The sequence below is a fragment of the Pinus tabuliformis genome, chromosome J (genome assembly GCF_031772625.1).
Source record: "Pinus tabuliformis cultivar Carrire ecotype Pingquan chromosome J, CPIR1, whole genome shotgun sequence".
NCBI lineage: Eukaryota > Viridiplantae > Streptophyta > Pinopsida > Pinales > Pinaceae > Pinus > Pinus tabuliformis.
In genome coordinates, this window is record NC_142295.1 from 768,762,495 (window position 1) to 768,834,583 (window position 72,089).

General features: G+C 38.5%; 1 protein-coding gene across 3 annotated transcripts; it reads right to left on the reverse strand.

Moving 5' to 3' along the window:
• Window positions 1-10,183: 10,183 nt before the first annotated feature.
• Window positions 10,184-34,896, reverse strand: LOC149228990 (uncharacterized). Of its 3 annotated transcripts, none has more exons than XM_089378440.1 (19): window positions 34,102-34,896; window positions 21,391-21,678; window positions 21,203-21,268; window positions 20,962-21,102; window positions 20,697-20,829; window positions 20,477-20,556; window positions 20,172-20,247; window positions 19,984-20,090; window positions 19,694-19,886; window positions 19,563-19,597; window positions 19,408-19,455; window positions 15,812-15,970; window positions 15,457-15,540; window positions 15,311-15,361; window positions 13,494-13,829; window positions 11,992-12,123; window positions 11,823-11,891; window positions 10,983-11,054; window positions 10,184-10,854 (listed from the first exon to the last, which is right to left on the reverse strand). In XM_089378440.1, the coding sequence occupies exons 1-19, from the start codon at window positions 34,675-34,677 to the stop codon at window positions 10,489-10,491; spliced, it is 3,012 nt and encodes a 1,003-aa protein (XP_089234566.1). In that variant the 5' UTR covers window positions 34,678-34,896; the 3' UTR covers window positions 10,184-10,488. The 3 variants fall into 3 exon arrangements, with proteins under 3 accessions (XP_089234566.1, XP_089234568.1, XP_089234567.1); XM_089378442.1 differs by having other exon boundaries at window positions 11,823-11,885; window positions 34,102-34,895; XM_089378441.1 differs by having other exon boundaries at window positions 10,184-10,851; window positions 34,102-34,895.
• Window positions 34,897-72,089: the final 37,193 nt, after the last annotated feature.

Consider the following 72,089-nt stretch of genomic DNA (forward strand, 5'->3'; position numbering starts at 1 on the left):
TATGGCCATTTTTTTTACATTTATGTTGGATCAAATTTGCATTTACAAGTATGGGCCTTTAATTTCTCCTCTGGCTTGTTACTTTTTGTTAGCAAGCTCCCCAAGAGAAAAGTCGAAGAGACAATTAGGAGTTAATGAAATCATTAGTCCAAGTAGTAGTTAGGGATAGACTTAGCCCCAAGGGTTAGCTCAGCTGGTCAAAAACCATGCCTCGCCATCGAGAGGTCACAGGGTTGATTCTTCCCGAAGCCCTTGGAGTTAGGTCTTGCCAGTAGGCCGAAAGGCGATTAACCCAGATTTTTCCGTGGACATAGCGACCACTCACTGACCAAGGTGTTCGTGAACCACACTAGTTAGAGAAAGACTTATTTCGATTTTCCATAGTTATTATATTCTATTTATAGATAAATAGATGAAGATAATATTATAAGGCCTTCTTGAGACTTCATAGTATGGAACTACTTTCATATTTTTAAAATTGGAAGCTTGTCAATCACTTTTGGAGAAATTAATTTCGTTTATGTAAGAATGTTTAGGATTTTCTTCATGCATTTGAGAATTCCTATGAAACTCAATTAATATGTTGTATACCCGGATGCGGGGGATTTAATGAGCCGTTAATGCCCATACGAGCGACGCCAGCATCGGGCATCATCGTGGAGCAAGTAGGTGATTTATGGCAGCGCATTAAATCCCATTAATGAGGAATTGGATGTACAGCATGCGGAGTAAGTTCTTCAAGATGATGAGCATACGATTCATTTTAATTGCCCAGAGCTCGACATTCTCTCTGGCTCATTCTAGCAGAGACATTCCCGGTCGAATTGGTTCACAGGAGTTAGGTGCAGAGCTGAGCATTTGGAAGCCATCATGGCTCCATAGAAGCCCACATCTGGCCAGACTCAAACATTTAATTACGGTTCTTCTGGCTCGCATCTGGTATGGTCAATGTTTTTTCTTTTGGTATATAACTGTAATAGGTCGTGTTACGGTGTCTGTTGAAGCTGCTTGGGCAGGGTGTGGGACTCATTCAGACAATTCTGGAATTTATTTAGGGGTTCTGATTTCTATCTGTGCGGTGCTTTCCCTGGGCGCTCTCTACTCTGAGTACTGTTATCCTCTGTTTATTTCAAATTGGGGTGGGTCGTTCTTCTTCCTCCTGCAACCCTTTTGTTCTCTCAGTTTATCAATCATTGATGCTATGGCCCGACGTCGAGGAATTTCCCGGAGGGGTAGTAGTTCAGGCACTCGTGGGGGTGTTAGAGGAAGGGGAGGTCCTATTCCACGACGCATTTCCCCGCTAGCTTCTGTCTCGCCGGCCTCACCGTCATCCGACCACTCTGGTCCGTCCCTCTACAGTTCTTTCCACTCCTCCCGTTTCACATTTAAAAGCAAGCTAAACAAGCCTACTATCTCTGCTATTATCACAGTCATCTTCTCAGAGGAAGAAGATGACCTCTCTGGCTCTGATGAACAATCCATGGACAGGACTCTCTCCGAATTCTAAGGATTCTCAAGGAAGCATGGCAGAGGATATCCTCAATCTTCCAGAGGTGCAGCAGGCCGAAGGTCATGAAGAGGACGTGCGTCTTCAGCAGACTCCTTCACACAAGGAGCTCATTCCTTGTGCACCGGCGCAATTCTCAGGAACTGTTCTGTATCCGGTGATGCCTCTTGGTCGCAGTATTATGGATGTCGAAGACAATGTGATGATTGAATGGGTCAGCTCTCCTAGCAAAGCCAACGATGCAGATGCAGAAGTACCACCTCAGGTTGAAACAATCAACGGCGGAGAATGATGGAGCAGATCGGACGGCGGTGGAGGATTTCGGAAGGCCCCTTTTTGATGAACTTTACGTCCCGAAAAGTCAGAAATGATGACGTATGTAGAGAGCCACGCGTCAACAGGAGATTATATCGGGCTCGTTCATACGGAAACTGCTTGCTGGTCGACGGCGGCCCGATATACTGGTGGTTTCGGCTAAGCGGTTTTGTGCTGCCGTTGTTGTCCACGTCCGCATTTTTCTGTATAATTCTCCATCGTCTTCTAGTTTTTGGTTTTTGGTGGTGGTGTCTAGTTCTACAGAGTCTTGGGCTCTCGTTTTTATCTATGTAAACAGACAGTTAAGAGCTGATGGCAGAAGTTTTTTTGACAGAGGGCTGGCTTTAGCCCCCTCAGAGGTTCCAACCTCTTTGTAAATATTTTCCTCTTTTATTTATACATAATAGAATAGTCTTTACTCAAAGAGAAAAAAAAAAAAATAATAATAATAATAATAATTTAATATGTTGTATACTTTTTTCGGTGTTATTTATCTTGTATTTTTTGTTCGTTAAATAAATGTCAACAAATGGTTGTGAAGATTTTTTATTCTACTATTTCAATGCTAAGCTAACCTACATTCATGTTAGGATTTTCTTCGTGCATTTGAGAATTCCTACAAGACTCAATTAATATGTTGTATACTTTTTTCAGCGTTATTTGTCTTGTATTGTTTGCTCATTAAATAAATGTCAACAAATGGTAATGAAGATTTTTTATTCTATTATTTCAATTCTAAGCTAACCTACATTCATGTTATGTTACTTGGAATTTATAATTTTAATGCTATGAAATTATTTTATGGTTATTATAGCATATATTTTGATCAATTTTGTTTCCTTTTGTTCTTCAACGTGGCTAGGAATCATGGATTAGAGTTGCATTTGCTTTATTAAAGTTGTTTATTTCATCAAATTAATAAAAACGACATAGTCATATTCTAATGAGTTCCATTTTCCAAACAATTTTTCCAAACAATTTGAATTTTAATAAAAACTTATTTTTGGGGTGAAATTTTAGAATTGACGAGGGGCTTATAGCCTTCATCAAAAAAGTTAAACATCTAAGCAAGATCTCACATCTCAACTAAGGTGGAGGAGATTTCATAAAGTGACCTATCATATTAAAGTAGTAGTGGAAACATATTTTATTATTAGGTATATCCAAGGGGCCTCCTACCATGTGTAATTACCCAAATGTGAATCTCATAATAAAGAGGCCACCCATAATGGATTTAAACTACCCTAATAATAAAACCCAAATGTGAATCAAATAATAAAAGAGGGCACCCATAATGGATTTAAACTACCCTAATAATAAAAGAGGGCACCAATAATGGATTTAAACTACGCTAACAATCTAAGACAAGTCTCAGGATAAAGTAGGTTGTTCTCATTACCAAAAAAAACATGAATGCTCATAATGGCTTTAATAATAATTTAGAATCTACATTAAGGTGGCCTTGTTGATGCAAAAGAATGCGGGGAGGGTCTCTCTCTTCCAGGCCCGTCCCGAGTTAGGTTTAGGATCTTTGAAAATTAGCACGTGGGACAGAGCTTTTATCTTCTCATCCATGACATATTTTACGAAACTGAAAGAGGTTTTTGTAGTCCATGTTGTCTGGAACAAAAACCTCTCCTGGTTTTTTAAAACACTTCTTTAGCTGTCCAGAATCTATCATTGAAAAACACGTGTAAAAAAATAAAAATAAAAAAAGTTCTCTGAAATTAGGGTTTCAAAGAAAGCTTTGTATCTCCCAACTGATAACACTTATGAAAAAAGTGATATTGTAGTTGGAGAGTTGAGAAAGAGAAACCTCCTTAAGAATTCCAAAATACCTTCTCCTGTGACCAGAAATTGATCTTGAAAACACTGCTAAAACCAAAAGACAGCTTCGCTTTCAGTAGTTTTGTAGCGCAAGTTTAACCATAAATTTATCCCACCTCATAACGAATTTGAAAAAACTGAAAGAGTTTTTTGTAGTTCAGTGTGTTAGGAAGAAAAGCCTCTTTCAGTTTTCAAAATCGAGTTCTCAACTGCTCAGGAACCCTTCTGGAAGTTGACTAGTAAAAGCAGAAAAGAGTCTTTTATGCTGAAACAGAGTTTTTCAGTGGTTTCGTAGCTATTTCAGAATCCACGATTTCGTAGCTAATTTCAAAAATTTGCAAAATGATGTGAGATATGACTTCTAAAACACATGGTGAAGCTTCTAGGACATGGAATGAAGTCGTCAAACTTTATTTGGAAAAGAGAATGACACTACTGAGATGAGATGACTCAAAACCTATTATAAGACTATGACTAGAAACAAGGCAAACTTTCCAAAGTTTAGAAACAAAAATTTTAATGTGATAACAGTGGCTCCACTAGGGATAGTGTGCCCTTGTGGTATACTAAGAACCTGTAGCTCCAGTCCCGCTATCCATCCTCCATAAATGAAAACTGTGAAATTATGCCCAACCTGCTTCAAATTGTACCTAGTAAAAATTGCTCAGTAAACCTTGAGCTTATTTGCATCTTCCTACCTACCTACTTACCTTATCAACTGAAAACTTCTTTCAGCTCAATGAAAGTGAAATTTCCAATGTAGCCAATCATTTGTTTTATCTAATATTTGAGTTTTTTCACTGCATCGGAGTTCAAAGCAGCTATGATATTGTAATGACCACTGCCACTGAAATTACCTCCGATCTTCATAGAAAAATTGAAACACTAGAGAGTAAAACTCTTCCATGTATTTAGCTATAGGATCCTAGAATACATGATCAGCTTGATGATCCTCATAACATCCTGTTACGTCTAACCACTGATCTTTATTCACACAACATTTATTTGATAAGTTATCCAACTGCCTTTCTGCATGATTTCCAAAGACACATTCTTTGAAGTAATCCCCTGCAAGGAATTACATAAATGATCAACCTTTTCCTCTGCCTGAGGGTTATAAAAAATTTCTTCCAATATTTCTTCTTGGTGTTTGCAATTATATTCATCTTCATTATAATTCGAAGACTAACCAGTCTGTTGCATCTCTACATCAATCTCGGAGGATGTAATATGATTTTCATAAGTAAACGCCTGCTCATTTTCATGCTGCATTTCATGGGATGTTATCCTTTCTTCTTGGTGTTGAAATGTATTGTTATGAAGAGCCTCTAAAATTTCATCATCCATGAATTCATCATCATCATAACAATCCTCCAAATATTGAATAAAACTCGCAGAATGTTTACAACAATCTTTGACCAGCGATAAAGAGGGATGACACTCTTTATACATGTCATAGAATACATCATAGAAATCAGCAAGAGAATATAATGAACCATTTTCCAAGCTTTTATAACAAGACCATGATTTTTCTTCTAAAGTGGTCATAAACATCTTCATGAGACAATCTTCAGGGCACTGAACCTTAACCTGCGTACATGCATATGGAACCTAACCAAATGAAGAGCAACGTTGTCATTCTTTTCATCTTTGAATATTGGAAGATCATCTAACCAATCAACCTTTGGTATAGGATTTGGAAAACCAGGGATATGAGACCGATTCATAGGGGCATACATGTCATTCATTCTTGCAATGGAACTCATCTTGAAACTTCATCAGGTTACTAATCGTCTAGCAGTGGAGTCACCTTCCAATTTGTTATTTGATGTGTGAAGTCACCAAATTAGATTGCAGTCTCAAAAACTTTCTAAGCTCCTACTACCTTCAGAAGTTCAGCATTCTTGATTTCGGAAATGAATCATCTTCAAACTCCCAGTAGACGCACCAAAATGTTATCACCAAAATAAGTCTCTGATAGGGCGTTGATCAAACCATCTCAATGTAACTATTTCAAACCAATCTTTTAGCTAAAACTTGGCCTTCTCAACCTAAGAGGGCTCTCTCAAAAGGTTAATGATATTGATTAAAGATATGGATAGATGGTTAATTCTATGGTTTGTGATTTTATATGTTTATAGGTTGAAAGATGGAGACTTGCTACCATTGGGCTATGGAGTCAATGACAGAGTTAAGGATAACAAATAGCTCTTCTTATAACACTGTATACTTCAATGAAAGAGTGACACATTAAGGAAAGTCTCAATAACTTGAAGTTCATAGAAGTCAGAGCATGTGGGCATGAATTCTGAGTAATGATATATCAAGGTATTCAAAAGGAAAGAATTTAAAGTGATTGATCAGAGTTAATACCTAAAGGAAGTCAAAGCATGAGTAACCATGAATTCTGAGTAATAAGCATTAAAACATTGAAGAAAAACATCCAAAGATAGGACCCAAGAACTCAATTCACCATAGTTTGACATTTAAAGGAAGTGAGAGCATGTTCCTCCATGAATTCTGAGTAATAAGCATTAAGACTATGGCAGTAAAACATATCAAAGATAAAAGATAAAGCTCACTAAAGTACACTACGAATCTCAGCTTCAGAAAAGTCCAACTACTCATGTATATAGAGTTCATTACATGACTTAGATTCCTTCCTCCAGCATGAGGGGAATTCGAATACTTCCTAATCTAACACCTATTGACACTTAAAACCAACTATTTAATATAATTCACTGTTAACTAGCAGTTCTAGAGACCTAAAACAATTAGGAATATAACTCATCATCATGTTATGACTAAACCACCTTAACTAAACATTTGAATGCATTCTTTGACCGCTGCAACCTCATGAGGTCGAATTTGATGAAGCCACCCACATTCTCACCTTACTGTTGATGATAAACCCTAGAAATTAGAGAACTTGTTTCCTTGTTTTTAAGTTTAGGATCTTTGAAAATTAGCACATGAAATAGAGCATTTATTTTCTCATCCATAACATATTTTATGAAACTGAAAGGGGTTTTTGTAGTCCATCTTGTCTAGAACAAAAACCTCTCTTGGTTTTTTAAAACACTTCTCCAGCTATCCAAAATCTATCCTTGAAAAACACGTGTAAAACAGGAAAAATTTGTTCTCTGAAATTAGGGTTTCAAAGAAAGCTTAGTATCTCCCAACTGATAATACTTATGAAGAAAGTGAGATAGGTTAGAGTTGAGGAAGAGAATCCTTCTTCAGAATTCCCAAATACCTTTTCCTGTGACCAAAAATTGATCTTGAAAAATACTGCTAAAACCAGATGACAAAGCTTGGCTTTCAGCAGTTTCGTAGCGCAAGTTTAACCATAAATTACTCCCACCTCATAACAAATTTGAAGAAACTAAAAGAGGTTTTTGTAGTTCAGTATGTTAAGAAGAAAAGCCTCTTTCAGTTCTCAAAATTGAGTTCTCGGCTGCTCAGTAACCCTTCTGGAAGTTGACTAGTAAAAACAGAAAACAAAGTCTCTTACGCTAAAACAAGTTTTTCCAGTGGTTTCGTAGCGCGCTACGAAAACTCCTAATTCGAAATCCACGATTTCGTAGCTAATTTCAAAAATTTGCAAAATAATGCGAGATATGACTTCTAAACACATGGTGAAGCTTCTAAGACTTGGAATGAGGCCGTCAAACTTTATTTGGAAAAGAGAATGACACTACTGAGACGAGATGACTCAAAACTTATTATAAGACTATGACTAGAAACAAGGCAAACTTTCCAAAGTTAAGAAACAAAAATTTTAAAGTGATAACACATTGCTTCATCTTCCAACAATGTTGGATTATTACCCTCTGCAAACAAGGGAAAATTTGTAATACCATGCCGTTTGTCTCGGACAATAGCTCTATAGCACCAAGGCCTCGGGTCTATGCAATCATCAATCCATCCCTCATCCGTACGAAACCCATCTCTTGGCCGCATCCATTCCATAGCTTGAGACTTTTATACGCTGGAAATATGCCCCATCTGTTTTTCCCATATCCCTTGTTCGCATCCAAGAGCCCTATTTCCTCCATTTTCACTGAAATTAGTTTAATAACAGAAAATTCCCCAATATTAACAAGCGTGATTCTACAGAACAAGTAAAAAAATATTCCTTTATATCAAATTTAGAGTGGAAAAGGAGCTGTAAGGTCCTCCCACTGCAAAGAAAAACGCACCCCGAGTCAAAATGTCGCCAGGATTGCAAAGCCGACTCAAAGTTTGGAGAAGTTGTAGCAATCTGCTTTTGAATCAGCAATCCGCCTTCCCTTATCTCGTTGTCATGCGAGGGCATGAAAACAAACAGAGATTTCTCTGAATATATTGGTTTCAGGTGCTCCATTAAAGAAATGTAAGGTGCATTGACTCTGCAATTGCAGACAGGCTGCAGTACACGTAAATTTCCAATAGGCCGTTGAAGGAATACAAAAGGCAATTTGTAATAGGTTGAGACATGATAGATGGCGGTATCTGATAGGCTCTGGACAGACGACAAATGTCCCCTTTGAAATTTTAAAAATTTGTTAATTTTAAAATGTATGCATGAATGATCAGTAAGTAAAGCATATAATATGGTAAGGATACAATACCTAATACTGCTCCTGTTTGGTTAAAATATTAAAAAACAGGTCAACCCCCTGGAAGACCCCAAAGACGGCAAGAAAAAGTAAAAACCTGCTCCCTTGTGGATGACCAGCACAGATTATTCCAGATTGTCGTGGGTCTCTTTAAACACCGGTCAGTGTACTCGCTACAAATTTGACAACTGTAAAAATAAATCATATACTAATTTTTACAAAGTCGCCACTTGCAAACGTGCCACACCAATTCAAGCTATTAATCACCCATTCTACTTTGGAAATCAAAAACACCCCAAACAGAGCAGCTTTATGTCATTTTCAATTAAAACGTCTCTCTTTAATTTCTCAATCCACACACAACTAACACCTTCCTAAATCAAAGATAGAGATGGATAACGAATGCCACTATCAGAGAGCTACTGCCTTGTATTCACGTAAGTATTCACGTAAGTATATATTGCTTTGGAGTGTTTACTGTCATTTTCAATTAAAACGTTCCTATCGAATTTCTCAATCTACACATAACTAACACCTTTCCAAAGAAACTTAAGAATGCACTGATTAACGAATGCCTATATCAGAGTTACTGCCTTGTATTCACGGCACCTAGGTTGTTTAATACGGCTGTACATGCACAATTGCTGGTTTCAGTGTTCTCCGCGTTGATTTTAATCGCAAGAAAATATGGAAGCAGTCTAACCATCACAGGTTTACCTTTTTGGCCAGAATCCGACAACGAAAAAATTCGAGATAATGGATTTTCACTGTTAAAAATATGTTTTCAAATGCATAAATGGATTCAGCACCCTCAATGTGTTTTTGAATGCATAGATGGATTCTGCGCCCTCAAGAACTCAAGGAGCACTCAAATTTTGTACGGACTCAAGGTTACCATCACAAAAAATCCCCGCCGAATTCCTGACAAAATTAACCAGAAAATATCACCGGAAAAGGTCAAAAACACTAATAATTAGACTACACAATAATACATCACCAGAAAAGGTCAAAAATGCCTACCGGTAAATGTAAAAAACGTCTAATAGTTAGACTACACAATAATATGGCTTTGGAGTTTGAGCATTCCTACTTTTTTTGAACTCTGGACGTTGTGAACTAATTATAATGTATGCTAACTAATAATTATAGCTTGTATGGATGGTGTACATATGCAATGATTGGGAAATCCGTTTTCTAGCATTAAATTGGTCTCGGAGAGCTCAAAATCCAGCTGCCCACACTCCGTTAAAATGCACATCCAGGTGGAAACAAAAATTATATTGAACTTCAATGGCAACAGAGGCCATTGTAATCAATGAGTTCACTCAATAATATGGCTTTGGAGTTTTTGAGCATTCGTACTTTTTTTAAACTCTGGACGTTGTGGACATATAACTTGTATGAATGGTGTACATACGCAATGATTGGACTAATTATAATGTATGCTAACTAATAATTATAACTTGTATGGATGGTGTACATACGCAATGATTGGGAAATCTGTTCTCTAGCATTATATTGGTTTCGGAGAGCTCAAAATCCAGCTGCCCACACTCGTTAAAATGCACATCCAGGTGGAAACAAAAATTATATTGAACTTCAATGGTAACAGGAGCCACGGTAATCAATGAATTCACTCGTCTTCCATCTCCCGTCTGTATGCAATCTTGCATCAATCGATGCATTTTATCAAGTGCCTTGACTGAACTATATAGAATTAATTACAGGCTATTTCCCAATAAATGATTATAGACAGGAAGCAGATTGTGCAATAATGTCTTGTGTTTGTTTGGAAACCATGTCTGATACTTTTTTCCAGTATCAGAATATGATATTAAATAACATTTATAAAGATAGAAATGACCTGCTTATTTCTGGAAGCAAGTTTTGCTGCACATGTACGATGTATCAACAAAAGTTCAATACTCAGTAGTACTGGAAAATCCGTCATTCTACACCTTAGTGCTGGAAAAACTAAATACATGGATAGTCTAGATCTAGAGAGAACTTGCAGAGATAAAATCACCTGGAGCCACAAACGAAAACGTTACAAGAATCTGTGACTCGGAGTATCCATGCGCACTGATTGGCTTCCAACATCGATTATGTGGATTAAGAATTTAAAAATCATTGTTTTACTCTATATGCAGATCTACTGCAGTTACCTTCACGGCAGGTAAGCAACTGAATCTGAATATTAAATTACACACTCGATATCGCATGATATCAGAGACAACCTCAGAATCGAGGACGTTTGCTGTAATCATAGACAGGTGCAGCTACAGCTTGTCCTTGGGCCGCTGGTTGGAACGTAGCTGCTATACCGACAGGTTGTTGCTGGTAGCCATCTCCAACAGCCACCACAGGCTTATCATAACCTGTAGAAACATTCACTGTTGCAGGTTGTTGGAATCCTGTGGCAGCAGGCTGCTGCTGATAAGGCTGAGCATTAGATTGCATCTGATAGCCAGAAACGGGTGCTGCAGGATTTTGTTGATAAGCTGTTGCTGACATCCCCTGGTTTTGCTGGAAGGTTCCAGCTCCAGCACCTACTTGCTGGGGATAATTCCCTGGCATCTGTTGCGGGTAATTGTACGCTACCTGCTGCCAATATAAATAACAAACTTAAAATATGTTTTATCCTACAAAATCATATAATAGTGGATCAAAACTTCCAACAGCTTGCATGCAAATGAGGAAAATAAAATTAAAATTAGAACTCCAGCACGTACTTGGCTTTGGGTGCCAGCTTCCATTTGATCCGCAGTACGCTTCTGACCAACATCTGGTGTTGTGGTTGCTTGCTGCAGAAAAATTACAGAATATCTATATTAGTAAAGGCAGAACAACAAAGTGTTATATCAAAGCCTGCCAACTAATTATTTGCTAGATTGGCCCTCTTCCATCCCAAACAAGGACCAAAAGATAGCTTAGTTGCATCCAATACTACCAAGAGATGCAACACTTCCAGATGGAGACCACCTTTCGGAGAACCTTCAATGGAAGTCCATAATTAAAGAACACTCATCATACCATAGTACTAGTCTACTAGCCTTACATATAGTATAGTACTAGCCCCTACGATAAGCTGACCTGGGTCCTACTACTGTAAGAAACACAAATATGATCCTAATGCAACACCAACGAAATGGGAGCCAATTCCAGCTAACATTGGGATGAAACTACTCAGTTAATGCTTGACATAAGGTAGATAGCATCCACGATGGATTAACGTCTTGGGACCGCTGACTTGCAGTGTAGGTCACATCAGAGTAGAGAACTGGAATCATTATACTGAATTACCATTAAACGAGATGCAATTCAACTACCTTTGTTAACATGGACAAGTAGTTTGAATGCCATTGAGGTGTTGACTGACTTCTACATTAATACATAACTTGAAAACAAATTACAAATTCATGGAATTGAAATAACATACATAATTGACAAAATCATTTCAAAGTCATAAATGAAGAGAGGCTGCCAAAAGTTCGACAATGTGTTGGACACACTGTAACTAATAAACAAAGAATACATTTGCAATCTATAAAACAATATCCTGCTTAAATTACCTCATTATAAGAAGTTGCAGTGGCTGTTGGAGCTTGCTGCTGTTGCTGTTGTGGATAGCTTGCCTGCATCTTTAGATAGATAGGCCAAACAGAGAATCTCAGTGAACAGTATACAAAGAGGATCCCTTGATCAGAAAAACACCAGTATATGAAGCAAAAATCAACTCACAGCCTGCTGTTGGTAGGCTGCCTGGCTTGCATAATATGCAGCCCACTGTGCTTCCAGACTTTGCTGTGTGGTCCCAACAACAGCTGTCGCTTGTGCAGTACCAGATGCAACTTGAGTGGCATTTTGCTGTGGCTGTGAAATAAAAAAAAATAACAAGACAAATCAACACTTTTCGAGATACAGCCAATAAGTTGGGTACAGAGATAAACACTTACCAATTTGATTGGATGCATGTTTTATCGAATGTCTATCACAAAAGAGAAAAAGGCATTTCAATACAAAAACATCAAGTATCATATAGACTGAAGACAAGCCAAACATACTTGCATGATGACATTCATACTACAATCCTACATGTTCTCTAAATAAGAACAAGCAATTGATGTACTCCTCAACAAAACAAAATGACATCAAACACTTCTACAAACACCCATGTAGGATGCACTGGTGTCAATGCCTCAGATAAGCTCACATGAGAATGTAACTGCAATTGGTGGCCCCAAAATTACAAACAAAAAAAACTCTTCTGAATACCAAGGACAGCCGTGTTGAAGCCATAATAACAGGGAACAGCCTGCCCCTTGGATCAATTTTAGTTATAACAAGGATTGTTCGTGATCCGTGGCCTCATTCTACAGCATACATGCCAAGCGTGCCACTTCAATCTCATGGAGACTGACACCCCCTCCTCACCAGAAGACAAAGCTGAGCAATAAATCTCCCATGACAGGGAGACACAAGAGCATTACTAAGAAAATTTTAAAAGAGGAATCCTGCAAGCAATTGATGCTATTTGGCTGCAATTCAGAGAAGCCATCAAAGCTCCGGCCATGGCATACAAATTGGCAAAAAACCATTGCAAAACTCACACAGCATAGAAGAGACAGATCAGTGTCAATGACCACAAGAGGAAGGCCCACCACCTCCCACCAACAATACTGTGGCAAACAATCAAGATGGGTGGGTTGCCTCGAGGCATGAAATCTCTCACCACACCAGCCCAAAACAAAAAGACAGCAAATGACATTTATAAGGTTCCTCGACTTTCTGTTGGATAGCAACTACAGCACCTATTCATAAGCAATTGACAACAAATTCCAGGACAGGCCAGTGATAGTAGCATATGCAATGGCCACAAGAGTCCTTCGGAGTGTTGTTAGCACTTTGTTTTTGTCTGGCACTCAGGCTGGTGTAATACACCAAGGGCTCTCAACCATTTTGTGCATGTTCGATCATTTGTCTTGTAAACTGAGGGATAAGTTACAAATGAAAATCAAGTAAACCCTCTTTTATGTCTATATATGCACTGTCAATTGCTATGGCTGCCTGTAACAAGATGCACAGAACACCTTTATGTAAACACTAAATATTTATTCAGAGTAAAATGTTCCTTTCCTATGTAAGTTTATCTTCTTGCTGCTAAAATAACAAAAAGAAAGCATATAACATGCACTGCACAAATGTCAATCTCAAAGAATACTAAAATATGCATTCCTCTGTACCTGTTGTTGATAATAGGCTGTATAAGCTTGTTGCTGAGTAACATCCTGCGGCTGCGCTGTTGAATAGCCAGCAGGATTAGTTGCAGGAGCTGCAGCATTCATCGGCAGTTGTTTCTCCTGGGTCTGCTGCTGTTGAGCGTAATGGTCCGTGTAGGCTGGTTGAGAATACTGACTTTGCACCTGAGGTTGAGGAGTTTGCTGGTACTGCTGAACGTTGCTTTGAGAAGCTGCCTGGTTATATGGCTGGCTATACTGTTGTGACACTGGTGCCCCATATTGTTGACCATATTGCTGTGGGTATTGTTGAGCATAGGGATATGGTTGTGGAGCAATTCCCTAAAACATAAACATTCATCATGAAATTCAACTTTAATCCCTAATAACCATATATCCAAACAACAACAAGAATTCTGAAATTCTGATGCCACATCTCAACACTTACTGCATAACCTATAGATTCAAAAGGTGTGCCAGAGAAGTCAAGGGACCATGATTCCTTACATGTCCCTGCCTGGTCCCTTTAAAAGGGAAATAGTAGCCAAAGGAAGATGGAATTGGATCAACTTTCTATGCTAAATGCTTTCAACTGGTATGCGGGATAAACTAAAGTATTAGTCCAATATCCTGAAACTACTTCCATACTTCAAAGGGCTTGCCCTAGAAAATTCAGGGGACTGTGATTCGTTACATGTCCCAGTCATGTCTAATTGAAAGGGAAATAGGAGCTACTGATCTCTGGTTTAAGGGGGCTTTGTATGTTCAAGTACAATCATTGTGGGGAAAAAGAAAACACAAATTTCCATAGAGAATCGAAATTATTTGGACCAACAAAAGGCTATAATGCAGTATACTTCAGACATTCACAAAAAAGCCTTCAAACAGCAATGTATTGGGCAATACAGTGCAAAAGTAAGAGAAGATTCAGGAGGGATGCTAAACCACAAACAGGAGCTCGTGAACTCTAGTTTAATAGGGCCATGTGTTATCAAGTACAATTATTGTAGGGCAAAAAGAAAACATAAATTTACATACAGGATGGAAAATATATTGCACCAACAAAACAGTAATGCAGTGTACTTCAGACACTCACCAAACAGTCTTCAAAAAACCTCTATGTATTGGGCAATACAGTACAAAAGTAAGAGAATGTGATGGAGAGCGAAGTGGGCTGGGAAGGGGAGTTAAACCACTAAAGATCAGCAGAAATCAAGGTCACAAAAGTTAGGATTGGTCAACTTTCAAGGATCAAAACTTTCAACTGGTATCCAGGAATATCTACTTTAGTATTAGTCCAATTTTCTGAAACTACTTGCATATTCAACAGACATGCACTAGAAAATATCTAGGGATAGCTCTTTCTTACATGACATGGTCAGGTCTCTTTACAGGGGTAATAGGAACTCACAAACTCTGGTTTAATGGAGCTTGCACTACAAAATATCTAGGGACAGCTCTTTCTTACATGACATGGTCAGGTCTCTTAACAGGGGTAATAGGAACTCACAAACTCTGGTTTAATGGAGCTTTGTATCTTCAAGCACAATTGTTGTGGGGAAAAAGAAAGCATAAATTTGCATATACTATGGAAACGAAAATGAACCACCAAAAACAGTCGTAAAATACCAGTATATAGAAAATACTTAATTTCATGAAACATAATATGAAAGTTTTCCTTATATGTACCAATAGCAGCCTATAAGTAAAAGAAGAGTAGTATATTCTACAAAGCTGCCATAAACAAGCAGGTTATCTGCCAAACATACAATCAATCAACCAGATTGCAATGTTACATAACAAGCTAGAAATAGCAATAATACCTGTTCCTGTTGGATGGGTTGCTGTTGATAGTATGAAGTTGTCTGAGAATACTGTATAAAGTCAAAAGCCCTTGTCAATAGAGTTCAAATACTACACATAATCTTGGATTCAGACAACTTTCTATAACAATAAAATGGGATCTAACCTGGCCCTGTTGCAGTTGCTGTTGAGGTTGCACATAGTTTTGTGCTGTTTGTGCATAATACTGCCCATATGGCTGCTGAGAATGCTGTACAACCACAGATTTGAATAAGAATCAAAGACAGTAACTTTATGTATAAATAAAACTGTGTGAACATTTCATGGACATTAATTATTGATGAAGAAAACCGGCCATATTTGGCATAAATAAACTATTGGCAACAAGAAATATTGATGAAGAAAACCGGCCATATTTGGCATAAATAAACTATTGGCAACAAGAAAATGTAAGTGAAATTTCCAATGCCATTATACATGTTATATGAGTACAAAATATACATGGGAGTTTCTTTAGCAACCTGATACTGTGGTTGGAGTGTAGATTGTTGCTGCTGAGGTTGCTGTTGTTGATATGATTGTTGTGTCTGTTGCTGATATGGTTGCTGGTACCCATACTGTGAATCCCCTTGCCTGAACATGTTATCTGCAGCCTGCTGAGGCTGATGCTGATAATATTCCTGTACGTATTCACAAATAACACGTTGAACTAAAATAAATAAACATTTTTTTGTAGTAAGATTGAGCTTCACGGAAATAAGCATGAATTCACTATACCCAATGGCAGAAAACAATTCTTTACTATAAGGGGAGAAAGGTCAATGTTAAACCCAACTTACCAAATACAAACTTTATAGAAATAAACACAGTGGAAGCGAACAAACTCAGCAGTTCTATTGATGACAATAAGTTGCCATATTGAATGGCTTGACTGAGACCGAGATTATAAAGGCCCATTGAAAAACAGGAGCCAGGATGAATATGGCCATGACATATCACTGCCAGACTGGTGGGCCAGCCATAAGGCTTCACTTACATAAACAAGGGCATTGCAGTGAGTACCTACATCTTTTTCAGAACGAAAAGATGACAGTTTATTACTATCTCCCCTTGGGAGGGACCTCGTGCCATACAGTATCTTCCATCTCTAGACAGTTTTACATATTTCATTGGGTGTAAAAATAAAAGAAATGATCACTCAAGAGGCAATCAAATGAGTACTTCAAAGGGTGTAAGAACCCTTCACTGTAGGAGGTCGTCTAGAACCCTTCATTGTACCCATTCATTTTGATTGTACCCTTTGTCTCTCCTATATATACACACACCAACAAAAGCTAGTCTTAGGATCATCACGTCTTGTAAAAAGAGGTTTCCCCCTCGAAAAAAGAGGTTTCCCCCTCAAAGTGTAATTATTGGTTTCTTATCATTTTTAGGCACATGGTTCATCACCTCTTGTCTCATACATTATATTCATTGTAAAAGGAGATTTCCCCTCTAAGAGTGTAATTATTGGTTTCTTATCATTTTTAGGTTCATAACACTTGGTATCATAGCATGCAAACATAGGGTTTTGCTATTTTAAATGAGTTATCATGACATTTTCACTATAATGTTTTTTCAAGGAAGCTTCAGACCATGAAATTTTGAGAGGATTGAGGAGAAATATCAAAAGTACATCTGGTCACAATTTCAGATTCTAATTCACTATATTTTCAGAGATATTGAATTTGTGATTTGTCCTGAAATCAGTTTCAAATAAGTGATTCTTGGCATTTTTGCTATAACCTTTTTCTAGGACATTTCAGACCGAATATTTTTAAGAAACTGAGAGATCACAGGGTACATCTAGTAAAAACGTTGGATTCTGGTTCACTACAGGTTTGGAGATAAAGTCAGTTTCAAATGAGTGATCTTGTAATTTTTACATAACCTTCTGCCAATGAAATTTCATACTACGAATTTTTTAGGGATTTTAGTAAACATACTGAGGTACCTCAGGGTAAAAATTTCAGAATCATATTTAAAAAAAGAGGCACAAGTATGCTATATAAGTTAGCTATTGGGAGGAGGCCAAAAATCATCTAGTTTTCGAGAAGTTACCACCCGCCTAGATCCATCTTTAATCCAGATCTCCCAAACGCCAAGACGGATCAATTCTGGAGCTAAGATGGATCTAACCAGGTACACTTGCATTCCATAATGGATTTCCTCAAGCCTTTAAATAGGCTTCATCATAACAAATACCATGGAAAAATACCATGGGTTGCCAAAATCTAGAGCCCAAAAACCGCCAATGGTAAATTATTAATTTTATTTTTTATTATTTTATTATTTTTATTTCACCAAATGAAAATATATACATAACATTACATCTCTTCCATATTGGGCTAGAGAACGCCTCTTGGCACAGTATCTTTCACTTGGCATATTAAATTTAAGTCAAACTTGCAGGCATATTAAATTTTAGTCAAACTTGCAGAATTGCAAACATAGACATTGGGATAAAATCATCAAGGGGCCACAAGACCAAAAAATCAGGAAAATCAGGAAAATATCTATAACAAACAGCAAACATCAGCAAAAGTAAAAATATACAAAAATGTAAGAGTCAAAATAAACAATAAATAGAATTTGTTTTCCATCAACCTGCAATTTTTTTTCTTGGTTTACGATAAAATCTCGATTGTCTCGCTTTTGAAAAAATCAACCAGGCCCAAACAAATGCAATTTCTCTATTTTTAGTGAAAATCACAATGCTTGCTACAGTGGTAAATATCACATACAAAACCCCAAAGAACAAATGAACCAATTAGCCTGTGCAAAAGAGGATGAATTTATCAATAACTTTCTTCTTGCGCCATTCATTGGCCCCTACATTGGGGAAGAACCAACTTAAAGAGAGAAGAAATATTGTGACGACAGTGGGTAATATTCCCAAGTTGCGCGAACTAACACCCTATGCTTGGGACTTTACACTTCACAGGTGGTCGATTTTATCATAACAATACAGTGAATACACTGAACAATATTGTCTAGGACAGATGCAAGTGCAGCATATATTACAGGCAAATTATTGCTTCCTTCAGTGGAAAAAAAATGCTTCAAAAATCACCATCCCCCCGTAAACAATAGAATTATCTTATGCAGTGTGACAGTGCCCCCTCCTTGAGTTGCTTCTTTCCCTAAGCAATCAGAATGTTGGGTGTTCGAAGTATTTCAACGTCTTTCCATCTAGCATTTTTGGGGGCAGATACTTCCTTTGTGATTAGCAACATACAAAAACTCACCATTCTTACATGGCACCTAGAACAGCATTGTTAGCGGAAACAACATGACCAACGGCTGGAAAGGTTCATTTGACATGTATAAAAGAAAAAAGAGGTGAGTTAAGAATGCTCCATATTATTGTAAGAAAGCAAACAATAGTAGGCTAATAACAGAATCCTGTTCACAATAGACAACTTTTACATATGTCTAGTTGAACACCTCGGGTAAGGATTAGATTGTTTCAAACTAAGAAAAGGACATCAATTATACCCTTCATTCAAAGGCATAAGAAGTTTAAAATAGAAAAGGAGCAGGGGCATATCAGTAGCTACAGCAGTAATGCCTTTATATTTATAATTGGGAATCTGCCAAAAATAAGAAAGCTATAATTGCATTGACATTGTCCAAAAAGTACATTGAACATTTCAAATTCAATGTACTGCCTCAGGATATAAAAGATATTTGAGTAGAGAACTCTTAAATAGAAAAGGGACCAGTTAAATACTATGTCAGCTAAAATGATAACACTATAGCTGGGAAGAAAAGCAGTGTGCCCCATCACAGGTTCGTAAAATGAGAAAAATGTGAGGGTCCTTTCTCAAGTGCAAGGTAGGACTGTAGGATAGGCATACTGTAAACTTCTCCCATTCAATAATTAGCTTCTTTTAGCTTATACTTTACCTTTTAGTTCTTAGTTCATGGATTTGCTCTGGCACTCTTACAGTTTGTCACTCTTGATTGTACCTTTGAGTCCCATTGGACTCCCTTTATGGCCATTTGAGGATCTTATCTGACTACAAAGCTTCAACAAAAGTAGCATGCCTAAACACAATTAGAAGAACTTAAGTACCTCTGCTCTTGCCTTTGCTTCTCGTGCTTTTGCTTGTGCTGTAGCAACCTACAATCCATATGCAAATATTATTCATTTCTCCGAAAAAATCAGGGCAATGTTAACAAGTCTTAAAACTCATTCAGACTGATACAGCTAACAGAAACTCTATTCACCTGTGCAATTGTAGCTGGATTTATAGTACCATGTCCTGCAATTAATTTTGACAAAAATGTCAGCTATGATACAAGATGCTCATGTTAAAACAATTCACAAGATTCTCCGCAACACAAGGACTACACAGAACCTTGACCAGGAAGGCGAGGAATTGGTGCCAAGGTCGCTCCCACAGCCATCCCCCGTCTAGGTGGCACATTATTAACAGGTGGGCGACCCATCATTCCTGTCGGTGCTGCAGTTGACCCAAGCATACCTGCACCACTGCCTGCATGTCCTTGGTCAACAAATGGTTGCCCACCATGAGATCCACGTCCAAATTGCTGCATCAAATACATTTAAACAGTTACATTCTTCAACATCCAATTACACACTTTAATTCATTTATAATTTGACATACGCAGCAGCAAAAGTACATACCATTCCTATGCCCATTCCCATCATGCCTGAGCGACCAGGTCCTGAGAAACGTTGACCTAACATAGGAGTTGGCATGTGTCCTCTCATATGATTATTTCCCATCATACCTACAACATGCAATAATACATTTTGACATTCTTTGTCGAGACATCCCATACCAACATATTAAACAACAAAAAGCTACTTACCACCATATGCACCCCTTCCCCCCATAGAGCCCCCATGAGTTGAGGGAGCCTGGCTTCCAAAACGTAACTTGTACGACTACAGTTTCAGACTATTCAATTAGTACAGTGTACAACACATCCTGAAAGGGTACATTAATTACAAAATATAGGCCCAACAAATAATAATAGTGTTTGCTCCAACATATGAATTATAACTCACACATTATATCTTTGGAAGTACTCTACACATTCTAAATACTACATGCAAGAACAAACATGAAATATTTCAAAATTTCTTTAGACAAAGAGCATAATACAAGACTCACCTGAGCTGACTTAGATGGATTTGCAAAACTAACACGTATACTATGTCCTTCTAGTTCATGGCCATCTAATGCTTGGTGTGCTGAAACAAACAATGGAAAACATATTCAGAGCTCCCCGATTGTCAAAAATGCAATAGAAACAAAAACAGCAGAATTGAAGCTTCTTCCAAGTAAAACTATAGCAAAAATTTAACTTAAAAGGCTTTTTATATATACCCACCCATGTCAGCACATAACGAATGATAGAAATCTATAAATCCAAAGCCACGAAACTGGTTATTCATGCCAATAGCTAGGTGACAATCCCTTACTTTGCCATATTGCCCAAATAATGCTCTTAGAGAAGCCTCCACCTGTCATCGAATGCAAATTAACCATGTCACAACCATACACATGGTTTGGTTTATTCATCAAAAGTTTATTTCATCACAATCAACAACAAAAGATTTTCGAGATGGGAATTCTGTGAATAGATAGAAAATTACATTTGGATTTTCCTTTGGTATACGGTCAACAAAGAGAACAGTCGAAAACATATCCGCTATTTTCTTACAGTCTGACCATTCTACACGTAAAACGCGGCCATCCATGTTTATGTTTCCCATGGCCATTTTAGCAGTCACAGCCTGAAAAGATGCAGTCCTTTGGTTATCAGCTAAGAGATATCAGACAATCAACATGCATGAACAGAAACATTTGTACAAATTCTAGCTTAGGCTGACAAACCTGAGATTTCAAGCTATACTCCACAAAACCATATCCTTTGCTCCGCCCTGCTGCATTGCGTAAAACCTGAAAAATGGCCAAGCATCTGTAAAATCCCACATCTTACTGTTCGAGAAATAAATTACCATTCCTTTAACATTATTAAAGCTACAGCACTCTGGCAAACTCAAGCTCAGAATAGAACTTACAAAAGCTCTTTCAACTGTTCCATGTTGTTCAAACATTTTTTTCAGCAGTGCATCATCGATGTCTGGAGTGAGATTCCCGATGAAGAGCAATGAATCAGAACGAAACGCTTCGATGAGCAAAGTTCGGTCACCAAGTTGTGCATTGTGAAGCTTATCTTTCACTTTGGCAACTAACTGTTCTCCTTCCGCAGTTGCTGTGTCATAGCGAATAATTGCAGCATCTTTTCTTTCATTTTCAAATACAATACTCAAGATTTTTCCAAATTCAGAAAAGAGTGGTGTAAGCTCCTGTAAATTCATATAGTCAGTCAATGAACCATGAAGATGGTAAAGATTATCACATGCATACAATTGCTCAAGATTTTCCAAACTCTGTAAAGAGTGGTATAAGCTTCTGCAAATTTTTATAGTCATGAAGATGGCAAGGACTCTTTATCAAATGCCATTCAAGAACCCTATAAAGCACACATGTAAGACGTTTGTCTGACATGTGGAGATCAATATCACACAAAAGAGTGCAGATGCCTAGACAAAAGCATTAATAGTCCCTATAATATATAAAGATCTGCTAAACTAAACCAGTTTGGAACATGCTCAAGATTTTTCCAAACTCTGTAAAGAGTAGTGTAAGCTTCTGCAAATTCTTACAGTCATGAAGATGGCAAGGACTCTTTTATCAAATGTCATTCAAGAACCCTATAAATCACACATGTAAGACGTCCTTTAAAGCACATGTAAAACACCTGTATTCCACATGTGGAGATCAATATCACACAAAAGAGTGCAGATGCCTAGAGAAAAGCATTAAATAGTCCCTACAATATATAAAAAATATGCTAAATGCAATTTTCTAATCCAGTTTGAAGCATGCTAACTCTACTTGTAGCTGGCTTAAATGTCAATCACAAAACAGAAACCAACAATTTTTTATAAAAGAAATGCAACATAGTGCAATTATCTAAAACCATAATCCGAATGGATAATCAAACTAAGAAAATATGTTTCAATGCAAAAGCTGTAGAAAAGGAGATAATTCCAGACGTCAAGGATACCCTTGAAGATCATTGAGTGTAAAGAAAACAATCAAAAATTGATCTTAACTGAATACAAGAATGCAACTTACAAAAGGATGCCATGGATATCTCAGCTTGCTATCACCTCATATCCCATTTCAAAATCACATTGCCTCGAAATATAAGAACCTTATCCAACAAATAAATATTTTATGGAATTAAACCAAATTCCGGATTCCATCACCCAAAGGGCAAAAAACATATTCAGAATTTGAACTCCTAGAACATTACCAGGTTTCTGATTTAATTCCCTATTATGAGTCTCCTAATTCTATTGAGAAGAAAAAGGGTGCCCACAAAAATATATGACAAGTGGGTGCTTGAAATCGAAGTTATGCTTCCAAGTATTGCGCTTCCATAAATGCATCACCCAATGTTTCCATAGCATGTGTGAAGTTTGAACAAGTGTTTCCCTTTAACGAGGGCATTGGAAATGAATAATTCACATATCCTTTACATAGGACTGAAAAGGAAATGTTGTTCATGGTGTAGTACTCTTGCTCATGATTCCTTGCTCAATTTTCTGATTGAGTCCAGCTGTGAAATCTCAGATGTTTGTACTCTCAAATTTTTTCAGGTCGCAATATCTTTTGTGCTGGTTGTAAATTTTTGTAACTTTCCTCCTAACTCTCCAACATAAGAATCCTGCACCCCAGTCAATAAATTATTCTTTCACAACACATCAAGGGAAATCGTCGGAGCCAACAATTTCAAAGCCATTAATCATTTACATTGCTTTCAGTAAAAGAGCATTACCATGATGTATGGTTGTTCCCATACTTTGATTGCATCATTGAATTGCACTTCCTATGAAGGCCTTACAAGTTTAACAATAAAGATTTTAGTTCATTAATGCATCAAGGACCACATACAGTGTCTAATCAGCCCTTCATTATGTTGTTGATTAGAATCATGAACTACAGCAATTTGTTATTGCAAAAGACAGAGATGGTGTCAAGTATAAAAATTATACATGGGAATTCAGACGTGTTTCATCAGGGAGATATCTTTGAGAGCTTTACATGTAACCCGCAGCAGTGGGCCAATGTGATCGACTATGTCCTAACCAACCAAGAGTTACTCAAAACTCTCTCGCATCAACACTTCTCAATATCCCCCCTTTGTGTAGCAAGCACTCCTTTCCTTCGCCATCATTTCCCAACCCCCTCCTCCCACTCTGCCCCTGCCTAGAATCCCACACACCACTATTTTCTTTGATACTAGTATGTTGACTCCTACAACACCCAACTTCGTCAATTGATACCCAGCCTTCCCTTTCTCTCATCCCTTGATATATTGTCAACCAAATATGAGCTTCTCCCCACAGCTCTTTAGAAGGTTGCTCTCAACTCTTTTAACACTTTTCAACCCAAGATCCTTCTTGTGCTGCTAGACCTAGCTTTCGCCAAATGAATCCTTGGTTCTACGAGTACAAACACACGGATTTAAAACTCACTATTACAAGCAAACCCAAATTTCCGCCTTCCTAAATCCTATCATGACCTACCCTGTCAACAAAAGATGGGAATTCCTTTCTTTAAGAAGACACAAGCTCTGTAAGGCTATCCACCCGCCTAAATTTTCCAATGCCATTTTTCCTCAACCACTCTTTCTTGACTTGGACTTGCAATCCATGTTCTCCCTTACCACCTCCCACACCCCCCCCCCCATGTCATATTTTATCCTTTGGTCGTGACATCTAAAGAGCAATCATGGTTATGAGCATTGATAGTGTAATTGACAAAGCAAGCTTCTAAGGCAAGTTCCTCAAACCTGATATTCACTTACTCAACTCCCACATTATTGAGCACAAAGGAGCAATTGAGAAGGAAGGCATCTAAGGTGAGTTCCTCAAACATCGTATTCACAACCTCAACTCCCACATTGTTGAATTATTTAATCATGTTGTGTGTTCTAGTTTATCTTGAGCACCATCCCATCATTATCATCCCACCCTATTTTCAAATCGAAGCCCAATCTTGATCCAAAAAATTATAGAATGTAATGGTTGGACACACCTTCTCCAAGTTTGCCATAATCCTTCATTTGCTCTCATATGAAGTTGAGAGAAGGAACCTCAAGTCGAGAGGAAATGCAAGATTTTGCCAAGAATACCATGCCACTAATCATACCTTCACAATCAATACCAACATGGAAGAGGCCCCCAAAGAATTCAAGAAAAGGGACCCCACCACCGCAAGACATGCAAGTTTCAACCAAAGTACCAAACCATTGCTTATATCTTCACAATCAAGGACAATCATTAACTAGGAGGCATGTCATTGCTTTTAAAATCTCTTTTGTTGTTTTCATGAACTTTTGAAAGGTGACTTGACCCTCAAAGAGGACTTGTGCCAAAAGCTCTACAACATTGACATTTTGGAGAACAATTTGGCCTCCATCATGAGACCTATGAGTTGTCTCTTGGTAGTCAATGCACAACCCACAACTTCTCAAAATCCACCATGGGTATTCTAGGGTTAACCAAGGGTGCCATATATCACAGACCCCCTTGAAGATTTACAGCGATGAACTAGAGCCTTTCCTCCAAGAGCATATTCATTGCATTGATGGTTGTCTTCTATTTGCATCATGTGTTCATCTCTCTAGTTTTTGTTGATGATATGGTCATCTTGGCCTCTCCCCACTCAAGGAACTAGGATTACATCTCAATACCCTATCCAATTCACAACTACCCCAAAACCAATTTATAATCTTCAACACATATAAATGTGTTCTTTCCCATTAGAATCAACATCAAAACTTCCTATACTTGTTTGGGGTTCCATTAATGGGGCCTCATTTCAGTGCATAACATGCTCTCGAGCCTGGACTCAACAAGTGGTATGGCTCCCTTGCTTATATATCACAAAATGTTTTCACGGCCATTTATTCAATATCTAGAACCTATTGGGCACAACGATCAAGCCCATTGTCCTATAAATTCCAAGGTATCGGGACCAAATTTGCTTTGAACCAACCAAGCATGTAATCAATAAATGGAATAAAACTATTACACAACCCATTATCTAGTCGAAATTCAAGGCCTAGCCTTTACTTCCCAAGGCCATTTTCAAATTGGTCTCTTTCATTCACAAAAACCCAATTTCAAGATTTTGACTTCCAACAAGGATCCATGCCCCTAACCTTGCATTTTGTTTATCTAAGGCCATTGCCTTGACAAGGCCCCAAGGAGCCTCTCAATCACTTCAATCAATGGTTATATCATTAGACCATCTCCCCCAGTTCAAATACTCTTTAGAAACTCCAACTCACCTCCTACTATCTAAACAATAATTAAACCAAGTAACCAAAGAGGACACTTACAAGCAATACAACCAAGTCACTTGGATCACACTTCTTGAGGGTCTTGGCCTCGAGAATCCCCTTTATTCTAAAAACTTTCTAGCGCTAAGAGACATCCTTTATTGTTGTACCCCAATACACATGTAAACATTGGATGCATCAAGCGAGTTCTCACTAGTTTAGGGTTTGGAGTGATCACCATACTCTACGACTAAATAGCATTATAGACATAAATCATAGTGTCTTTGTGCCATACCTCAACAAATTAAGGTAGCATATGGCAAGTATAGACCCACACCACTTTAAATCCCAAATAAATGAGACTTTTGTTGGCACATCAAAGGCCTCTTTCTTCTGGAAGGGACTAGTAGCTCTTTGTCATATTTTATATGCTTATGCCCATCAATTCTCTTTCAACTAATTAGTTTATTTTGTTTTATATTTCAGCTTTTAGACATTGCTTCCTTACTTCCACAATCCATCACTAGTGGATTTCACTTTTGAGTCCCATCAACCTACTTTTGTGGTCATGGAAGGGACTAGTAGCTCTTTGTCATATTTTATATGCTTATGCCCATCAATTCTCTTTCAACTAATTAGTTTATTTTGTTTTATATTTCAGCTTTTAGACATTGCTTCCTTACTTCCACAATCCATCACTAGTGGATTTCACTTTCGAGTCCCATCAACCTACTTTTGTGGTCATTAGTTGACATCAATAAAATGACCTTATATCATCAGATTCATTTCCATATAGAAGAACACTGGTCGTTCAATCCATATAGTCAATTATCAACCAACTCCAAAATGCTTCCTTTGGATGATTCACTTTGAGTTCATTGTAATCGTTCAATACTTACCAAGAACATATCATTATGTACTTTACTATTTTACATTCTTCAAAGATTAAGGACACATTTTACAGGGATTTTACACACATACAATTTCTCCTTGCATAACTCATTCTTATTGATTACTGCCATCTATTTTAATATATCAGACTCCCTTCATAATCTTTGTATGGAATAAATTTGACCATAAACTTTATTTATTCATTTGCTGCAGCTATTGCAATCTATCATATTGTGAATGGACCTATATGGCAAATAGCAGTAACTTTAATTTGCTCACCTCCTTAAAGCAATAGCTAAAATGCATTTTCACCTCAGCTACTCTGTAACCCAAATGTGTTACGAGTTTTGCAACCATTCATTGTTGTATGTCATGAGTTTTAATTAGTCTGTAGGCATCCAGTTTTAAGCATTGCCCATAACATTTCCAAGCAGATAAACATCATCATAGTATGTCATCATCCATGTAACTCTTTTCCACCGAAACTTTACAACTGTTATCTGAGTGAACTATTCATTTGTGGCATCTGTAATATGCAAATACTTGTGAGAAAGAAATTATTCTCAACAATGAATATTCTCCATGAAAAATCCTTCCTGCTGTCGTAAATGGCAATCAGGTGGGCCTCCTCAAAAATGCATCTGCACCATAGCATCTCAAGAAGCTATCAGTAAATAGGTTTAGAGATTTTAAGTGATCGACATGGTTTTCAGTAACATGAGAAATAACAGAACCGTTTTAATAATCAACTGCCAGGCAAAACTATTCCTTTACCTGTCATTGTCAACACTTTACAACTCAGGTATAGTCATCAGATCCCTAAATTCTTGACAAGCAAAACCTGCTCAAAACCTATACACTTACAAGATAATTCAACAATGTTATTTTTTCCCTGTCCATAGTTGCCTAAACCTTTCTCATCATTCAGGTCTAGTCATTTGTTCCTTAAATTCTCGCAAGCAAATTCTTCTCAACTAATATTTAACAATAATAATTTGTTGAGCTACCCATTGTTATATTTTTCACATTTCTCCAGCTGCAAGGCTTAAACATTACCTACACGAGGAATTTCCAGACTCCACTAAAGTAAGGTCGTCTCTAGCAACTCGTTACATCAAGGTATTTCTCCGATATTATATCATATAATTTCCATGTCCAGATGTGGAACTCTAACAAAAAAGTCTACCAAAACACTAAAATAGATACGGTCACTTAGACATATATTCTCGTTGTGGAATTCTGTTGTATTCAGGTTTGCCCTTCAAATTTGGTCCCTGTTTACAGTTCCTAATCAGGTGCATATGATAAGAATAACAAGTTGGCAACTAGCTCATCTGATTATATCTAATTTCAAATTTCTTTCAACAAAATCTTGTTCATCACTTTGACACATTGCAGAACATGTGTTGTTTCTTGGCAATCCGCACAAGTGTTCCTGGTAAGATTCGAAAAATGTTCGACTCGTGAATCACTAAATTGTGAGTACATAACATTTATAAAAAGAGGTACCTTTTAAGATTACTACTATACTTGAAATTCCAGTATTTCCCTGGACCATCAGTTTCAACTTTCAAACAGATATCTCATTTTTCAAATATGATCTTGGGGATGCAAATTACATCACATCTTTGTCCTTTAAAAAATCGGCAGAATATGTTTAAGAGACTACCCAATTGTGTGCTCTAATTTGAGCATAAAATTGCATTTTGGCTTTTGCTTTCTGATATAGCTACAGCCTATTGCAGTATTCATTTTCCCTTACAGACCTTTCTATATTCAGGAGTCAGTACCTTAAGCAGCATCATATTTTTAATCACAAATCATATTGGGGATGCAAATTACATCATATCCTTATCCTTTAAAAACTCGGCCGAATATAAGACACAACCCAATTGTGTGCTCTAATTTGAGCACAAAATTGCATTTTGGCTTTTGCTTTCTGACAACTACAGCCTATTGCAGTATTCATTTTCCCTTACAGAACTTTCTATCTCCAGGAGTCAGTACCTTAAGCATCATCATATTTTTAATCACAAATCATCCTACAAATATTACTCCAAAGTCCCATGTGCCATAAAAGGCAGTACAATAAATTATATGTGATATGTATAATATGATTTTCTTTTATCTAAAAAATCCTTAGTAATTTTATTAATAAAAACAAAATTACAATATTACAAATTGAATATTATTATTTGTATTATTCTTAACTTTTTATTATTAATTGAGCCAAGATTAAATGTTTACACTCATTTCCGGACACTACAACATCTCCCCCATACAGGGCTCAATAGTACTTTTAAGTTTTAACCTTTTATTATTTTTTAATTTTGCAGAAATGTAAATGTTTACAAACATTTTACACCACTGCAAACATCGCCCCCATACTGGACTGTAGGGCACCTCTCGGCGCAACAATTTGTTAATCAATGAAGACATGAATATATCTTATTCCATAACCCACTTAATGTTCAATTTGGGCAACTGTATAAATTAGACAATTTACCTTTGACCAAGTCCTCGGGATACATTTTAGTGTTTCAATGACACATAAATATGACTGATGTGCCATTTGATTTACTCATAGAAGCTTACTTTAGTTGATTTACCATGTGTTTTGAAGACATAATTTCATTAGCCAACTCTTACCTAGTAGGCTAGTAGGATTGTAGTTTCACAAGATATCATGAATAAGATGCAATATGGTATTTTTAATCACACTTGTTGATGATAGGATAAGGATACTCTGGTCTTCTAAAATTAATTATAAGTATGAATAATACCAAATGTAAGTTAAAAATTGAATAAAACATTACAAAAAATCCCTAAGCTTTAAAAGATGTGAGGTTTCTATACTACTGGAAAGCTCGATCCTGCCACACATATGCAGATGGATACCATACACAAAATGGTCAGACCACCTTGTCAAGGGAGTGTTGTCCACGGGTGTTAAGCACCCCGATTAGAAACAGGTAGACGTTAATCACCCCAGGTAGAAACGGAAACAGTTATGTCTTTCTAACAAGTCATTGTACCTGCCAACATAGGCAAAAAAATCCTTCTTGGTCCTCTCAACAATTAATGCATATATAATCCATATATGCTACCACCAAACTCTATATCAAAAACTATTGTAATATAAAGCCAACATATTTAAACCTAGAACAAGTTGGTATGAGCAGCATGCAAACTAGTAACAGCCTGACATATTCCAAAGGTTCATATATACATTAAAAAGCATACATCCTTTCATTAACGAACCTTTCTCATGAGTCAAGGCAGCATTCATCTTCCTATGAAGGAGCTAGATTAAAAAATGAGAAACATTCTCTTGAAATGACAACAAGCTTCCATGTCATCTAAATATCAAATGCCAGACATGCTTGCCCAAAAGAATGGATAGCAATATGCTCCAACCCAAAAGATGCCCAAAACTCAATCATATAAATACACAAACATTGAATGCATGCACAAGACAGATATATGCAATAACTTCATAATCATATCGCTGATCACTGTAGAAAATATACCCAGATTTACGTTGAATAACTAATGAATTGAAGTAGCGACACAATTATTGATGATGTTTTTACACTCAAAAATAGTTGTTGTCAAAATGCCACATTTGAACTTGTTAAATCAAAAAAGATCATGAAAATACAGAATCACAATAAAATCCTACCACAGATGAGAAGTTTCACACACCTACTATTATGCATGATGTATGTGATCTTTACTGCAACTTTTATGCACAGCCTCTCTACCTTCATATTCCTTAAACCTGACCCAAGCTAGCACAACCCTAGTCCAATATTGGAAAAGTTACAAGTTTTACATATTCATCTAACGAAAAACATAACTGTTAAATTCACCTTCTGTGTATGGCTGAAAATATCAACTACCTTGACGCATTTATCAAAAGGTCACCGCTTACTCCTAGATTGTTACTATTGTCTTATAAAACTGTCATTTTCAAATAAATTCCAAACATACTAACAAAATCAGAAAACAATATTCTGGCAATTAAAGTGCCATGAAAGACTGCACAATTAAGTACTTACAGTAATCTTTGCAGCATATCCATGCAACAGTATATTTTCAAGAAAGAGTACACATGCGCACTCAACCCTTTGAATTACTATTTAAAGTCAAATGTACAACAGAAGAGGCTCACTGGACATTCATTCATATTAGAATAGCGGAATAAGAAAATTGTTGGGCGGGATACTCTGTTCCATATCAACTTACACACTATAACTGTTGCCTAACTTTCACAGGATAAATCACACACACATCCTGTTCAATCCTGTGAAAACAATTGGCAAAAATAAAAGGAACAAGGATACCCTCAAACATCTCACTCTGTATCATTATGTTTCTTAATGGAAAGGGAAATTAAAGAAATTTTTGGGCAAACAAATTAATAATAATAATAATAATAGAATAATAATATTAATAACAATACTAATCTAAACGCTGTTCATTTCTAATTCCACTATCACTTTCATGTCAGTCCATAATCACACTGTTCATTTCCATTATCACTTTCATAAGAGTCCATAACAATACTGCAACAAGTAATAGTTCTTCCTATGACCTTTCTCGTCATCTGCACATGTTATAAGTAATAAATTTAGAGACATCCTAATTTATTTTACTTCCTGTATGTACTCTCTTATTTGTAAAAACACAATTCTCTTTCTCATGCTGGTGTCGAGACTACTAAGTACACTTGCATTAGAAGCATATAAGCCCACAAGTGATTACCTGATCTGACAGACAAAACGTATCTTCTTAAAAGGCATAAACCAACTTGGTTTCTATGTGCTGAAATGAAGAGACCAACAAGAATATGCAGCAGCCTTCCATCCAACTTCTTTGCAACGGAGTTGCTGCACGATCAGAATCTGACAAATTCAAGGAAATTTATAGCAAAGGGTCGTTGTAAATAATATCCATGTAGAGTTATTCCACTCACCCATTCCATTTTTTAAATTTCTCTTTGCAGATTCGTCTTGAGAATTTTAAACGGTAATGCATTGCTTAATAAGCATTTTGGAGGATAAAAGTCTACCAACTTGAAGAGTGAGAGGAAGATCAATCATCATGCAAATAAATACAAGCTTTAATATTTAACCTTCTCACATTTGATCTCTGTCACTTCAACTCTACATCTAAGAGAACATAAGGAATGAATAGCCTTGCCTAGCTTCACCCCTCACCCCGTAAAACAGAAACCCCAAAGTAATATTTATATAAAAAAAGGCTTTGCGCACGATGTGTTCAAGCACAATAACAAAAATATTTGAGTGCATGTAAACACGCATAAGTTTTCACACCAAGGTTGTTCCACTTCTTTCCTTCCATATCCTAAGTTCTAACACGTCTATGTACATTCATCGTCATATTTCTCACGAATAAGCCCAAGACTAAACATGTGTATAGTGTCATGCAGATAGAATATACTGCTGTCAAAAAGGTATATCTTCATGATATTACTAACGCATAAAGCCCAAATCCATCCATCTATGTATCCTTTCACGAGTATAGAATATATTGCAATCAAAAAGGCATATCTGCAATCGAGCACTAGGTATCAAATAATTGAATTGAATTTATTTTCAAGGAAAAGAAGTATTGAAAGAATTTAATTTCAGTTTTATCCCTGGGATTTAATATTGGAATTTCATTCTGAAGCATGAATCATTGGCCTTTGATGCAGGGGCATGAATACCTTTGGCTCAATTACTAAAGTTACAAAAGTTTGCACGATACCTACTTTCTTCTTTATCGAAAACCTTTTTTTCATATTTTGAATTAAATACTTTCAGAAATATTTTCCCCAATTGCACTTTTGAATTCTGAAAAGCTATTATAATGTAATATATAACCAAAAAGAAATTGCTTATAAAATCCCTTCATAATCAAGCATATACAACTGTCTCCGTTTCTAACCCCCCTGGATATTCCATTTCAGAAAAGAAAAGAAAAAAGATCCTAAAACGTTCCTATTTATCGCTTACTACAAAATTAATCAATTTTTATCCTTTTTCAGCTTGACGTGGAATCCTCAATTTTCACACATTTAAAAAATTTGCTAAACATAAACAGCTCTTATTCTCTGCCAGCTTTTCTAATTTTGTTGGTGGTTGAATTGTACTTACATTGCCTTATCCAAACCGGAGCAGGTCATAGAGATCACCCTGTCTTCTCCATTTATTGAGTCCTCCTGTCCCGATGCGTGAGATGGCATATTGAACTTCCATTATCAAGCCAAATCCAAAATAAGCATTGTTTATGTCCGCTTGCTTATTCTAACACACACTAGACATTCTGAAATTGCACTTTATTTCTTTTCATTTCCTTCCCAAGTAAAATTGTACCCACTACTCCCAGCAAATTATTCTCTTCATTATTCTCATTTAGTAATGAGGTAAATTTTGTCCGCAACCAACAAAAGCCAAAAAGAAAATAAGAACACTATTTTTGCTATTCAGGCAAAGAACTCAGTAACTTTCTATCCAGGACAGGCAAAGCAGCTATCTTAATATTTAACTTTGAAATTTATCAAGTAAAAAACTTACAAGAACTCACATAGACATTTTATTGTTCCTTTTTATATCATTAGTATAATATAAGTGCGCCCAATATCAACCATGTCCTTTTCAAATTATGTCCATAAGCTTTGTTTCCATTAGAAAAATATTGATTTCACCTTTCTTCCCTGAACAAAAAATAAGCTTTCTAATTCAAATAACCTCGAGCTTTGAGCAAAGCAGCTACCTTAACATTTACGGTTGAACTTATCAAATAAAAAACTTATATATCTGTTTGTTTTGTATTATGAAGTTTCATTTTTATATCATTCCCATAATATAAGTGCTCCCAATATCAACTATGACCCTTATCAAATTTTATGTCCACACGCTTTGTTCCCATTTAGAAAAATTTAACTTTACTTTCCTCCTTATAAAAAAAACCAAAATAAGCTTTCTGATTCAAATAACTTCGAGCTTTGCTTATTAAATAAATCAATGAGCATGGGCAACAAAATTCCTCCCTATATAAAAAACTATGCAAATAAGTTATAATTCAAATGTGCATGTGCTTTCCATCATTTCCAACAAAAACTCTCAAAACGCTAAGACAATAAGGGAGATAGATGTCGGATAATTTTTATCCCATATAAACTTGCTGACAAAACATGACAAAACAAATCATCTGTAACCTTTATTGTGTACATTATCAACTAGGAAAATGAATTATAAACTTCACATTGAAAAGATTCTTCAAAAATCAGTTAAGAGTTTAAACGTAAAAGCCCTGAAGTTTGCATAGAGAAAGCATTCCATATACATTTTCATCCAGAGAAAAGTATTTCTTTGCATATTTAACCATAAAATAACACTGGAAAATATCAATATTGGGCCATAAAATAAGTTAGAAAAACTACGAAGGTGTGCAGGGTATATCAACATACCTCTTCGGAGACAAACCCGCCAATGCTTGTAAGATGAACGCACGGCTTGGCGTGCCAATGAGGGGGAATGACAACGCTGTCTCCTTCCGGAGGAATGGAATCCTCTTCTTTCTTCTCCTGTGGTTTCTCTTCTGCAACAACCGTCTCTCCGTTTTCTTTTTCTGCATCACCATTGACATTCGCAACCTCACTCCCGGCGGTAGCAGCGGCCGGAGCCTCCACGACAAGAGGATCCGCTGCAACTTCCGGCTCATTAACTAACCCCACCGAGGTTTCTTCAGCAGGGGTTTGTTCAGCTGGAGGTTGTTCTGGAGCAGCGGCCGGAACTTCTTTGGGGGATGAATGTTCTGGGGACAAGGGTTTAGGAGGCGAGGGTTTAGGGGGCGATGGCAGATTTTCTTCTTTTTCTTCCTCTGGGGCAACTGGGGCTGCAACTTTGCCGTTCTCCAGAACGGCATCCTGAGCCGCTTCGGGTTTCGGCGATTCATTGGCAGTGGGGGCTTCCGTCGCGGTGGTTTCAGTGGCAGCGACTTCAGTTGAAGCCAGGAGCTCTGTTGGGTTTGCCGACTCCGCCATGGTGATGCAACTGATTGCCGCGTGAGGTTTATGTGTTTTGTAAGCGGAAGTGGGGATTAAGCACCGGGTTGTGAGCGGATCCGTCGTCGATCTGTAATAGTAAAAGAGGATCGCACAGAGCGCAATGAGAAGTTAGAGGTCTGGACACCTGTTATAGCTGTTTAGGGCTTTGCTATCCAATAGAAAAACGAGTTAAATATTGTAGGTTGGAAGACAACTGAGCCGAAGATAAAATGTTAAAAGGGAAGGAGATAAATAGCGTGGCTTCGCCGACATAGCTTTTTAACTTTTCCACTGCTATTATTTAACATGGTGTATATATATCAAATATTTCTTATGCTAGTGACTAAATTTAGTGCTTCTTATTGTGTTGTATGAAGTATTTTGTGTGATAGGATGTAGGATAACGGGAATCAGGTTAATTTAGAGAACGAATTACTTTAGATTAGAGAAAGAATTTACTTTGTCTATGATCTTTATTGGTATAGAGTCATTTTAACCTAGGATTGGTTTGTGATATTATATGTGTATGCATTACAGTGAAATTGGTTAAATTATTTTTGGATGTGTTGTTAATAAACATTAAATGGTAAAAGTTAATAGAGTTGTATGGGTTCATTAATTATTATGGTAATGGGCTGTTGAATTATGGTTTTATCCTAGGATTGGTTTGTGATATTATATGTCTATGCATCACAATGAAATTGGTTAAATTATTTTTGGATGTGCTGTTAATAAGAATTAAATGGTAAAAGTTAATAGAGTTGTATGGGTTCATTAATTATTATGGTAATGGGCGGTTGAATTATGGTTTTATGAGAGTTTTTGGTAAAAATATATATTTTAATGGAGTCACAAGATTTTTATATAGAGCCAATTAATTTCATCTTAATTTAATATCCTACCTTAGTTGAGAAGAATGGCTTGTGATAGCATATAAATCTCAATACATTACAATATTTATGTTAATTTAAAGTCGAGCCCCTCGAGATTGCTAGTCAATATTATGGTTGGTGTTTAAGCTACCCTCCATCTAGATATTCCAAGAAATTGAGGGGATCCTATGAAGATTTCCTTGGAAAAAAAATTACATTAGTGGGGTTAACCACAAGGAGCTTCCCACTAGTCTAGCTACAAGGTGAGTATGCTTGATCTTTCAACTGTTGACTAGGGATTAGGTTCCCTACTTGGTGTTTTAGTGGAGAAAATACCCCTTAAATAGGGATCCTCTTTAAGATTTTGAGTGAAGAATATGTCCACATTTTAGAACATTCCTGTAATATGTGTGCATTAGGTGAGCCTTCATTAATCAAGTATTATTCAATGATGGTACACTTCTTTGACAAAATTGACTTTATCGAACTAACTATACAAGTATTAACTTGTTTTTCCCAAATGGGACTAGCCTAAGTGGCTACAAGGAAAATGGTTATCTTGCCTACCTATGTTCAAATTATCATGAATATCATGATTATCATTAGTTTGTTGATAATTACTCTAACTTTTGCAAAAATTATTTATCCTAGGTACTTTCTTAGAATGAAGGGAAGTGTTGCATGTGAATGCATTCCAAGATACATAGCATAGGACATACCACATTCAAGGCTTATTTAATCCACTTTACTAAAAATAAAAAATATAAATAAAAGTCTTGTTTCGAACATGGCCATGCAACTTTCAAATAGACTTTGTTGAGGCTATATTAAGTAAGCAAATTGTGAGATTTTCCAATGTGATGGAGCGTTTCCATATTTCCCATACTAAAGAGTCTACATGTGAACACATTGGATAGTTTAGGACATAACAAATTCAAGGGTTGACAAATCCACCCTACCATGTAAGGTCATTGGAGTATCACAAGGCCAAAATACAATATATTTTTTTCCATTTGAATAAGAGTTCGATGAGGAAATCATATGTCAAATAGAGGAAAAGGAAACCACCTACAAACACAACAAGGGTCACAACATATAAAAAAAATTATGAGTTGTGCACACCCATGCACATATATGAATCAAGTCAAGTATATCATGTAAATTAGTCCATGGCTCAATAATGGTAAAGTTATGTTACAGTACATCAATGTCTTGGTACATCATAATTCATCACCAAAAAACAATGGTATAATGTTGCCAAGTGTAAGCATAGAATGAAAGAAGATGAGGCCCGATGTTGGAAGGGGTCAAACATGAGATAGGCTTGAATACATACAAAAAAGAGTCACAAATGTCCATGTTATTTGATTGAGTCTAGAACACTATCACCACTGAAAAAGATTTTCCATGATGTGATACTCATCTGAAGTTGAACATGGAGGAACCCATATAATCAAAAGATCCATCTGAAGTTAAACATGGGAGAACCCATGTAATCAAAAGATCCATTTGAAGTTAAATGTGGGAGAACACATATAATCAAAATATCAATCTAAAGTTAAACATGGGAGAACATATATAATCAAAAGCTCAATGATGAAATTCTTGACTAAATGCAAAGCAACCCACCAATAATGAAAATGGCACCAACATACTAGTATGATCCTTCATGGTGCAAATAAATGAGTTTGATATTGAAATCCAAAAACAACCATTTATCAAGGGACTAATGATGATAATCCATTACCAAATGCAAGGTAAACTATTAATGAGGAAAGTGGAAACATGGTACTAAGCCTATAGATCAAAACTTTGCAAGAAGATACATCATAGTCGACAAAGAAAGATATACTAGAATAAACACAATGATGAATCCTTTTAACCAACATGGTGTAAGGGGAGCATCGATGCATGACTAATATTTGGACTTTGACTACAAAAAATTCCTAAACATGGGTGGTTGACATGGTACTTCCCTTAACACTAAGAAAAAAGTAAAAATGCTAACTTCAACAATAACAAATTTTGAAAGGAAACCATGGGAGGACCCCCCATTCAATGTTTAAGTGTGGACACAAGGAATGATCGATGTTGACAAGTAAATTGGGTGAACAAGACTCAAGTTTGATAAGTTGATGGAACTAACAAAACTCAATGAGAAAGATGACCAAGTGGAATGACACATAAGGGTGACTGAATGTGGATGCTTCAATCAAGGGAAATACTACTAATTGCCTGAATATTGGGGACTGCACTCATGATGGAAAATCCCAACTACCAAGATCTCCTTTCACTCCCACCCTCTCATCACCCCCCCTCCCCTAGGCCCCACAACTCATCCTTGGAATTTTTTTCATAAGTATAAACAAGAATAAAAGGATCACCAAAAGAGTTAGGTGTCAAGTTACAAGCAAAGGATTTCCCAAATGTGCAAGTTAAGTGCATATGGTCAATTGCAAGCAAAGTAGCACATGTAAAACAATTAATCAACACCCAAGCACATGTCTCCTCTCAAGTGGTGATAGTTTTCATATATTATGGGGCTTTAGTGTCTAAAAATCACAAGCAACAAATAGCAAAGCACAACAACAAACAACCAAATAAAAGTGTAGAGTCCCATAAACGAAAGAATATAAATATATAAGAGTGGAGACTAAGGCTTAAAATGTAATTCCAAGCAATAAGGTTCCTAATACTATGGAAATTTTTCAACACAAGCATTGTCCAAGAAGGAGATTTTAATCTGGGGCGACCCATGATAGGAAGGATCTACCACTGAAAGAGTTCAAAGGTGGAGAAGTGCAACAAGATAGAGCACCAATGCCCAACGAGATAGACACTATAAAAAATTGAGCACCGAAATCTTGAATGATATGCTACAAAGAGGACACTTAAGCTGATATGCCAATTCTATAAGATACCTAGACAAGCCAACCACAATAAGAAGAATGATCCATGTGAAAGACCAAGTATGGGCATATAACTAACATCTATCATATCTAAATTCCTGTGGAAAGCATCAAATAAATAAATAGACCTAACAAACAAGAAAGAGAAGGCAATAGCCTTGAGGGTTAGCTCAATTGTTCGAGTTCTCATCGTTAAAGCACCTTGCTATTAAGAGGTCATGAGGTCAATTCTCCTCGACGCTCTCGAGGTTCGGCTATGTTAATGAGTCGGTGGGAAGTGATCCCTTCAAGTGGATCTATCTGAAACAATGTTTCTGGGGACATAGTGGTCATTGACCTCCAAAGTCCGTGAACCACATCCAAAAAAAAATGAAAGAGGAGGCAACAAATTTACACGTTAAAACCTTAAGGTGTGAAAACATCTATGAAAGTAGGATCTTTTATTCTTCCTATAAATCTCCTAATTACAGTTGCAAGAGGACACATATATATGGAGTTCAAATGGGATCCATACAACACTTAAGCATATGGATGATCTAGCATAAAGATCCATGTGGTCCATGATAATGATCAATACCATAAGTCACCCCGTGGTCACCCCCCGCTCACTCTTGCTTCGAGACTACTAACCTTGTTTTATAGTAACTGGGAGAAACTTTAACTATTTATCACAAGGCATAGTCAAGGGTGAAAATCAATTAACCCATAAAGGTTGATGGTAAGCTCATCAAGGGACAAGGGAAAAGTGGTGGACAAGAATAACTTATGAGTGTAGGACATCATTGTCAATTAATTTATATGTGCAAATCAAGTTGCATTTTATTATTAATCCAAGGTATATAAGCTTGTGAGACGCAAACACTATATGTGCAAGATCAAATTCTACTCTAATAAATAAATTAAAACACCAAACTACAAAGGAAACTCATAATCAAATGAAAATCAACAAATTATCTAACAATGCAAGAGTACATCGTTCACTTTAATTGGAAAAATCACAAATTGCATAACTATAAATTGTTACAATCTATCACTCTTGGTAGTAAAAGTGTTCATGCAACGATCTATTCAATTTGTTGAACAATAATTTAAGTGGATGCTTTCTTATAGCTAAAACTCAAGTTGCATAAATGAAACACAACATACTTCATAAACTTCAAAGAAAAATAATTCAAGCTTGGCAATGACCATGTACTTGAACACCATCATGCTACTCAGACTTTATTGACACCAAGTTGTATCTTGACATGGATGAAACTTTTCCTATCCATGAAACATTACTCATGCCACAAACAAACTTTGATGAAAGGAAACATACTTACATGAAGAAAATAGATGAAGACATATGAAATAAAAGGGCTACCATGATCAATTTGGAGCGAGCTAAATTCTCCCAGGAACAAGGTAGCAAGCTACTGCATAACATTATAAACCAAATCAAGGCATATTATTAATAAAAGCAAAGAATGACAAACTATGTGAAGACAAATACCAAGAACTTCCATTCCATTCCATCAAAATCTAGACATGTGCTCCTAGAGTCCTCCCTTTCAAATGGGGAAGGCTGTAACAGCCCCATCACCACCCTCTTGTGAATAATGTTGTAAACCTGTCCATGTAAATTTATAATATCAATATAAATAATAAAATATGATGATTGGGCTGAGAGAGACATTGATTCAAAGTATGTGGATGTTTAGGGGAGATGGCTTGTGAAGCCAAGCTTGTATTTAATTGTTAACCATTCTTTTGATTGAAGGAACAACATTATTGGGTATACTTATTAAGACAAGATGGATGACAAGTACCTTTTGAAACATTGTTTTCACGTACGCCCCTGAATTGAGCAAATTGCAGCAACACATTTAAGATGTGTATGGGCCATTGTTGGAAGGGGAGAGAGAATTGTACATGACAATTAAAGGTTGTATGGTCGGGAGGAAAAAGGAAAAGCCAACCCACTTCCATCACAAGGGAGGCTCTGATTCCCACGCAACCATACAACATGTTGGGAAAATAGGGGAGATGGAATGGGGAGCAATAGTGGAAGGAGGAGACAGAGACGAAAGGAACACATGCACGGAGAGAACAAGGAGTAGGAGGAAAGAATGACATTATTGAGGAAGATACTAGGCGGAGCAAGTGCTCTGGATTCCTATGGTTGCATATCAGGTGGAGTTTGAAAAAGCTCTAGATTCCTATGTTTGGTTAAGAGGTAGATGCCAACTCTCTGGATTCCCATGGAGGCCATCAGGTGGAATGTCTAGTGTGCTTTGGAATCCTGCAGGAGACAGGTGAAGACACTAGGTTCTTATTCCTTATGTGCAAAGTGGGTGGAGAGTATTGGATCTCTAGACTCTTGTAGTGTTGTTGTGGTGGAGAACTAGAGTTTTAGATTCCTCGAACTAGTTGTGGGGTGGAGCTCAAGTAGTTATGGATTCCAATATCTAAATGAGGGGTGGAGCCTAGACTCTTTGGATTAATTGTTTGATTGTGTTTGGGTAGAACTTTAGATGCTCTCAATTCCCTATTTTAATCATGTTGTGTGGAGACACAAGGCACTTTGGATTCTTGGAAGTCAGATGGAGGCTTTATGGACTCTGGATTTCCACATGAATGTGCATATAACTGGTGTGAAAATTTCCCTTCACATACTCTGAATCAACCTTGGGGGTGGTTGACTGCAAGAAAGAGCAGTAGCGCAATCGCCCTGAGTTTGAGTGGAGAGTTGAAGTCACATGCGCAATTACCAGTCATCTATACCCTAAGATAAGTTGCATACTTGTGTTATTATGTATGTGAATATAATGTGAATGTTTATTTCCATTATGAAAATTGTGTGTGTTAGTGATGGGAATGCCTATTTCTATGTATGAATGTTATTTAGTTGCTTAGAGTTTCAGTTGAATCGTATATGTTTTCAATAAGACATGGATATTCCTTCTGTGCAATTGGTTGGATTTACACTCCAACAGGTGGCCACAGAGTCATAAACCTTAGTGTTGAAAGATGGGTTGTATACTTTATTAATAATTATAAAGCTTAGGAGGGATAACTTGGATTCAACTAAGTGTCGAGAGCACCCCTATAATACAAACACACACACACACACAAATGTTCCCTATGTGCAATTGGATGGATTTACACTCACTTGTGGCTCTTGTTTTATGAATGGTGTGTGTTGAACATGGACCGAAACTCTTGATTAAGTTATAAGCTATCATGCCTCTACACGTTTGTATAACCAAATCTATGTGTGTGAGAGTATGTGTGTGTGTGACTGTAGAAATCATAGACGTTGTTGTAGTTCGCATGTTGAAGAAGGTGGTTATGCCCTTATGAAGAGACCTTGTATTGGGTGGCTGCATAGTTGTAAACCTTAGTGTTGAGATGATCTGGACTTATGCAAGAACGAAATAGAATAGAAATATAAACATAAACACAGAGATGCAACAGAAATAAATCTTCATTTCATTAATATCTAATAACTGAAAGATGCTTGCATACAAAATGGAAAGAAACTAGCTCGGGCAATGCTAGCTTATCTCTAAGAAGAGATGTGGTGGCTACATGCCTCTGAACTATGTTAAAATGAGGCTCGAAGACCCTAAACATCGAAAAACCTAACCCTAGGAGATGAAGCGTCAAAATTGCGGGCCCCGTTGGCGTAAATTGGTACATCAACTTCCTAGGGTCGTAACTTTGGCATACGATCTCCATTTGACGCACACGATACCTCGTTAAACATATCTATCCAAGGACTACAACTTTTGACATCAAATGTGAGTCAAAGCCTCGTGTTTTCCCGTTTTCAAAAGAAAAACGTCGTTTAGGGCCTTAAAATGGCTCTGGAAGTTCAATACCGAAAAAACTGCCAAAATATAGTAAATTGTGCTACAATTAAGGAAACTAAAAGAAACAATGGTGGAGGTCCAAGTGGAATAGATGGGTGGTCACCAATATCCACCTGGATTAGTCCTCCCTCCTTAGGAAGCAATGGTCCCATTGCGTTGAGTGCCTGGGGAGCCACTTTCCTTGGTGCAGGGGTTGGCCAACTTTGACAACTTGATACAGTTGGATCTTCTATTGGCGAGTGGTCTTGATCCGTGTGTCCATAATCCGATTAGTTGTGGCCTATTCCATGCAATATGGTTTAGCTCTATTTGTGTGAGTTGTTCTGCAATGTCTGACGTGTCCAGTAATGGTGGAAAGTATGGTCGAAGGCAGTCCACATTGAACACTAGGTGTAGGCCAAGGAATAGTGGAATGTTGAGCTCGAAAGCATTGCCTCCTACAACCTTAATTATGGTGTAAGGTCCATATCAAAATGAGTGAATCTTGTGGTGGACCCTAGAGAGGCGCTCCTTCTGCAAAAGTAACCAAACTTTGTCGCCCACTTGGAACTTGTGTGGCACCCGATGTTGATCATGACGTTGTTTGTACTTAGCATTTGCTGTGTCTAATATGTCATGGACCTGCTGACAGATATGTTGAATGCACTCAATGAAGTTGTTAGTTCTATCAACTCCTGACTAGACATGAGTCGAATCTACCTAAGTAGTTGCAAGTGGTATGGAACGTCAATGGGACATAATGGTTGGAATCCCAATCCCACCTGAAAGGGGATGTGGCTAGTTGAGATGTGGAGAACTCTATTATAGTTGTGTTGAACATAGGGGAGGCTTTCATCCTATGTGTGTGGATGCTTCGAGTTGTACATGTGCAAGATGTGCATGATCATCCTGTTGATGACCTCTGTCTAACCATTTGTTTGGGGGTGGAAGGTTGTGGACCTAGTGAGCTTGGCATCCAATAACGACCAAAGACTTGACTAGAATGTACTTGGGAACATGTTGTCTCAATCTAAGATAATGGACTATCGGATCGCAAAGTGTACCCATACTCATTCAAAGAAGAGGTTGGTAGTGGCTTCTACTGTGATGCTCTTCTTCCAGGCCGCCAGAAAGGCCATCTTAGAGAACCTGTCGACTACCATGAAAACACAGTCATTGCCATGCTTAGTAGAAGGAAGGCTCGACATGTAATCCATGGATATGGATTCTCAGGGCCAAATTGGAATAGGAAGAGGATTATACAAGTGTTACTCATTGATTGTATGTTTGGCAATGGCATAGACAGTGAAGGATCTAATGTATTTCCCAACATCTTGTCGAAGGTTCAACCAATACAAATACTTCTGCAGCGCTGTCACTATCTTTTCTACCCCAAAATGTCCAGTGACCCGACTATAGTGCGCCTCTCAAATCATCTTGGCAAGCTCGCTTGAAAGAACACAGAGCTGTCCCAGGTGGCATAACAATGTATCCTGGAGGTGAAAGTCTGGAACTTGCTTCCCTTCAAGGAGCATCTGGTATGTGGCGGCAAATTCTAGATCACTCTTGTAAAGATGCAGGCATCCTGAAGTCTCGTGTCCACATGAGTCAAGCACAGTGGTCAGCGCCACAACCGACGGTCGACTGAGGCAGTATACAACATTATTGGTGTTGCTCTTCTTGTACTTAATGTTAAAATTGAACTATTGCAGATATGTGGACAATTTTTTATGGAAACCGTTTTGCAACTTTCCTTGTGTTTGTATGAACTGCAGGGGTTGGTGTTCTATGTGGATGACTGTTTCCTTCCGCAAAATGTAATGCTTCCATTGTCGGAAGGCCTGCACAATGGAACACATCTCTTTATCATAGGTGGGATACTTTCGAACTATATCTGAAAGTGTCGCACTGTGATATGCCACTGGATGCCTTTGTTGGGTAAGAACTGCACCAACAGCATATTCAGAGGCATTTGTCTCAATTTCAAATGGTTGTTGCAGGTCTAGTAATGTGAGCATTGGTGCAGAGTAGAGGTGATGCTTCAACTTGGAAAACACCTTCTGTTGGGATTCAGACCAAAAGAACTTTGCTTTCGCTCCACCCTTGGTGACTTGACTCAAAGGCCAAGTGATATAAGAGAACCCCAACACGAACCTGCAATAGAAATTGGTAAGACCCATAAAGTTGCGAAGCTCTGTTATAGTGGTTTGGGCTGGCCAATACTGAATAACTTGTATCTTAGTTGGGTCCACATGCACACCCCACTCATCAATGATGTTCCCTAGATATTAACCTGGGTCATACCAAAAGTGCATTTCTCTAAATTAGCACATAATTTATCGTGTCACATGCTTTGAAGGACCTGTCGAATATGGTGTATGTGGGTGTGGTGTCGTTGGCAGCTTTAATCTCTTAACAACCTTAGTTGAGATCAAGTTCTTCTGGCTCTCGTTGTCAACGATGAACTACACCATCGAACCCTTTACCCATATCTGTGAGTGGAAGAGGTGCTCCCCCTCCTCTAGATCCTCAAATTCTACCTTTTGGAGCTTGGTGGTGGCTACCATCACAATGAGTTTGACGTCAAAGATCTGATTTCCCTTGTTGGGTTCTGGCTCAGAATAAGAGCATGCATCCATCTTTGAGTCTTATAGATCGGCCACCAATGCCCGCTTCGTGCAAAATTCATTTGTGTTGCGAGTGGGAGTTTTATGGAACTTACACCACTTGTCAGTGTCTTTCTTTGCCTTCCCATTATTCTTATCTTTCATCTTCTAGGAGTTGTCTTGCGGGGTCGCGGCCTAACTCTGCCCTTTGATTTGTGGCTTGGGGGCGCCTTTTCTCTACTTCGAGTTCACAGATCCAAAGTCTCACTTCTTCTGCTTGAATTTCTGCTCAATCTTGGCAACATATCGATATGTTGCACTAAGCGAGGAGATGTCCAGAACTCCATTTCCTCCTGAATTTATTTGTGCAAACAACTGTGGTACTTGAGAACCAGATGTTTCTCATAATCTTTAATACCCAACTTTGTGTGCAAGGCATGGAAAAGATTAGTTAGCTCATGCACATCTTGATCCCTTTGTTGTCACATCATAGTCCATTGTATGTACTTGTCCTCATAGCTTCCCATGGGGTAATATTGTTTCTTGATGTCGTTTCGAAAAGAATTGAAAGTGGGTGTAGCTAAAAATAATGAGGGTTCTCTCTCATCCCTCTATTCACAGTAGGTTTCCCACCAATCCTTGACATTGGGGGCAACTTCGAGGAGTACAAAAGTAATATTTTCCCTATTGGAAAAATCATGAACCAAAAAAAATATCCTTCCAACAGATTTAACCATCTATCTACAATGTATGTATATATCTAGCCTTCAAATATGGGAATTTCGAAGTTGACTTGTACCTTGAAAGGAGTGACGCCTCCAGAGTGGTTGCTGGATGAAGAGGTGTCACTTGTGGGCATCTGCCGAAGGATTTGGGCAATTTTTCCATCATCACGTTCCTTTGTCACTCGAGGGCTTATTTGAGCAATATTTTGAAAGGATCTCTTGCTCTCTCGTTTTTCTTTCTTCTATCATGGGAGGCCGTCGAGGTTTGTGAGGTCAATCTTGAAAATGTTCAACCAGTTCGAGCCCTAACTCCTTATACCTTGACCTCATCGGGGACATGCAAAGAAAACCAGAGAAAGAGAAGACTGCTCTAATACCAATGATCTAGAATTATGCAAGAACAAAACATAATACAGATATAAACCTAAACACAGATATGTAGCAAAAACAAATCTTCATTTCATTAATATCCAAGAACTGAAAGATGCTTATATACATAATGGAAATAAACTAGCTCAGGTGATGGTAGCTTATCTATAAGAAGAGATGTGGCAGCTACATGCCTGTCATGCGGAAAGAGTCAATTTTGCGGACAAAACCGACCTCCCTAGAAGCTAAGGCTTTCTAGTGACAAACAAGACAAATAAACACTACCTTTCTCTAAACATGCATTTAGAATACAAGTAATCAGGTGATTATAACATACCTTTAGTCCAACGCTTTGTAGTAGTCCAGCCTCGCTGATCCGGATGAGCTCCTCCTTCTCTTCGAAACCTGCATTCACTAACAAGCCAAAAGATTAAATAGCACCTGATAAACTTATAAAATAACACATATCCATCATACAGACCAAGGAGTATATGAAACAAATCATGAATAACAATCTGTTGAGAAAAATGAGTTTATTTGTATTAAGTGGAAACAAAAGAAACCATTACAACCTGAGCCTTGGTGTTGTGCAGGTCCTTCCTAGGGTCCAGCAAGAGTTTTCCTTTACTTTGATCAGTTCACCCACTTCCAAATAAGGCTAGGAAAGGATGGGAATCTCTCCTCTCAAGCTTTACAAGGGAGTCCTAATTCCAGCAGCATCTACCCTTAGGAATGTTCAGCTTTCAACCTCCCCTCCTTCTGGCCCAATGCCTGTATTTATAGTGCTCTAGAGGAAGTTAAGCAGGTCCACAATCAATGGGATAAGCCCCTCTTTGGATGGGATAGCTCCCCTCTTGATGGGATAAGTTCCTCTTTCATAGGGATACATGAACCATCTGGAGGTGCTCCATACACGTCAAACAAGCTTCTAGAATGTTCTAGAAATGACCACAAGTAACTTTTTTGGAGTGAAACTTGCACCTTTTGACCTTTATAGGAGTACGCACCCACCCCTTTACAGACAGAGCGTACAAGTACGCAGGTATTGTGAACTTGAGGTGCGTACACGCAGGTAAGGCTAAGAGAAACTATGTACCCAGAGATATATAGATTTTTAAAGACTTTCTCTTTTTCTTGGAGTTTGACATGGAGAGCAGAGGTATGAGACTTGCCAAGGAGGACAATATGATAGTTGATGGAGCCATACTAACTGCAAATAGTCATGGTGACAAATTTTAGTGTAACAGATTGCCCCCCTAAAGTGCGAAGCCTGTAGTAGATTAGAGTTTCATATCATCTAGGAAGGGTGAAGTACTTTATCATTTCAAGGATTATCTTGTGGAGAGCCCAGTCGGAACCTGCAAGTATTCAACACAAAATACATATATAAGATCATATCATCGCTGAGGTAGGCATTCCCATACTCAGATTGAAAACTTTTAGAAACTAACTATCTACTGCTCCGATACAGGAATGATTTTGCAGTACATCATAATCATAGACTTTGTAGACACAGTATGGGCGCAGCCATCTGTTTATGATTAGTCTACTGTATAATGAATACAAAACTCCTCGCAGCCTGGATGGTGGAAACTAGATCCAGGGTCTTCATTTCTACTTCCCGAACAGGTACGATTCTATCCATGCGAATAAATGAGTTGATGTCGAACATGGTAGAAACCACTTGATTACCAGTCAATGATGTAAACTGTTAACAAGCGTGAGAGAGACCACCAGTGATGTCAATGGTTCTCAAAGTACCCAATACAATCCATGAGATGTGAATGAATGAGTTGATGTCGAACATTTCACGGAATCCTTCGATCGAAAGTCAATGATGTAAACTGTTGTCAAAGGCGAGAAACCTGCCATTGATGCATGCAAATTTCAAGGTACCGACGATTTCTAGGTCATCTTTCTAGATAATGTGCTGATGTCGATAGAAAGCGACCCGTTGCAGGCAAGCCCACAACACGAAATCTTAGATCAAGTTGAAGAAATGTAGCTGTAAGAACTGACTCAGGGATGGTCGAGATGGATGACGGGTATTTTGCAGATGAATAGTTTATTTGCAGTGACCTCTTGAACACATAACGACACAACAGATGGCTTGGTGACATTTGACCCAAAGTTAATACCCGGCTGAAGACTTTCAATGTGGTTTGATCAACTGTGAGGCAAAGGATTTCCCAACCCAGGTGAATGAAAAGTGTCGTGTTCAAGAGTGGTGATAAGGCTTCTTCTGAGACAAAGGATAACAAATAGGCTTATTTTTCTCTCTTTTCCCCCACCATTTCTGGCAAGTACCTCTTTATTTTTTACAAGCTTGAGGAGGATAACATATGCTTGATTATAAGCTCATCCTTCGGATGAGTCCAACTTAGTTTTGATTCGAACCCTAAGAAGGAGTGGTCCGTTCCTGTTTGTAATCGAACAAGTCTTTTACTGTGAAATTTTAACGAGTCCAGTATAGGAGAAACTCGGCGTTTTTCAATTTTAGAGAGTCTGAAAAAACTTAAGAAGACTCCAGGTTGAACTTTTTCGTAAAGTTGTGTCTCCCAAGCCCGAAAAAGTATAAAATAATACTTGAGAGAACCGCTTGATCTTACGACCAAGGAGTACTTTCATGATTAGTGTTTTTGACCTGAAAAGTAAAAAGCGATCAAGGACACGTCATTTTATTTCCAATATCGAATTTGAAACGACAAAAATCCGGCAATCTTTTCCTGTTTTTACGGTCAGAAAAGGGCTATAAGGGGACCGTCTTTTAATTTCGTTTTAACGAGTGTAAAAGAAACGCTCGGCAATCTTTTCATGTTTTAGGAGTCATAAAAGGGCTTAAAAGATGACTGATATTTTTGTTTGTGAAAAATGACATTTTCCCTGAAAATCCTTTTATCCTGCGCAAAAACCGACACATTACTCATACCTGTTTAAAGATAGATAAAAATACTTGAAAAATACCTTTTCATGGTGGAAAATAAACAAATTTGACATTCATTTACTCAAAAAACCTATAAAAAGGGCTTTTACCATTTCATTTTTACCATTTTACTGTTGAGGAGAGAAAAAGGGCTTTTGGCAAGAAACTTCACGTGGACATTGCTGAGAATCCGACCGTCGAAACCAAACGCCGTCTCATCAGGTATTCTACAACATCCTCCCTTGCATTTCCATCCGTTTATAATTTGTTTTTAGGCTTTAGTTTTATTTTTTGGAGGCCTTGGGGGTTTCAAGGTCCGCTTTTCGGGGTACGCAGGTGCCCCATGGGTGACTTGCGTACCCCGACATTTTCTCATTGGGAAAATGCCGGGCGTACGCAGCTTGCCTTAAGAGAACCTGCGTACATACGCCCTGTCTCTAAAGGCGGGTTGCGTACACCGCGGAGTGGATTTTTAAACTCCAATTTCTCCAAAATGAACCAAAAACTTTCAATTATATAGACTCTAACAGATGTTTTATGGTGTGTAGATTGCCCACCATGCTTGATTGGCGCGAGAGAGAACACGAAGATGTTGATTTGGCCGCGATTAATCACCAACCTTCCATTGATGCTTTGAAGGCATGCGGTCTTTACAAATACTGGGCCATACCTGGCATGAGGGCCCAGGTGCGCTTTATAGAGTGGCTGGTTGAAAGGTGGAACGTTCAGGATCAGTGCTTTTACATTGGAGGGCACCAGCTCGAGATAGAGCCCTCTGATATTTACTTTCTCACTGGTTTGCCCAAGAGGGGCGAACAATTGACTCTGTCCGGGACTAGGCCGGGTGGCCAGTCCATTGCTAGCCTCCGGCTAGAGTGGTGTAATAACCAAAACCAGGATAAGGGGATTGAAATCAAAAAGATATCCCGACCTGAAATTATGGTAATTGCCTTTACAGTTACCAGACTTTGCGGGGCTGCCACCTTGCACATTGCCACTGGATCCCAGAAGCGGATGGCGATTGATTGCTATCGGGGCACCATTTTCAACTGGTGCGATGCTGTGTTGGCCAACTTAAAGGGCCAACTGAACAGGACCAAAAATGGACAGCTGAAGACTTTTGGTTATTGGCCTTTAGTTGTGAGTTTTGCCCTAGAGAGGGTTCCGATGCTGATCCCACAGCAGCTTACTGTTGAGGTTAGGCCTCCCCGAGAGCCTAAGTTGATGCGATGGGTTGCGGTAATGGCCCGTCATCTTGACGAGGGCACGGAGGTTGTCCGATTTAGACCGGAGTATTTTCACTGGTTAGAGAACCAGGTCTTCTCGATTCAGGATTTTCCGTATGCCGGAGTTGATTTTCGCGGAGATCCGGACATGATTCTTCCACCGGGAGAACAGTGGGATGACACAGGTACTTCATTTTTCACAAGTTTTTAAATTATTTACTTCTTTTTTTGTTTATATCGTCTCAAAACTTGACAGTGACAATTTTCAAAATGCAGATGTAGGCCCACAGCGTCCGGCCAATCTCCAGCCTTTCGAGAGGAGAGTACCAGTTGCACCAACACCGGATGCGGCCGCAGAGACCTTAGCTGAGTTGGAACAGGACCTAGAGCGTCTTACGGCAGACATACCAGAGACGACTATAGCTGATATTCCTATCAGACTTCAGCGCTATGTGGTCGAAGTCCCAGGACCTTTTAGGAGGTTCTTGTGTAGGGTAGCGCGTGCAGTGGTGTCGTATAGAGAGCACCACCAGTTACTGGCTGGTCACTTTTGTAGACACATGTGACATTTTGGTTTTTTGTACTTATCATTTTTGCCGATCATAAGGTGTTTTTCAACCTATGATCGAAGACGATGTATTTTTTGACACGCTCCTATCTATATATATCATTATTACCGGCTTATCTTGTTAAACATGTGTGATGAAATGTTTTTAAATTTACATGTATAATTATCGCAAATGTCTGTCTAACATTCGAGAAGCAATTGCATCTGCTAATGTATTTAATGACCTTGGAATATGCTAATATTCAATGTAATCAAATTCACGTTCCAAGAGGCGCACTCTCAAAAATAACCTTAATAACACTGGATTTCTAATGGCATATACTCTATTAAGCTGTAATACAACGAGTTCAGAATCTAACCTCACTATCAAACTTCGAATCCCAAACGAAATAGATTCAGACAATAATTCAATCACTGCACTGTATTCTGCAATGTTGTTTGTTGTTTGACCGAGGCTCACCCCATGCATAGAAACTAACTCGTCAGAGGGCGAATAGATAACCCAAGCTGCGGAAGAGATATTCCGTGTACTACGACAAGCACCATCAGCGAATCCAATGTACGTTTGGAGAGGCGTCGACATCTGCAATATCAAGAGTAAAACTGAGATAAGCCAGAATAACGACGAAAAACACACTTTCTAAGCTAAGCACACTGTCTATACTAACAAACACACCAGCTAGAAAGAAAAATCTAACCTAACTAAATCTCCATACCCATCATTTAAGCATAATACCTCTTTAGGTAAAGTCCATTTCTGGGTTTACTCAAAGAGTCCCCATCAAAATCTACCAGCTCATAGGCCCCTTTTGCTAGCTTTCGCTTGACAATGTAGGGCCCATGCCACATAGGAACGAATTTTCCAGCACCTAATTTATCGTTAGCTTGATCATATAATAGCACTAGGTCTCCTTCCGGAAAATTTCAAGGGGTCACGTTGCAATCATACTGAGCTTTCATCCGTTTTGCGTGAGTCTTGATTACTAATGCAGCGTCACGTCGAGTCTCATCTAACTGAGCTAAGTATAATAGACGCTTCTCCTCTTCGGAAGTAGTTGGAAGTAATTCGACAGCCATTTGAAGTGACGAGATTTCGCATTCAATGGGCAGCACTGCTTCCAAACCATAAACTAGTTGGAAAGGAGTGAACCCTGTTGATGTTTTCACTGAGGTTCGGTACGCCCAAAGCGCGGAAAATAACATGTTGTGCCAATTCGACCGATGAATACCAATGATTCGTCGGATCATGATAACTAAAACTTTATTGATAGACTCAACCATGCCATTGGCTTGTGGATAATAAGGAGTTGAGCTATCCTGACGCAAACCAAGTTGGCCTGTAAGTTCTGTCATCATAACGTTTCGAAAATGACGCCCATGGTCAGCGATTATCGCTTGTGGGACACCAAACCTAGCAATAATGTGATTGAATACGAAAATTGCAGCTGTCTTGCCGTCTGCCTCGAATGTAGGCATCGCCTCGACCCACTTAGTAAAATAATCAACCGCAAGGATGATATACGCATGCCCCCCGGCCGAGCGAGGGTTACATGTAATAAAATCGATACCCCATTTAGCAAAAGGACCAATGGCAATTATAGGGTGGAGAGGAGCAGGTGGTGCGCGCATCTTGCGAGCAAACACTTGACGGTTGTGGCATTTCCGGACCGCAATAATACAGTCTTTAAACAAGGACGCCCAGAAGTAGCCAGCGCGCAATATCTTTTGGGCTGTGGCATACCCAGACATATGACCTCCACACGCTCCAGAGTGACAGTCATTCAAAACCCGTTCAGCTTCCTCATGAGTTAAGCAACGACGAAAAATCAAGTCCGCCCCACGGCGATAAAGAGTATCTCCAATAATTTTGTACTGTTGGGACTGGAATCGAATTTTCCGACGTTCTGACTTTGAAACTTCGGGCCGAAAGGATTGTGTTTGGAGATAGACAATTATATCCCCATACCACGGATCTAAAGTGCTGATGAGAAACAAAGATTCGTCCACAATGGGTTCCTCTGCCACAGTTTCCGTGTCAGCACGCGGGAAATCACACATCAACTCTGCAAAAACTAAAGATTTCTTAGACTTAGACTTTTCAAACTCCAAGTCGAAATCTTGTAGGATAACGATCCATTTAGAGTACTTGCCCCCTAGCAATTGTTTAGTCAAAATGTAGATCATAGGGTTGCAATCCGAAATGACTGTAGTTTTACGGAGAAGAATGTAGTGACGAAAACGTTGGACAGCTTGAACGGCTGCCAAGGCCAATTTCTCCACATGTGAATATTTGAGCTCAGTGGGATTTAACGTCCGACTAAGGTAATAGATCACATGTTCCGTTCCGAATTCATCTTCCTGTACTAAGACCATTCCAATGGTGGAATGAGCGGCGGCGAGGTACAAAAAGTAATCCTGGTTGTAGTTGGGAGGATGTAGCAACGGTGCATGGGTTAACGCGTGCTCGAGCGCATCAAAAGATTTTTGAGCTATCTCATCCCAAGAGAATTGAGAATTTTGTTTCAACAACCGGGTAAAACCCTTGGTAATCTCGGCGTAGTTAGGAATGAATTGGCGTAAAAAGTTTGCTTTCCCCTGCAAACTTTGGAGTTGGCGAAGACTCGAAGGAGGAGGCAATTTGATGATAGCTTCTACCTTCGAGGGATCGACGCGGATGCCGGCTTTTGAAACTACAAATCCCAGCAATCGTCCCACTTCTATGCAGAAGACACATTTGTGTGGGTTCAACCGTATACGATAATGCCTACACCTCATAAAAATTGCTCGTAAGTGGACAAGGTGATCAGCTCGATGTAAGGAGTGAGCGGGCAAATCATCGAGATACGGTTGCTGGGATAGATCACATGTTCCGTTCCGAATTCATCTTCCTGTACTAAGACCATTCCAATGGTGGAATGAGCGGCAGCGAGGTACAAAAAGTAATCCTGGTTGTAGTTGGGAGGATGCAGCAACGATGCATGGGTCAACGTGTGCTTGAGCGCATCAAAAGATTTCTGAGCTATCTCATCCCAAGAGAATTGAGAATTTTGTTTCAACAACTGGGTAAAACCCTTGGTAATCTCGACGTAGTTAGGAATGAATCGGCGTAAAAAGTTTGCTTTCCCCTGCAAACTTTGGAGTTGGCGAAGACGAGCTTGCGATGGATCCGACACTATGTTCATTCCGGGGTATTGACCCATGACAGGTTGAGGATATTGAGATCCATAACCGGATTGAGGGTAGGATTGATAATTGAAAGGTACATTTCCCGTACCTTGAACATAAGATTGACCTTGGGGTGGTTGATAACCTTGACTCGAGTATTGACCTTGAGGTAGATACCCTTGAGGTAAATACTGATACTGGGGTTGACCTTGAGCTATGAATTGATACTGAGGTTGACCCTGGGGTACATATTGAGGCTGGGGTTGACCTTGAGGAATGTATTGTACTATGGGTACATACTGTCCTTGAGGTTGCCCCCCACACGCAATTTGTGTACTTTGAGGTTGCCCCCCAGGCGTTAATTGAGGCTGCCCCCCAGGCGGTAACTGGCCACCTTGAGGTTGAGAACCGGGAACTGAACCTGACATCATGTAAATGTCTCCTACACCCAACGGTTTATTACCATTGTTTCCAGCTAATAACCCATGTTCAATGGGTTGAGGAGATGCTCCCGCAAAAGTACCAGAAAGTGACTGATACCTAGAGGGAACAGAAGGACTGCCGTACAAGAAAGATTCAGGAGATTGAGTGAACACGGACGACTGACCAGACATATTTACAGGAGTATAAATACCTCCAGGTGGATAAGGAGTACGAGGTGGAGAAAAACTTAACCCTGAGTTGTCCAAATAATTGGTTAACGAAAGGTACCAAGTAGTACTTCTAGGAGGACTGTAAAAGATGGATTCACGCTCCCTTAGATCAATAGTAGGTTGATCTTCAAGGATAGAAACGCCAAATTCTTCTTCTGGAGCAAGTTCTTCAATAGTTATCAAACCAGCAGGAAGATTTTCGGTGATGACTCTTTCTACCCTAGGTGAATCAGGAGCACTAGAAGTTGGAGTAACAGGTTCAGATATTTCAGGTTCTTCGCCTATATCACTAGTAGATGAAAAACTACCAGCAAGCTCGGAAACTACAACAGCTTCGGGATTATAACCTGTTTCTAGACCTTGGTAATCTGGATGGACTACCAACGACGACTCTCCTTCTTCAGGTGAACCTACTTTACTGCCACTAGGAGTTACAAGGACTTTCAAACCTTCGTAATGACCCGGGACATCTTCAGGAGGTTCGCCCCGAAGTCTACGGGACTTCCTCAACAAATCGGCCACGGTAACAATCTCAGGAGACTTGCCCCGAAGTCTACGGCGTTGTCTCGGTAATTCAGCCACAGTTAAAAACTTTTAACTACTGCACACGCAAACAAAGTAAAATCTCAAAGCAAACCACCTAAAGTCTCTAAAGAACCAAACAAATTCGAATCACACGCCTAAAGAATCTAGGGCGTCAAACCATACACAAACAGTAGCCTTCCGGACCGAAAACACTAGTTGGTGATGAAGCCCAACATCGCCGAATTCAGTACAGAAGTGGTGGGTGGAACAGTTACCCCGACAACCTGCTTAATGAATAGACCGGCACAAGTTCCTCCACTTTAACCGTCTCGAGTGAAGTGAACCCCTCGGAAAATCCAAGTGAGTCTAGCCGATGTCTGCTCCAGGTACAGTGGGATCTTCCCTCCACCGTCACTTCGGTAGAATCCTAAAGATAATGGTCACTAAGGTTACCAACAGCAACAAATATACCTGGGGGAACAGTCTACGACCCGATAGCACGCAAGGGCAGAGTAACAAGCTCAATCCCCTTGCCGGCTCCTTGACAATAATCCAAGGTTTACCGACAAGTGACCCCAGGCTCCTCGACAATAATCTGAGGTTTACCGTTTGTAGTACGTGCGTATCTGGCGTCTTTCCCAATGAAGGAGGATTGATCCCCTCACTGGTTCGGACACGGTCTCGTGCTTCTCCTTTAAGAGGAGCTTTCCCAGAGTACAAATGAAACAGTTGGATTTATCCTACCACAAGATGAGCTACTTGTTTGGTTTTACTGTCTTGGAGAGTTAATTACTCTCCTACTCCAAGACACTAGCCTGATCTATATTGGTGTTTCAGAGCCCTAGTAAATAAAAAGTTACTAAGTTGATTTTACTTTAAGCGTTAATTTTATGGCTTTTCTTTAAGACAAAAGGTAGTGGAGATGAAACTGATGGTGTGTAGACTCGACTCAAATCCACTAAAAAGATGCACCTAGGATGATTTATGCTAATTTTCCTTTTCGATGAATTCCCTAGCTAAGAGAGTTGGAGAATGCAAAATTGATATAAAGACAACTTTCTTGGCAATGAAAATCAAAGAAACAAACTCTTTATCTTTTCCAAAACATACAACACATGACCACTAATTACTTCACGAAAATTTCTTTTCCTTTCAAAGACTCAAATGCTACCAAAGCAAACTTTTCTTCAAAAGAGTTTTTTTTGTATTTTTTCCTATATTAACAAAGCATGTAAAACTTACTTTAACAGAAATCAAAGTTAAAAAATCTATGGCAATCAAATCAACTCAATTTCACTCAAAAGAAAATCTAAGAGAAATGCACTTAAAAGTAAATCTAGTGAGGTAAAAGCCTACCAAGTATGATTCCAGGATGTTTTACTCAGTCAAAATTTAACTAAGGACTAGTTAATGCAGAATCAAAAACCAGTCAAAAACAAAAATCAAAATCTTTTGTTCTTTTTCTCAAGAATAAAATTCAAAGTTCAATCAACAAACTTTTTCGAGATTTGGCAAAGAGAGAACACAAAGGTAGGTTTCTCACAAGGGTGGATTCTATGACAGGTCCGACTCCTAAGAAGACTGAACAAAACCAGGGAGATCCAAGGTTTTACAACTTCTAAAGCCAAAGTCACTACAGGACCAGTGCAAAAATCAAACCCTAGGGCAAAATCTCTATGAATTTCACTAAAACTCTTGACACTAACGAAACAAGCTTAGGTGAAGATTTATGACAGGTAACCAGTGGATCTGGGTAGAAAAAACAAATTAAAAACAAAATTTAAGAGGCAAAAAAGGAGAAAATTGAAATTTTCTCAATTTTGACAGGGTACGCAGGCAACTTGTTTGCACAGGTGCGTGTACGCTCTGTGCACAAAGCTGCAGCGCGTATAGGTACGCACTGTGCTCAACGCAGAGGCTGCGTACTTCTAGCAAAACTAAGAAAAACTAAAGTTTAATTTAACCCTAAGCTAGCCCACCCAAACACACAGTTAGACAGCCAAAAACCAGAAAACAAACGACTTTTCTCAGATCAAAGTTTCACACAAAGGAAAAATCATTCACATCAATGGATTCCCCAGCGGAGTCGCCATTTTGTCATGCGGAAAGAGTCAATTTTGCGGACAAAACCGACCTCCCTAGAAGCTAAGGCTTTCTAGTGACAAACAAGACAAATAAACACTACCTTTCTCTAAACATGCATTTAGAATACAAGTAATCAGGTGATTATAACATACCTTTAGTCCAACGCTTTGTAGTAGTCCAGCCTCGCTGATCTGGATGAGCTCCTCCTTCTCTTCGAAACCTGCATTCGCTAACAAGCCAAAAGATTAAATAGCACCTGATAAACTTATAAAATAACACATATCCATCATACAGACCAAGGAGTATATGAAACAAATCATGAATAACAATCTGTTGAGAAAAATGAGTTTATTTGTATTAAGTGGAAACAAAAGAAACCATTACAACCTGAGCCTTGGTGTTGTGCAGGTCCCTCCTAGGGTCCAGCAAGAGTTTTCCTTTACTTTGATCAGTTCACCCACTTCCAAATAAGGCTAGGAAAGGATGGGAATCTCTCCTCTCAAGCTTTACAAGGGAGTCCTAATTCCAGCAGCATCTACCCTTAGGAATGTTCAGCTTTCAACCTCCCCTCCTTCTGGCCCAATGCCTGTATTTATAGTGCTCTAGAGGAAGTTAATCAGGTTCACCATCAATGGGATAAGCCCCTCTTTGGATGGGATAGCTCCCCTCTTGATGGGATAAGTTCCTCTTTCATAGGGATACATGAACCATCTGGAGGCGCTCCATACACGTCAAACAAGCTTCTAGAATGCTCTAGAAATGACCACAAGTAACTTTTTTGGAGTGAAACTTGCGCCTTTTGACCTTTACAGGAGTACGCACCCACCCCTTTACAGACAGAGCGTACAAGTACGCAGGTATTGTGAACTTGAGGTGCGTACACGTAGGTAAGGCTAAGAGAAACTGCGTACCCAGAGATATATAGATTTTTAAAGACTTTCTCTTTTTCTTGGAGTTTGACATGGAGAGCAGAGGTATGAGACTTGCCAAGGAGGACAGTATGACAGTTGATGGAGCCATACTAACTGCAAATAGTCATGGTGACAAATTTTAGTGTAACAATGCCTTTGAACTGTGTTACAATGAGGCTTGAAGACCTATTTATTATTGAGAAATAATGGAAAACACTAAACATCCAAAAACCTAAACCTAGGAGATGAAGTGCCAAAACTATGGGCCCCATTGGGGTAAATTGGTACATCACCTTCCTGGGGTCATAACTTTGGCATACGATCTCCATTTGATGCGCACGATACCTCATTAGAACTATCTATCCAAGGACTACAACTTTCAACTGCAAGTGTGAGTGAAACGTCGTTTGCACATTTTCCAAAAGAAACGTCGTTTAGGGCCTAAAAATGGCTTTGGAAATTGAGGACCCGAAAAATTACCAAAAATGTTAAATTGTGCTACAATTAAGGAAACTGAAAGAAACAATGGTGGGGGTCCAAGTAGTATCGACAAGCGGCCACAAATATCCACCTGGATCATGAGATATGGGTTATGTACTCTATTAATAGTATTAACGCTCAAGACGGATAACCTGGATTTGACTGAGTGTCGAGAGTGTCCCTGATTAGATTAGCCAATGTGGTTGAGTGTTGAGAGCATCCCATATTGTATCATATATGTATTGTGGAGTGTTGAGGGCATCCTCATACACATAACATATGTAGGTGTTTACCCAAAGCCCAAGAGCCAATTGTAACTGCTTGCAGTGCTAAGAGGAATTTGATCGAGGGGCAGATTTCGCAAAGTGTGGATAAGAGTGTTGTCCAATCTCAGACATATGACGGTGGAAATTCTCGTTAATTATCAACATAATTTCCTTCTCGCCTCGGTGGATTGAAGTACTGCCCAATCATGTTGGCCCGAGATATGGAGGAATATCTTGTTGAGTGGTGGACATTTTCATGACTCACCATGGTCCTTCACGAGGTTAAACCCTAGGTGGCATGCGCAGTAACAAGTATGTTAGGGCGAAGCAAGAAACATTAGCATGATGTCATCTCTACCTTAGGACCTCGTGGAAGTCAACTCATAGTGTGAACGAAGTAGAGAGGGGTAGGTCAAGGCGAGGGACATCAACATGACATTATCTCGACCCTTGGGCCCTTAGTACCTTAGGAGGACTTGTGTTTACGTAGTAGAGTCAAGGGGTAGTTTACATGGTAGGATTTGAAGGAAATGGATTGTCACGCAGGCATATTAGGTGACATAGATTGCCACGTGGGTACCACGCGACAATGTTCTATTGGCATGGCAGGGTTTAAAAAGGGCCAAGTCTCAAATGGCAATAACTTTTGAACTAGGTGTCCGTTTCCGATAAAATGTATATTGTCAGAGAGCTCTTAACGAGCCAAATGTAAAGTTGGTCTATAATATAAGTTTTAAAGGAGCTGAGAAAATAGGAAATTTGAGACTCCATTTCCATAACGATACCTTGGAAGTTGGTTAAGGACTAAGTAACACTTCTCATTCAACTTGGAAGATCCAAGATGGTGGGAGGGAGCATTATAGAGCGGTATCATAGTCGAAGGTTCAACAATGGATATTTGGAGATGAGTAGGGGCTCTAGTGTAGTGTGATGTTGTATTAGGACTTATTACAGAGTATATTATTTGAACATGAAAGTTGTTATGTATCATTTATGATGTTTGAATTTGGATTGTGTGTTGATTGCAATAATGTGTAGCAAGTTGAGTTGTTTTGACATATGTACTAACTTGTAAACTTGATGTTTCAAATGTGCTTACAACCATGTATTGTGGCAAGCTTACTAAGGCTATAATGACTGAATTTATTGATATTAATGATGGAATAACAATTATGTGCATGTGACAATACATAAGAATACACTAAGGAACAATCAAAAAAAAAAAAAGGGATGAGCAACTAAATAGTACATTTTAGCACTAATAGGTCATAACATGTGCCCAAGGAAGAGTCAGTAGAAAAGATAGGAGAAGCAGACTCTCCTAACTAGTTGGACACATTGAGAAGATTAAGGGTTGAAATAAGGAGTTGCAAGGTTGGCAACGAAAAGATTGTTAGAGTGTAAAAAGTACAAGCATAAGCAAATGTAACTATACTGCAGAGCCTATTAGATCTACATAGGCAAAAGCAATATGAGCCAAGAGATAGCCACAAATTAAAATAGAGCTCGTGAAGGCACGAAAGACAAGAATTGAAGACTAGTGGTGCAGAAGGTAGTACATCCAAGGAAAGGCACATAAATGGAAGTGAAGACATAGTAGGGGGAGGAATTCACATAAGAACTCCAAAAAGGAAGACAAACAACCATTAGTAGCTATCTAGTGAAAAAACAAGGAAGTAAGACCAACGAAGGAGGAAGGGGAAGGCATATTTACCAGAAGAGTTCAAGAAGGAATTTCCCTCTACATTTGATGGATAGGTGAAGAAGGATGAAGAAGCAGAGAGATGGTTGTTGGGAAAAAAAAGTATTCCAGAGTCCCCAACTACTCTGAAAATATGAAAGCCAAAATAGGCATCTTCAACTTAAAGGGCAAGGTAGACATTAGGCTATAAGATTTAAGGAATGTGAAGAGTATTAGAGAGGAGGAGTTAACTTGGGAAAGGTTTGAAAGACACTTCAAAAGGAAGTACCTATACGAGGAATATTACGATAAGAAGTCCAAAGAGTTATAGAAGATCAAACTTGGATAGTTGACCGATGAAGAGCATACTACCAGGTTTTTGGAATTACTACGATATTTTCCTTACATCAAAGAGGAGAAGGCAAAGATTCAACGCCATATCAGCAGGCTATCGCGGGCATTTTGAGACAAAATAGAGCTTGTTGATCCAACAACATTGGAGAAAACCATCAAGAAATTGAAGCACTACTATGAGAAAGCAAAGCATAAGTCTGAATTCGGGACAAAATGGAAGGGAAGGGAAAGCTTGGTTTTAAAGGGAAAGGATTGAAGCTTGCAGGAGTAACCGATAGGTTAGTCACCCATGCTAAAGGAGGGAAACAACAGAAGACAACCACCACAAGAAAGGATCGGTCAAGGCCCACTGTTGTTAAGGACGAGAGGTTAAAGGCAGGACCCATGTAATGTTGGATGTGTGGGGAGCACCATCGATAAAGGGACTGCCCTTAGCGGTAGCAACGTGGCCCAGGGGCGTACATTGTGCAGGAAGCCAAGACTGTAGACAACATGGCCTAAAGTATATTGCACATATATGTAATCATGGACAATAGATAGGTTGATCATCATGCATCAATTATTAAAATGGAAGATATGATTAATGACCAAGCTATCTTTTTTTAATAGACCCAAGTTCAAACTTTAGTTATATAAGTCTACAAGTGGTCGAAAGGTGCACATTACCAAGAACGACGCACAATGGGTCCTGACAAGTTTAGTTGCCCATGGGGATAAAAAGACGAGTGCACCATGTGGTAAAATCACAACCATTCATACCGAAGGGTATGCCCACGACAGTGAATTTAAACCTATCATCTCTGGACACTTATGATGTTCTCGTCGAGATGGACTGGTTGGCCAACTACAAGACAAAGGTTGATTGTTTTGGCAAGTTGATTGAATACATTAACGAGGGTGGTGAAAAGATGGTGTTGTAGGGGAAATTGAAAGCAATATCCGTCAGAATGGTAACAACTCAATAATTAAAGCTATGTAGCAAGAAAGTATGTAAATTATTCGTTGTTCAAATAATTTGTGAACCTGAATGCAAAAACAATGGTGTGAAGGAACACCGGATTTTAAAACAGTTTGAAGATGTGTTTCCTAAGGAAATTCTAGGATTGCCACCACACAGAGAAATTGATTTCTCAATTAGATTAATGTGTGGAATAGCTCTAGTATCTAAAGCCCCTTACAAAATGATCACACCTGAGTCAATTGAGATGAAGCTACAACTAAAACAAATGTTGGATAAGGTCACATTGAGGTTGTGTGCGGACTACAGACAAGTCAACAAAGCCACCATTAAGAGTATATATGACAAAATTGAAGAGGACAAAACGATGGAGCAGAGGACTTGCTCTTCTCACTATTACAAATCACTTAAATAATATTACATTGGAAACATCAGTGATAAATGACTGGAGTTAAACTTGACTAACTCAAACTGAACTCGGACACTTAGAGAGATGGTTTTGACACCTAACAAGTGGTCGGGATTAGATTCTCCACACTCCCCCTTAATTACAACCACATAAAAAATTCAATTAAGATACCTGCTAGTCTATGTCTTAGCTAGGTTTACAATTTAAAAATTGACTTCAACTTTTATTCTTCTCTTTTTCCAGATCATGTAGCCTCTGAATTGTTTCATCTTTTTTCTTTGTTGTATCCTTCAAACCTTAGTTTCTTCATTTGTTGGTGCATGTCTTCCATTCTTCCAGGTTGTATAAGCATATCCTGGACTTCTTAAAAAATTGTCTTGTATGTGGGCTGCTACCACATATTTCTTTTGTAGTGTGCTTTTCATCATCACTATGTTGCAACATAAGATTATAATAAAATTTCATCTCTTAAGGATTCCAATACCTGAAAATTTCATTAATTTTTCCATCATGCATACTGTCTTCAACATTCATTTATGCAACTTCTATGCAGACCTCATATGGACATGGTGTTGCAAGCCATGCTTCAAGGAAATTTAACTCTTCTTCATAGTTATTTTGTGTACCTGCACACTGGAAATCAACACTAGATTTAAAAATATTTGCAGAACCACATTGGCTTTGTTCCTTCTGCTCTGTAATGAGAGTTTTCTTTTGTTGCGCTTCCTTTTCTATTTTTGCCTTTGTCTCTGTTTTCTCTTTGTGAGCTTCCTTCTTTGCCTCTTCCTTCGTTTTTGTTTCTCCCTCTTCGACTTCTTTACTAACATGTGCTATTGCAAACAGGTTGTCTTCTACTGTCTCACTAAATAGCATCATGTCAATATGATGTTTTTGTTGCATCACCTGTAACCATTCATCATTAGCCAACAATTCTTCATCAAATTTTACATCAACAATATTATTTGCTGGATTCACCATAGTATCAACTACTCCAATGGCAGTTTCATTGTCCCGAGCAAGCTCTGTTGCTGGATTCACCAAACTTTCATCAACAAGTTGTGTTGCTGGATTTACCAAATCTTCATCAGTAAGCCCCATTGTTGGAATCATCATATTGTCATCAGCAAGCTCTGTTGCTGGAATCACCAATTTTTTGTTCACTCGTGGTTGTGCACAGTCGGGTTCACGAGCATCTATGTACTCCTCTCTTGCTTTTGCGACTTCTTCACATATATCATCCACGTGTGGCTAAGCATAGTGGGATTCAAAAAAACATTTCATTTGGATGTAGATGCGCAGCTATAGATCCACCTTCTTCTTCAACTTCAATACTCCCCCTATACACCAAAACTCCTCTCAAGGGTATTCAAGGCCTCCTTGGTTATCTTAGCTTCTGAAATCAAGGGAAACATCTTGGATTTTCCCATCTGTTGAGTGTTGGCTCACTACGACTCAACAAACAAAACAAACTATAGACATCACCTCTGACTGCAATAACATTGTTGTTGATGCTTGGCTTCCACAAGCAAACGACTCTACAAATGCTCTACTAAGACCTTGGTTCCAAAAATTCTTTTACTAAATCGACACTTTCACAAAAATAAATATTACAATGCCGAGAGCCAATTTAGAACGATGCCTTTTTTAAATCTCATATTAAAACAAAAATAAAAAATAAAAATGAAGCGCTCCCTTCTTTTTTTATAATTCACCATCTTGTTTTTAAAAAACACCTCTTATATAACCTTTATGGTATAAGGCCTCCTTTGAAACGAATTTAATAAAGCATTTTAAAATTACTTAAGCCCTTTTACAAAACAATAACAACGCACTCAAAAATTACACGAGGCCTTTTTAACACATGCGCATTTGTTTATCATATATCATGATACCATATATTTTTTTTTTTTAAATATCACGGGTAACGCTAACGCTCTGTGGGATGAGAAGAGGCCGCGTGCTAACTCTTATGTCGATCTTGAAGGGCCGCGTTAGTGCTCTAACGCACCGTCTGTCACAATTAACCCGCTTCAATTGAAAATCGATGCAAGGAAAATCAATTAACGTGCTTTCTCCTCTTACTGCTCAGCGTTAGTGGTTTCACTAACACACTAGTTTGACCAATAGAAAGCGTTAATATCTATAAAAAAGACTAAATTTGGGAGAATAATGATATTCTTTTCAATGACTTCATAGCGACCTTTCAACGTCTTCGCAACAACCTTCCTTTTTGCAATAGGAAGCGTCTCACAACTGCTTCATTGATTTATGCTCTTTTCTTGTGAATACACACATATGAAATGTTGCTCTCAACGAGTCTTATGCTTTCTCTCTGCTTCTTCGCAGTAGGATTCTTCAAACTTCCGCTGCTCTGTCAAAGAGTCTTATGCCGGCTCGCCTATTCTTTATGCTTCTCTCTCTTCACTCAAGTTGTTGCTCTCTCAGGGAGTCTTATGCAAACTACTTTGATATCTACTACTCTCAAGGAGTCTCACGCAAGCCAAGCTCCGATACCATGACAAAAATTGAAGAGGACAAAACAATAGAGCAAAGGACTTTCTCTTCTCACTATTACAAATCACTTAAATGAGATTACATTGGAAACATCAATAATAAATTACTGGAGTTAAACTCGACTAACTCAAACTGAACTCGGATACTTGGAGGGATGGTTTTGACACCTAACAAGTGGTTGGGATTAGATTCTCCAACAATATATTTGTTGTCACAGATCTACGATCTATTTGATCGGCTGAAGGGAGCAGTGGTCTTCTCAAAGATTGAACTGAGAACATCATACCATAAAATATGCATTAGGGATGAAGATATCCATACAACAAAATTTTGAACTAGGCATGGGCACTAGGAGTTCGTGGTTGTACCATTTGGGCTTATGAATGCTCTCGTTACTTTCATGTGTTTGATGAATAATGTTTTTAGCCCTTATTTGGATAATTTTGTGCTAGTCTTTGTTGATAACATCCTGGTGTATTTTAAGAACAAGTAAGAGCATGATAAGCACCTAACAATAGTGTTATCATTGCCGAGAGAGCATAAGTTCTATGTAAAACTCAACAAATTTGATTTCTTTTAGTGCCAAATTCAATACTTGGGGTATATAGTCTCAAAGGAGGGTGTTGTAGTTGATCCATAAAATATTAAATAAATCATGGAGTGGCATACTCCTCAGAATGTGTCTAAAGTAGGATATTTTATGGGGTTATCTAGTTACCACAAGAGGTTCATCAAAAATTTCTCTAGGATTGGTCACCCAATCACAACATTGCAATGAAAAGGGGTTAAGTTCCAATGGATAAATGTGTTGCAAACTTTGAGTAGTTGAAACACTAACTCATGCACCAATATTAAGGATTGCTAACCCAAATAAGGACTCCATGGTGTGCACAAATGCCTACAAATAAGGGTTGGGCAGAGTCCCCATGCAAGAACGATAAGTAGTTTGCTATGAGTCCAAGAAGTTGAATGACCGAAACAAAACTATGTGACACATGATTTGGAATTGGAAGCTTTGTTCATGCATTAAAGATGTGGAGGAATTACCCTTTAGGAAGGAAATTTACATCGATGATAGACCATGGAGGACTAAAGTATCTATTTGACTAGCTGAAGTTGAATGTTAGGCATGCAAGATGGTTGGCACTAATCAGTGAATTTGACTTTGAAATCAAATACATCAAAGGGAAGGAGAACAAGGTAGTTGATGCACTCAACAGGAAGCTTTAATTGGCACATACAGTTATTGTGAGTTCTTGTGAATTCAACATTCAAGAAAGGATCAAGGAGGTTGAACAAAAAGATGAACAATATCAATAAATTAAGGAACACTTACAACAAGAACCTAGAAGGACATTAAGCAAGGACTGCTCCATTGAGGAGGGTGGACTATTAAAGTTTAAAAGGAGATGGTATATACCCAATACGATGGATTTGGGGAAGCTCATTATCGATGGGCATCACAAAAGACCATATTTTGGTCACTTGGGATACCAAAAGATGATAATCTCTATGAAGAAGTCATACTATCGGCCAAGCTTGAAGAAGGAAGTGGTCGGGTACATAGCTCAGTGCTTAGAATGCCAATAGGTAAACATAGATTGCAAGCATTGAACAATATTGTCGCAACCAATTCCCATTCCAAAATGGAAGTGGGAAGTCATTTCCATGGATTTTATTATTATGTTGCAAAAGACTACTAGGAAAAATGATGTCATTATGGTCGTAGTGGACAAAGATACAACTCACTTTGTGGTTGTCAAATCCACTCAACAACAAATGATATTACCCAAGTTTTTATAAAAGAGAGTGAGGTTACACGAAGTACCTATGAAAATTATTTTAGGTCGAGGTGTTAATTTTACTTCAAAAATTCGGAAAGGATTGTTTACTAGTATGGGAAAATAATTAGGCTCTAGTTCCATGTACCATCCACAAATTGATGGGTAGACCGAGAGGGTAAATAGAGAGTTGGAAGACATGCTTAGGATGTATGCCATGCATCACCCAAAGAAGTGGGAAGAATTCATACCTTAGTGGAGTTTGCTTACAATAATGGGTACCAATAATCCTTGAAGATGAGTCCATTTGAGGCTTTCTATGGTAGGAAATGCAACACTCCTATTAGCTGGAGTGATCCAGTGAACAACGTGCACATTGGACTAGATATGCTAAAAGAGATGGAGCGGGAAATAATAGCCATTGGGAAAAATTTAAAGGTGGCTCTAGACAGACATAAGAGTTGTGCGGAGCAGCATAGGACCCGTTACCACAAAATCTAGCAGACCTTGGAGAGGGAAACCCAATAAGGCAAAAAGTTATATTGTGTTAACAATGGGGTAGATACCCAATGTCACATGAGCTAAAACCCCTTGCTCTTTACATATTTTCACCAATGGGAGGAGTCTCGGTAAGAAGGGGATCACTTTAAATAGATATGTTAGGTATAAGGCACAAAGTGATCTAGCTAGAGTTCATTCAACAAAGTGATCAATAATGATTAAAGGCTTCAAAGAAGCAAAATAGTCTCAAAGAAAAACTTTAGAAAACAAGGTTCAAGACCTAGGGTTTTGAGGTTTTCGATGCTGATATATATTCACAAGGTCAAAGCCTGAGGGAAAGGGTTTCTTGCAATAATATTCAACTAAGCCAAGGCTTAAGGAACCCCTCAATAAAGTCATCAAGTTGAGGGGGGAAAGAAATTAGGGTTTCCCTCTTAGAACAACACCTAGGGCAAGAGATTTTATCAATAAAATTTGAGTATATGCCCACCAAATTGACATGTTAGGTAGCCTAAACCTATCTCTTGATGTTTAGGCTCTTAAATCGCCAAAAATCCTCCTCCCTAAAAGTCTGCTGCAAGCCCTAGATTTTCTTTATGGCCTTAAAAGGACTGAATTTTAGAAGATAAAAGTATGGAGAAAATTTAAGGTTGATCATGAGGTGATTGGACTAGTGCCTTGTCCTATGGGGATATGGAGTCAAGGATGTGCTATATAATCCTAATTCCCTTCCCAGAAGGTCGAAATTTGATACCTAACTATCAAAATTTCAACAATTGCCCACTTAATGGAATAATGGATTTTTATGTAGAATAACAAGAAGAACTCTACTAGGAACATTCATTACATGTTATATAATGACTAACATATGCAATACTCAACTAGATAGCCTCTATAATATATTTTCAACAAATTAGGGCACAAATAAGCATACTATAGAAGCAACAATTCCATATATTAGACAATTTAAAAAAACAAAACAAAATAAAACAAACAAAACAAAACAAAAAACAAAAAACAAAAAAAAAATCTTCAACAATAGGCACTTACAAGATAACATGTAGTATATCCATCCATTAGACCAAGAAATAGCTCCAAATAATGTCAAAATCAACTTCCATACATCAAAATAAATCCAAATATCTCTAAAATCACCCACAATAAGCAAGTGTGAATTCTGTAAAAGGTCTGAAATTCACAAGTTTGATGACGATGAGAGATGAAATGATCTCTCTCTAATATGTACATGTGCAATGATCACTAATTTTAGCCTCAAAGCCCCTCAAGTTACAAAATAATGGGGTAAATACTAAGTGAGGTTACAAGCCAACCTCATAGCCAATGTAAAAACATAACAATTAGCCCACAAAGAGGCTGAAATGTTGACGGCATGCATGCGTAGGCCCTTCTAGGGCATGCGTTGGGCTCCTTCAGTGCCAAAGTGAGTGTAGAGGGCTCCAAAAATCATGTTCTAGGGGTTGGCCCCTAAATCTCCTTGCAAATCATCTCGTGGACCACAATTTTGTGTTTGCGACACAAAATGGGTCTCATGGTTCTCTTGTGATAAAATAGCCTAATTTTTCTCTCATGTTGAGAGCTCAAAGGATGGTGTTAGCACTCCAATGTTTCAAGGGGTCAGACAAGCCTCATATGAGCCTTAGATCAGTTGCCAAACAATGTGATCATTTCTAAGTTGGTTGGGGCACACTAGTCCAAGTGCATCATCTCATGAATAATGTGGGGCGAAGTGCAGACTACTAGGGTGTTGTGGGTGCCCATGGAATAGAATGATGGTCTAAGTGGTAGGAGTCCCATGGCTCTCAACGCTTCACCTATAAGGTGTCATAATGCTCCTCTTAGTGGAATTGGGTCCTAGTCAAATTTCCCAACCCATGATCAAAACCACCCAATCGCACACAATGTCCAGTGCTACATCTTCACCATTAGGTATAATAATCATTAGTGCATCTAAGTGTGACAAACTTGTTAGGCAAGGGAAATTTTACACTTCATGCATGGCTTCCCTTCCAAATTTAGTGCTTTGATCATGTAAATAGTGATACCTTCCTAGGTAGGAGTAGCTAATGGACGATCCTATTAGGTGTTCCCAACCCTTAAGGGGAAAACCATGTCCCTGGTACATCCTTCAATCAATAGGTGGCATATGAATAATAATGGAATGAAGGGGGGAAAGGGGACTTAGGGCCAAATTCCATGGCCAAAGGGGTAGTAATGATGGGGAAATTCACATTTTGGCCATACAGATGTGAGGAGGGAGAAATTGTGGATGCATTAGTTGCCCTGGGCATTGTTTTTCCACCCCTCTTATTGTCTTTTACGTTTTCTTGTTTTTTCTTTTCATTACTGCTCGAAGCTCTAGGAATTGAGAGCATGATGTGAATGATGTGTAGTAGTGGTTACCCCCTTAAAGGCGGGGCAGTTCATCGCCCACCAAGCGTTGGGACATGCAAGGGTTCACGTTTTGACATGATGGGGAAACATTGGCCCTAGGAACTGGGTGATGGCCTTAATGATTAAGGGGTAGATCTCATGCTTGGTTTTTTCCCGCGTGCTAATATTTAATGTATCGACCATCCTTTGCATTTTATAATTTATTTTTCTTTTGTTTCTTACTTGTGGCCATGATATGTTTTTTACTTTTCTTCTAACTGCATTAACCTCCTGGGGCAAAGTTTCCAGGCCTAACCCAAATATGTTGACAAGGGGAGGGGGTGTGCTAGAACAAGTGGAACCATGGTCATGTGAATCAGAGATGGGAGGTGTAGTATAGGGCTCATGATGTATGGAGGGAAGAGATAAGTATGGAATGGGAAAATGGGAACACATTATCTCATTCGGGGTTCCCAAGTAGTGCCCTTCCTAAAGCCATCGATCATTAAGGGAGCTCCCACTGGACTAGGACTGAATATTAAGCCCCCATTTAAGGTGAGGGAAAAAAACCCTGGTCAAAGCCCTTCCTTTTTCCAAGTCTACCAACAATCCATACCGAATGCCCAAATAAAAAACAAGCATAAGCACCCAAATGCATAATGAATGACATACCTTTTGGATCGTACTGCCCACCTTCTAAAATGTGCTCTTGAAAATGGGCGAGGAAACATACAACTGTTGTAGGTGGTGAAGATAAAATGATACATAACATTGAATACAAGGTGGTTGTCAGGGGTTGCTGTCTGTCGGCTGGAAGAAGATGATTAGGAGAAAAGTTCTCCTAGGGGTGCCCACTTTTGGTGGGTAACATTTGGCTCCAACTGGGACATGAGCTCATCATAGAGCATGTGATCCATGTACTTGAACAAGGATTTCATGAGAAATCTAGAAATCTCATGGGACACAGACATGTATCCTTCACATCACAATACCACTATTAGGCGCATGTGCAATAGACATACTTTTATTGCCCCATGTTTTTCGTCAAATAGTAAATTTATTCTAAATGCAAGTCTAATTTAAATGAGAACATGATATGATGATATTAGTTATGCAAAAGAAACATGCAATGCACCTACCCTACCATGCAATGTGATCATTTAATGTATGATATAAGTTTAGTCATATAGCCAATGTAACTAGCATATCATTAGATTAATATGAAAACACTAGCCCTTATGAATGATCATGAGGTAGGGCACCCAAATATCACATTTTCCATTGCAAAATTTGCTTGATGAATGGTGAGTGTGGGAGGCATGAACATATGAGGACCATGTATCAAGGATCATGATGAGGAGGGAAAAGAGGAACCCAACATGTGCCACCTTTCTTGCAACAAAAAAATGGAGAGTTAAATGACCAAGCTCAAATAAATTTGATGAACAACAAGCTTAGGCACATCATCCTTATGACATGAAGAGATAGATGGCTCGTACGTATCCGCAATCACATCATCTCGATTATCGATGAAAGATGCTACAATCGTCATATCTTGGGAAGAACCATAACCCCCTTTCAAGGTATTGTGGAGGCTCCTCAATTTTATGGCTCCCAAGAGATTCATTGGGAGGGGCATCAAACTCCTCATGGCTACTAATGACATCATGATCATCATAATGAAACATATAAAATAGGCCTTTCCAATGAGCCATTTCTTGTCATGCAAATTTTCATAAGATTCAAATGTGGAGTTGGCAAGTTGAACTTGAAATGCCTTGAAAGATGCTTGATTCACCCTACGAGAATTGACTTTGAGGCTTAATGAAGAACTAGGGATTTGTTCTTTCAATGGAGTCACCAAATAATGATCTATATTATTGCTATGGATGAAACACATGCTTCGTATCCCTAGCAATGATGCCAAAATGTTACCACAAAATCTAGTAGGCCTTTGAGAGGGAAACCGTACAAGACAAAAAGGTAGACTAAGTGTTAACAATAGGGTAGAGGCCCAATGTCATCTCAACCAAAAATCCCTGCTCTTTATGGATTTTCAATGGCAGGAGGAGACTCGGTAGGAAGGGGATCACTTTAAATATATATGTTAGGTATAAGGCACAAAGTGATCAAGCTAGAGCTCATTCAAGAGAGAGGCTCAATAATGATTAAAGGTTGCAAAGAAGCAAAACACTCTTAAGGAAAAGATCTAGAAAACAAGATTTAAGACCTAGGGTTTTGAGGTTTTCAATGGTGAGAGGTATTCACAAGGTCAAGGCTTGAGGGAAAGGATTCCTTGTAATGATATTCAACTAAGCCAAGGCTCATGAAACCCTCAAGAAAGTCCTCAAGTTGAGGGGAATAGAAACTAAGGTTTCCCTCTTAGAGCAACACATAGGGCAAGAGATTTTATAGATGAAATTTGAGTGGATGCCCACCAAATTGATAGGTTAGGTAGCCTAGAACTATCTTTTGACGTTTAGGCTCTCAAATCACTAAAAAGACTCCTCCCTAAAATTTTGCTCCAAGCCCAAGATTTTCGCCCTAGCCTTAACATGACCAAATTTGAGAAGATAAAATTATGGAGAAAATTTAAAGTTGATCATCAAGCGATTAGACCAGCGCCTTGTCCTATGGGGATATGGAGTCAATGATGTGCTAGATAAGTCTAATTCCCTTCCAAGGAGGTTTAAATTTGATGCCC

Excerpts from the sequence above, each read along its gene's own strand:
- LOC149228990 (XM_089378440.1), bottom strand. The coding sequence starts at position 34,677 with ATGGCGGAGTCGGCAAACCCAACAGAGCTCCTGGCTTCAACTGAAGTC. Across the intron at positions 19,887-19,983 it reads TGGGAATGGGCATAGGAATG|CAATTTGGACGTGGATCTCA; the intron begins GTATGTACTTTT and ends TATTTGATGCAG. Across the intron at positions 19,456-19,562 it reads ATCCAGCTACAATTGCACAG|GTTGCTACAGCACAAGCAAA; the intron begins GTGAATAGAGTT and ends TATGGATTGTAG.